The sequence below is a fragment of the Macaca mulatta genome, chromosome 1, assembly GCF_049350105.2.
Source record: "Macaca mulatta isolate MMU2019108-1 chromosome 1, T2T-MMU8v2.0, whole genome shotgun sequence".
NCBI lineage: Eukaryota > Metazoa > Chordata > Mammalia > Primates > Cercopithecidae > Macaca > Macaca mulatta.
In genome coordinates, this window is record NC_133406.1 from 114128780 (window position 1) to 114200868 (window position 72089).

General features: G+C 41.9%; 3 protein-coding genes and 1 long non-coding RNA gene across 4 annotated transcripts in view; 1 reads left to right on the top strand and 3 right to left on the bottom strand.

Moving 5' to 3' along the window:
• Positions 1–14483, top strand: part of LOC144338382 (uncharacterized) — a 15151-nt gene extending 668 nt beyond the window's left edge. Inside the window, exon 2 of the long non-coding RNA XR_013412416.1 lies at positions 13436–14483. This is a non-coding gene — a long non-coding RNA (uncharacterized LOC144338382). The remainder of the gene's footprint in view (positions 1–13435) is intronic.
• IVL (involucrin) lies at positions 611–3805 on the bottom strand. The gene is made up of 2 exons (XM_015152902.3): positions 3724–3805; positions 611–2537 (listed from the first exon to the last, which is right to left on the bottom strand). The coding sequence occupies exon 2, from the start codon at positions 2516–2518 to the stop codon at positions 938–940; it is 1581 nt and encodes a 526-aa protein (XP_015008388.3). The 5' UTR covers positions 2519–2537; positions 3724–3805; the 3' UTR covers positions 611–937.
• A 12815-nt stretch (positions 14484–27298) lies between the features above and the next one.
• On the bottom strand, positions 27299–34229 carry SMCP (sperm mitochondria associated cysteine rich protein). Its single transcript, NM_001139460.1, is given in 2 exon segments — positions 27299–27941; positions 34102–34229. A coding segment is annotated over 1 exon segment (372 nt). The 5' UTR covers positions 27922–27941; positions 34102–34229; the 3' UTR covers positions 27299–27549.
• A 17430-nt stretch (positions 34230–51659) lies between these two features.
• On the bottom strand, positions 51660–52935 carry LCE7A (late cornified envelope 7A). Its single transcript, XM_077984659.1, has 2 exons — positions 52902–52935; positions 51660–52235 (listed from the first exon to the last, which is right to left on the bottom strand). The coding sequence occupies exon 2, from the start codon at positions 52212–52214 to the stop codon at positions 51927–51929; it is 288 nt and encodes a 95-aa protein (XP_077840785.1). The 5' UTR covers positions 52215–52235; positions 52902–52935; the 3' UTR covers positions 51660–51926.
• Between the last annotated feature and the right edge of the window lie 19154 nt (positions 52936–72089).

Consider the following 72089-nt stretch of genomic DNA (forward strand, 5'->3'; position numbering starts at 1 on the left):
TTCCTTTAATAACGCTGTCACTTTCCCTCAGAGATGATCTGGAACACCTCTTCTCTCCACCTTGCCCAATTCTACTGCTATTGCTTTTCTAAAGTCTTCCTCAGTCAAGCAGGCAGACCATAAGACTTTTGGAAATCATGAGATTTTCTAAGAGAGAAAACCCAAGCAGAAGAGCCTGGAAATGTTTCCAGGGAAGAGACTAGAACCCAGAAGGAGCCCCCAAGCTTTCCTAGCATCTTCCCAGTCCCTCTCCTGAGAGGAGCTGAGTCGGGAGCAGAAGTGTACAGTGGGCTCTGCCAGGGGTTGGGTGTGGTGTTGTGGTGGAAGGTAGTGTTGGACTGAGATGCAACCAGAACAACGTATCCCCTTTTCATGGCTGGTAAGTGTTGTTTTCAAGTGCATTAAGTGAAGCTGATTTTGTTTTTGTTTGATTTGGATTTTGTTTCTTTTTTAGGAACTGTTGGATCTATTGAGTGGTTTGGGGACCAAAATTTTAAAAGGGTCAAGATATCTGTCCTCCTTTAAGAATGGGCCATGGGAGTCTCTTGCAGCTATTGACCCATACACAGGTTTTTATGTGGTGAGAGAGAAGAAAAGGCTAAAGAGAATGTAGGATCCCAAGACTCCCAGGATTTATTATGAATCATTGTACACACTCACCGATTCAGCTTCAACACTGGGGAAATAAGGATTCCTATAGTGACAATAGTCCCTCAAGTAGAGGCTCTGCTCACCTGAGGTTGGGATTGGGCTCATTGGGGGTGGCACTGGACAATAATTACCTCTCTTCCACCCCCACCCCATTAAAGAGACATGTAGACGGACAGAGTCAAGTTCACAGATGAGACGGGCCACCTAGGGGACCCGAAATAAGTGGGGCCAGTGGTTCTCTCTTCCCTTGTATGAGACGATCTAAGGGCCTCTGGATTGCAGGTGGTTATTTATGTTTGAGTGGCCATTGCACCTCCTGCTTCTGCTGCTGTTGCTGCTCTACAGGAAGAAATACTTCTCCCTTTGTGGGCAGGGCTGGTTGGATGTCTTGGATCTGGCCTGGAGCTGGGGCAAACATGGGCTGCTCCAGCTGCCCCTCCTGCTGCTCCAGATGTTTTAGTTGTCCCTCCTGCTGCTCTGGGTGCTCTAGATGCTTTTCCTGTTGCTCCAGGTGCTTTGGCTGTGCTACCTGCTGCTCTGGGAGCTCCAGCTGTGCCTCCTGCTTCTCCAGGTGCTTCAGCTGCCCCTCTTTCTGCTCTGGGAGCTCCAGCTGCTTCTCCTTCTGCTCCAGGTGCTTTGGCTGCCCCACCTGCTGCTCTGGGAGCTCCAGTTGCCCCTCCTGCTGCTCCAGATGCTTCAACTGCCCCTTCTGCTCCTCTAGGTGCTTCAGCTGCCCCTCCTGCTGCTCCAGGTGCTCCACCTGCCCCTCCTGCTGTTCCAGGTGCTCCAGCTGCCCCTCTTGCTGCTCCAGCTGCCCCTTCTGCTGCTCCAGATGCTCCAGCTGCTCCTCCTGCTGCTCCAGGTGCTTCAGCTGCCCCACCTGCTGCTCTGGGAGCTCCAGTTGCCCCTCCTGCTGCTCCAGATGCTTCAACTGCCCCTTCTCCTCCTCTAAGTGCTTCAGCTGCCCCTCCTGCTGCTCCAGGTGCTCCACCTGCCCCTCCTGCTGCTCCAGGTGCTCCAGCTGCCCCTTCTGCTGCTCCAGATGCTCCAGCTGCCCCTTCTGCTGCTCCAGATGCTCCAGCTGCTCCTCCTGCTGCTCCAGGTGCTTCAGCTGCTCCACCTGCTGCTCCATATGCTTCAACTGCCCCACCTGTTGCTCTGGGAGGTCCAGCTGCACCTCCTGGTGTTCCAGATGCTTCAGCTGCCCCTCCTGCTGCTCCAGGTGCTTCAGCTGTCCCTCCTGCTGCTCTGGGAGCTCCAGCTGCCCCTCCTGGTGTTCCAGATGCTTCAGCTGCCCCTCCTGCTGCTCCAGGTGCTTCAGCTGTCCCTCCTGCTGCTCTGGGAGCTCCAGTTGCCCCTCCTGCTGCTCCAGGTGTTTCAGGTGCCCCTGCTGCTGCTCTGGGAGCTCCAACAGTTGCTCTTTCTTCATTCCCAGTTGCTCATCTCTCTTGACTAGCTCTTGATCCAGTTGCTTGTCTAAGAGCTTCTTCTCTTCTTCCAGCTGTTCCTTTAGCTGCTGATCCTTTTGTGCTTTCTCCTGCTTAAGCTGCTGCTCTGGGTTTTCTGCTTTCTGATGTTCCTCATGCTGTTCCCAGTGCTGTTGCTGCAGCTCCTGCTTCTGTGGCTCCTGCTGCTGCTGCTCACATTCTTGCTCAGGCACTCCCTTTACAATAGTCACGTGCTTTTCCTCTTGCTTTAATGGGACCTCCACTGGGAGCTCGACAGACACCTTCTGGCACGGGGGAGGCAGTGGAGTTGGCTGCTTCATTTGCTCCTGCTGGGTATTGACTGGAGGAGGAACAGTCTTGAGGAGCTCCTGACTGAGGGCAGGGGAGAGGGTCACTGGCAGTGTGTGTTGCTGGGACATCTTAGAAGCTGTTGTCAATCTGAAAGACAGAAGAGGTCTGATGCACAGGCTGAAGGCAAAGGAAGTAGATGAAACCTTGGAAATCTGCAGAAGTACATGATTTTTTAGCATCACCTCTTCCCTTGGGCAGGGTACTGTCCTACCACCTCTGGACTATCGTTTCCCAAAAGCAGCAGAGAGTGAAGGGTAGAAATAGGGAGGAGCAGGGAAAGGTCCTCCTAGGATTCTCCTTGTTCCCAGGTGAGAGCCAACAAGATCTCTCTGCAGGGCTGTTCTGCAAGGGTGGGCCAGGTGCCAGCTCACTGTCTGCTCTTGTCTAGTCCTTGTGTCCACCCTCATCGCTCCACTGACCAAGGAACAGAGATGTGTTCTGGGATTATGTCACAGTGAGGAGTAAGACCTTAGGGAACGAAACGTCTCTTAGAAAACACCAAGTCCTAGAAAACCAATAGGCTGTGCCAGAGAGGATCCAGGAGGTCATGGTGTGAGCTCCAGACTGGAGACACATGAAATACTGTGGACCTACATCTCCCATTGGAATGCTGTGTGTTTCTGGGCAAGTCACTTAGTCTCCTGGGACTTGGATTTCCCCTATGTAAAGCCAGCAGGTTGGCCTATTCAACCCCAGGGCTCCTTTCTCTCCTGACCTTCTGAAGTTTAGCTGCAGTCCTGGTGTCTGGGGTGGGGCTTGGGGGAGCTGGGAGGTTGCTGAGAATTGGAGCTTGTTCTTCCAAGACTTATACTTCTAAGTTGAGTTTTCCTGCCCCAGCTCTGCCTAGGTTTCTCCAAATAGAAAGGTTTCCATATCCTGCCAACCCTTCTGTGCAGCATAGCCAAAAGGTAGAAGCTTTTTCCTGAACCTCTCCCTCCATAAAGAAGGCAAAATGATGGTCAGTCAAAAACCCAAGAGATTTAGGAAAGAAATTGACTGCTACTCCCCTCCTTCCTTCCATATTTCTCTCTCACACACAACTCCAAAAATATGGTCACAAGAAAATATGGGACATAGGATGATTACTCTCTGTTCTGCACTTTTGTGCCAAGGCACTTTTCTCTCAGTACGCTGACCTGAGACCCCCTAGAATGAAAGTCCAGCTGAATCCAGCCCTAGATCAATGCCCACCCCCACCCAGGCTGCCCACTCCCACGTTGTATGCTGTTGGAGGTCCCAAGTCCCAACCCTGGTTCTACCATCCGACACTTACCAGACTCACAGTAAGGCTGAGGCAGAGGCTTTGGTGGAGTGCTGAGCTGAGCAGGAGTCAGGGCACTCTTTATATCATTCCCCAGCCTGGCCTCCCTCCAGGTTGAAGGTGATGGACAGGTTTCACCACTCTAGTTGGTCAACTTCCTCTAGCCCCTTCCTGACTCACCACAGGCATCTTAAGCAGCAAACCCTTCAGGGCCCCATTTCCCAGGGACACACAGCTCCTGCCTGGCCAGAGGATTCTGGGAGCTCAACTATTCCTGTGATGCTTTTATGACCTGGGCGCAGGGAGCTGAGTGAGGCATCCTACTGTTTTGTGACCTTAGTCAAACTTCTGCTCCAAATCTCAATTTTTCCACTTTCACAATGAGTTTGTTCTCATTATTAGGCCAAAAGATTCACTTTCAAGGGCATGAAATGGAAAGTTATGTGTCTTTCAGGGATGTCCAGGCTGGGTCATATGCTTTGAAGATAGAAAGAGTCACTTCCCATGAAGGGGTGGTATTTCTGGGGTGTTCGCTTGAGCCACAGCCCATCCTCTCTCAGAATATATTTTTAACTCAATTCTGTGTGGAAATAAACTCTGTCTTTGGTGGGGGAGTCTGACTTTAGGCCAAGTAGAGTCATGTAGAAGACTTCTAGGAGTCCTCTGCTGCTGCCACTTGCTGCCCAACCTCCATGCCCGAGACTGCAATTAGAGAAGTTCTCAGGAATGCCATGCTCACAAGAACTCCAAAGCATGGCCCACTCTAGGCAAGGAACAGGACTGAATATGCACAACATAAAAATAGGTATTGTTTTTATAATGACAAACCAAACAACTTTCTTAAGTACTTTTTTAAATGCATGAAGGTATAAAGATCAGAATCAAATCATTCATTTCCTGTTCTAAACCATACTCTAGAAATAGCTTAAGAAATCTTTCAGAGTGGGGATTTGAGCACATCTCTCCCCAGTCCCAACAGTGCGCCAGCACACTTGAAATAACATCCAAACTCATTGCTGTGGTTTAAAAGGCCCCGGGTACCTGGCTTCTGCCTTCCTCTGGGACCCCAATTCATGCCAATCTCTCCCTGAAGGGTATATTCCTGCCTCACTGAGGGCCTTTGATTCTTGAGATGAACCCAGAGCTCTCCACCTGGGTGCTTGGCACCTGCTCTCCTTCTGCCCACAGGCACCTCACCAGGTCTCTGGCTCTTTTATAACTTTCAGCTTCAGTGTCAATGTTGGGGTTTGTCAGAGATCCTTCTCTGTGTACCATATCTAAAGGATTCGTACTTCATTTCACTTATAACAGTCTAGAGTTATTTTATTTGCATTTGTTCATTTGCTTATTATCTATCTCTCCCACTGGAAAATAAGCTAAGAGCAGGGTATACCTGGTATGTTTTCCACTGTGCCCCTAGAATCTATCAAAACCACTGCATATAATATGTGCTCTACAAGCGTTCGGTGAAGAACAGTGAATCTTACCACCCGAAAATAATGACTATTAAACATTTCAGTGTTGATCAATGTTTATATGTGTGTGTCTGTATGTATGTGTAGAAATGAAACTGATTTATTTCTTCCCCTTCTTTTTAATGGTTGGTTAATAGTTTATTATATGGACATCATTCATTTAAACTCTCTTTTTTACAATCTAATCCAAAAAGAAGGAATTATAAAGACAATACTCAGCGGGGCTAATTTTGAGAAGTGTCTTGATTCCCCATAGTTTTCCTGACAGGCACCTTTCTCTTAACGCCAAGTAAATCTGTTTAAAGCGCTAATTTTGTCATATTCCTGGACCATGTCTAAAAAGACGGATGGAGGGCTCACAAGGGACCCTTGGTTTCTGCAATGCTATCATCTCCTCATGACCTCTCTGTTCCCTGAGCCCACCCTGGGATCTCATATTCTTTTTCCCATAGAACAGGGACTGTGCCATTTTCTGGGGCAGAGGAAGCACAACCCACTCTGCCTTAAAGAACTAATCAAGCATCCTTACTTCGGCACTGATGCCCTTGTGCTCTGCTGCTGACCTCATCTGGGGGGAATCTGCCTCTTCCCAGCCCATGACAGTCAGTCCAGGGCAGCAGACTCGGATCAAGGAAGTCACACCAGTCTTATGGGTTAGCAGGGCTCAGTATCTGCCAGATCTGCCTCCCGCCCTCTGACTCACGGCATAATAAGAGTCTTAAGGAGAAGATGGTATGTGTGAGCCTTTAACCGCTGGGCAAAGCTAGGGTGTGGGAAAGAGGTCAGTGGATAAAACTGCGGGAATGTTTGTGTGTGTATGTATGCAAAGGAGGGGTAGGGGAGACCTCAGCATTCTAGGGCTGAGAAGTCCCATATTCCGCCCACAGGTTGCCCATTTGGGAGACAGGCATTCATGTATATGGGGGAGGTTCTTTCACTGCCCGTCTGAATGACCTCATAAGCTCCAGGTCCACATGACAAGTCTGGGTAACTGTTCAATCCCCACCCAACATAATGAGGATGAGCTCATATCCCATGACACATGGAGAAGCTTTGGCCCCAGCTCTGCCCCAGCCAAAGGATGCCCTGGCTATTTCAGATTTGGAGGCAGAAACTGGCTGGTTTGTCTCTCTCCTGACTGAGGCAACCTATTTGAACTGTTGCTCAGTTGTAGGGGACAGAAGAAATTGGTCATGGTGATTCACTGTCCTGTGGGGAGGGATGCTGAGGACAGCTCCTAGCAGGTTGCCGTAGAAGTCGTGGCAGATGGTCCTGGAAAGTGACTTGGGCCAGAAAATCGTATATTCTTGTCTTGGATAGCCATGCCTCATCTGCTTCCTGGTATGGCACTGCCCCATGCTCTGAGGCTGCTAGCCTCCTCTCCCTCTCACAGGCCTCCTCCTCTCCCCAGGGCACTGTCTCCTACATCTGTGGCTCTCGGTCTGCAACATGCACTAGTTGCCTCCCCACACATAATTTTTTTTTTTTTTTTTGAGACAGAGTCTCGCTTTATCTCTCAGGCTTGAGTGCAGTTGTGCAATCTTGGCTCACTGCAACCTCTGCCTCCCCAATTCAAGCGATTCTCCTGCTTCAGTCTCCTGAGTAGCTGGGACTATAGGCATGCACCAATATGCCAGGCAAATTTTTGTATTTTTAGTAGAGATGGAGTTTCACTGTGTTGGCCAGGCTGGTCTCGAAATCCTGACCTCATGGTCCTCCTGCTTAGGCCTCCCAAAGTGTTGAGATTACAGGTGTGAGCCACCGTGCCTGGCCTTCCCCACAAACTTTGAATCCTCCTCGTCTTTGTCCATTGCTTCCTGGGACTGACCTTGGCTATTCTCTCACCTTTTGTGTCTGTCTGCTGTTCAAGGAAGGGAGAAGAGACCAAGAAGGGGCCAAGAGGGCTGACTCATCCTTCCTGGGCTTCTGGGTGGATCTGTCTGTCCTGACCTGCTTTCCTCTCTTACATCTTCTTATAGCTTTCTCTCTCTGGGCCTGTTGGATCACTGGATCTCAGTCACCAGTGCTGGCCTTTGCTCTTGGATCTGAGATCTGTGGAAGGACAGTCAGCTCTGCTCTTGGTGGCAGAAAGAGGAGCAGAGGCGTAAAGGCTGTCAGTAGTAGAGAAAAGAGACACTCAGTGTCCCCTTCTCCAACTAAAGGAAATTTCCTCCCCTTTGGGCTCATTGTTGGGGAAATCACATTTTGTATAGTTGATTCTCTGTGCCAGAAGACAGCAGAATGTCTGAGATGGAGGAATCCTCAGAGAATGCATGGGAAATGCCTTACACTGTGCCTGGTGCATAACAGCTTCTTTATTTATCTAATAATAACTAATAATAATAACTTAAATTCACAATATGCAAATTCATAGAAACAGAAAGCAAACTGATGGTTGTCAGGAAGTGAGGGGAGGAGAGAATGGGATGTAGCTGCTAAAGGGGATGATGAAAATGTTATAGAACCACATAGGGTTGGTGGTTGCATAATATATGAATGTACTAAACACCATCGAATTGTTTACTTTAAAATGGTAACTTTATGTTATATGAATTGTACCTCAATAAAAAAAGAAGTAATGCCTTTGCCTAATACCAGGTCACAAGGTAAAGTTGTTAATATAATTGATGCGTCCATTCAACTAACACTTACTGAGCCTCTACTATGTGCAAGGCACTGGAGATAGGGTTATGAATAGAAAACACACACAGTCCCTGCCTTCAAGTAGCTTAAAATGTAGGTGTTCCTTAATACATAGGAGCTTCTTAACACACATATGCCTACTTCCCACCATTGGGGCTCATCTGTATTCTGACAGGAATTGAAGTCTGGAGAGAACATGAGTTGCCCAAGAGCCTACAGCGAGGCTGTGATAGAGCTGGTCTGGAACCCATGTGTCCTGACCTCTGGTCAGGGTCTCTCCTCCCCATCAGGCTGCCTTGCTAGGTGCTTGAGTATCTGATGGCTGTGACAGGTTGCACCAGGTGACTTCAAAGACACATTCTAGCTCTGTGAGTCAGTCACTTACCCCAACATGGCCAGTTCTGGGTTTTCTGGAGGGAGTGCCAGTTTTCTCTGGCTCTCATTCAGCCAAAATGCCCTTGGGATGACCCTCTTTGGTCCTGGGAATAGGGAGCTCCACTTCCTGGCTGGGTCTGGTGTTTAAGCTTATTTCAGCCTAATCTAATCTGAAAGAATGTTACTGTTCAATGGTGGGCACTGACTTTGCCATCAGACAGGCCTAGGTTTGAATTGCACCTGCATGGCTTTTTATCTGGAGAAGACATTTCTTACCTCTGTGAATTTCAGTTTCCTTGTCTGTAAAATGGGGATACTAACAACTCCTTAGAATTCTGTGAGAATCTGGAGAGGCAATATATGTACATAGCACATAGGTTGTACTCAGAAAGTTGGCTATTTTATCGTTGGGGGCCATTGCAAAGGTTTGCTGATGGATTACAGTGTGTTACCTACATAAAGATAGTTTTAAGGGTATAAGTTAGTTAAAGTTCATCAACTTTAACTAACTCATTTTGCCCATGAAAAACACGAAGCCGCACAGTCACACAGTGCATGGGAGTAGCGTGGGGAGGGGAGCCAGGTCACCTGCCTTCCCATTTGCTGCTCCTTCCAGTCTGCTGCTGCTAGGCCTCAGGTGACGATTCAGCCCAGGATGTGAGACTCTGTCTTGTGCTTTGATGACAGCCTATGTGCACCGAGTGTGCTCACATGAGTGGGAATCATGGGGACATTAAGGTGGCTTTGCATTTCTAGAGGACGATAGTACATGGAGGGGCCTGGGATCTGCATGGGCAGAGGATAGACAGTGGTTTGGAACACAATTTTTATCTGGAAAAAGGAATATAGTAATAGAGTGAGGAGTGTACATACAGTCACAGCCTATCAAGTCAGAGATAGAAGGTAGGTTTCAGCCAAGCACATGGAATGGAGACGATAGGCAAATTACCATGCGGGGTAAGGCTTCACAGGGCTGTGTGAAAAAGAAGAAGGCAGGGCTGTGAGGAGCACAGCTTGGTTGGGGGCAGCCAGGAGTGGCAGGGCCCTTGGGTGCAGGGAATGGGGGAGGGACATTTCAGACGGGAGAAAGAGACAGTCACAGAACAAAAGGGGAGCACAGGGACCAAGTCCAGCCATGAAGCCTCCCTCCAAAGTGACCTCAAATGTCAGACAAGTAAATGTAAGGGATCAGGGATTTTCCAGGACTTTGCCCAGCTTCCTGATTTATCACTCCCCACTCCTTCTTTCTCCCTTGCTAATTAGAGAGTGGTGGGGGACACCTGATCCTGCATTAGCTGCCTCTTGAGAGGCATAATTGCTCTTACAATTACTCCTAAAAGCAGTTGCAGAGGCCACTCGGATGCATGTGTTTTAGCATGTGCATGCGTGTGTGTGTGTGTGTGGCTCGTGACTTTACCAACATGAGTGAGCTGCCCACATTTTCCTGCCTGGCATGGGCCCTGGTGAGTCGCCCATGAACTAGTCTGTATTTATGGACAGTTTGTCACAAAGCTGACTGCTCCAGGCCACTAGATGAGTTGGTCTGGTCCAAAGTAGAAAATAGTGCCTATCTCTCCCTCCCTAAGACACGTGTCCTCTGTTTACTGTCTCACATTAAATTAGGTACCAATGCTCAGCATCAGGGCATGTGCAGGTCTCTGGGACCTCAGCTGAGCCAGTGTTCTGGGGAGGGCCCTGGCCTATCCTCCCTGTCTGATGGGGAGATACAACCCCTGATCTCAGGATGCTCTAGATCCTGATTCTGCCCTCAGGGAACTCCTAACCTTACAGACAGGTGCAGAAACTGAGAGGTAGGTGCAATTCAGTGCCATGCCAAGTGAGCACTCAACTAACTTTTCATGGATGCAGGTATAAACAGAAACAGGGCTTGGGAAGTCTCCCTGGAGAGAATGCAGAGGAAAGTGCAAAGGGAACAGGTCTTCCAAACCTGCTGTTTTCTAGACACCGTGCATCAACCCCCCATTCACTCTCATGTAATAATCCTTTATGCTTTACAGAGGAGGAGCTGAAGCTCAGAGTAGTGTAGCAGCTGGCCAGTGCTCCCAAAGCCAGCACGTTGATCAAGCTCAAGTCCCTGTGCTTCCAAGCCACCCTCTCCACTGGGGGCAGAGATGTCCACTGAGTGTGATAGACACTGAATCCTGGTATGCCCCAGTAAGAGAGAGCCCAGGGCTTCCATAGGGCATGACAGGACAGCTGCAAGTCAGAAGACAGGTAAGCTGGAAATTGCTGGAGCAGCTGCAAAGTTATTTTCCTGCCACTCAGGTTTTACTAGAAAGCCTGCTTGGGGTGGAGTGGGCAGGAAGGGGAGAGAGCCCATTACCTCTCATAGGCTAGAACTTGCATGCTCAGCTCCAGCTACCTTTCCTTCGCCCCGTACCTCTCCTACCTCTGCCAGGAGCCCTAGGCCCAGTAACCCCAGGGCCACCTCTCTACCCTGCTTACAGTCCAAGTCCGGGGATACTAGTGCTGGAGGGGCCTTCAGGGCATGGAGAGTGTAACCCTCGCTTTACAGAGGATGACATAATCTCAAGAGGAGAACACAGAAAGGCAGGGCAGATCTCCAAGTCCCAGGTCTGTGGACCTTGTGCTTTCCATCGTTCCTGTCTGCTAGAAATGCCTTTCCTGCCTTCTTTCCTATTGGTTGATTTTTTATTCAACTGCTGTTTCCTGAGAGCTTCTTTGTGTGCCTGTGTTCTAGGACCTAGGGTATAGCATCCAACAAAACAGCAAAAATTCCTGCCCTGCTAGAGCTTTCATTCCAGCGGGGGTTGGAGGAGTTATGCAAAATAAACACACACCTGAAATATAAATCAAGGTATGCAAAATAAACACATACCTGAAATTTAAATTAAGTTAAATGTTCAGAAATTCTGTGTAGAAAAATGTAGCAAGGAAGAGATTTACCAAGTGCTGGAGGAGGGCGATGTCATTTATTTTAAATGGGGTAGCCAGGGAAGGCCTCACACAGGAACCTGGAGAAAACCAGGAGGCCAGCATGAGGATGAGTGCAGGCACAGGGCACAACATGGGCAGCATCCCGGAGGCAGGAGTGCTCTGGAACCAGTAAGGAGGCTGGTGTGGCTGGGGCTGAGTGAACAAGGGAAAGAGTTTTGAGAGACAAGGTTGGAGGCTTGGGTAGAGGTGAGTGGTGGGGAGAAATCATGTAGCAACTTTAGCTTTATAGTCAATGAGATGAGAAGCAGCAGATCAGTGACATTATCTGACTTAGTTTTAAAAGGCTCTCTCTGACAGGGGTGGAAGCAAGTTGAACTCTTAGAGGAACTGTAGGAAATTAGTGATGGCTTGGAAGTAGGGTGGTAGCAGTAGAGGCAGAGAGAGGTGAGCAGAATATAGATACGTTTGGATCCTAGAACCAATAAGACTTATATCTTACAAATAAAATAAGATAAAATATCAGTGGGAAACAACCTGAATGACCATAAGGATTCATTAACAGAGATGGGGAAGACCACAGGTGGGGCTGGTTTTGTTTTGTGGGTTTTTTTTTTTTTTTTTGAGGTGGAGTTTCACTTTTGTTGCCCAGGCTGGGGTGTAATGGCATCATCTCGGTTCACTGCAACCTCCGCCTCCCGGGTTCAAGCGATTCTCCCGCCTCAGCCTCCTGAGTAGCTGAGATTACTGGCGCACGCCACCACGCCTGGCTAAGTTTTGTATTTTTAGTAGAGACAGGGTTTCACCATGTTGGCCAGACTGGTCTCAAACTCCTGACCTCAGGTGATCCACCTGCCTTGGCCTCCCAAAGTGCTGGGATTACAGGCATGAGCCACTGTGTCTGGCTGAGGTGATGGTTTATGGAAAATGTCAGCAGTTTGACCTTTGAAACATGTTAAGCTTGAGACACCTATTAGACATCCAAGCAGAGTTGTCAAGTCAGCAGTTAGAGATACTAGTTGTGAATTCAGGAAGAGGTTTATGCTGTGGAAATACATTTGGAAATCATCAGTATATAAATGGCATTTGAAGACGTGAGCCAGGATGAAATCACCAAGGGAATGAATATGGAGAGGAAACACACGAGGCTCAAGCATGATCCCCTGAATCACTCCAGTGTTGAAAGATCACCGAGATATGAAGAAAAAGTTCAGGAAAATTGAGAAGGGAAAGAGCAGACAGAGAGTTAAGAAACACGGTAGGATAATATGGTGTTCTAGAAGACAAGTGGACACATTGCCAAGGAGGAGGGATGAACAGTGAGGCAAATGCTGTACAGATATGTGGAATCTAATAAAGTCAAATTTGTAGAAGCAGAGAGTAGAGCAGGGGTTTTCAGGAACTGGTGGGGGGAGCTGGGGAAATGGGGAGATGTTGGTCAAAGGGTACAAACTTTTAGTTATAAGATCAACAGTTCTGGGGATCTAAGGTACAGCCTGAGTCCTGATGGATGTGTTAATTCATTTAATTGTGGCAATTATTTCACAACGTGCACATATGGCAAAGCATCACATTGTACACCTTGAGTATATACAATCTTTGTCAATTAAACATGTTTTAAAAGATAAGGACTAAGAATGCCCATTGGATCGGGCAACACAGAGGCCATTAATGGTCTTGACACTGGCAGTCTAAGGCAGTGGTGAGGATGAAAGCCAGATTGGGGTGGATTCAAGAAAGAATGAGAAGAGAGGGCTTGGGAACAGCGAGGATAAGAGCATTGTTAAAAATATTGTTAAGAGAAGCAGATAAATGGGGCAATAGCCAGTGCTGACTCTATTTCTTCAGCTCCTTGTAAACTCTGCTCATTACCCCACCCTTCCTCCCCAATAAAGCTGTTACTGACACACCAAATCCCATGATGCCCCGACTGTTCCACAACCCCTGTTCATTTCCACCTCACCTCCCCACTCCTCAGCTCCTACTTGTGGAGGGTTTGGATCCAGCCTTGCAGTTTTCCACTTGTTCTCTGTTTCTGGAGAGCTCGGCTGCAAATATCCCAGTGAATTACTTCTTTATGTCATTCAGGTCTCTACCCAAATATCAATTTTCTGAGATGGCTCCTTTAGCCTCTCTAAAATATTAGGTTGGTATGAAAGTAAGTGGGGCTTTTGCGTTGTTGAAATTTGCCATTTTTTATCGGAATATATTCTTGAGTAAATGTGGTTCTGTTATACATCATTTTAATGCACACTTCTTACTTGATGTTTTTGCTAATGACTTATTACTTTCTGTTTATTTTATATTTATTTTAGACTATGGAAGTGATGTTAGGCAAAGGCAAATTCAAGCAATTTTCTTATTCAAGTTCAAAATGGGTCATAAAGCAGTGCAGACAACTTGCAACATCAACAGCACGTTTGGCCCAGAAACTGCTAACAGACGTACAGTGCAGTAGTGGTTCAAGAAGTTTTGCAAAGGAGACAAGAGCCTTGAAGATGAGGAGTGTAGTGGCTGGCCATAAGAAGTTGACTATGACCAGTTGAGAGGAATTATCCAAGCTGATTCTTTTTCAACTACACAAGAAGTTGCTGAATAATTCAACGTTGACCATTCTATGTTGTTCAGCATTTGAAGCAAATTAGAAAGGTGAAAAAGCTCGATAAGTGCGTCCCTCATGAGCTGAGCAGAAAAAAAAAACCTGTTGTTTTTCAAGCATCGTTTTATCTTATCTTATGCAACAACAACGAACCATTTCTTCATCGGATTGTGGCGTGTGAAGAAAAGTGGATTTTATATGACAACTGGTGACAGCCAGCTCAGTGATTGGACCTAGAAGAAGTTCCAAAGCACTTCCCAAAGCCAAACTTGCAAGAAAAAAAGGTCATGCTCACTGTTCGGTGGTCTGCTGCCGGTCTGGTACACTACAGCTGTCTGAATCTCAGCAAAACCATTACATCTGAGAAGTATGCTTAGCTAATTCATGAGATGCACCAAAAACTGCAACACCTGCAGCCAGCATTCATCAACAAAAAGGGCCCAATTCTTCTCTACAACAATGCCCAGCTGCTTGTCACACAACCAACGGTTCAAAAGTTGAACGAATTGGGCTACAAAGTTTTGCCTCATCTGCCATATTCACCTGACCTCTTGCCAACCGACTACCACTTCTTCAAGCATCTTGACATTTTGCAGGGAAAATGCTTCCACAACCAGCAGCATGCAGAAGATGCTTTCCAAGAGTTTGTCGAACCCTGAGTCATGATTTTAATGCTACAGGAAAGAGCAAACTTATTTCTTATTGGCAAAAATGTGTCGATTGTCATGGTTCCTATTTTGATTAATAAAGATGTATTTGAGCCTAGTTATAATAACTTGAAATTCACAATCCAAAACTGCAATTACATTTGATTCTCTACCCCATGCCCTTCTTCATCCCATTATAGCACTCACCACTATTGGAGCTTGTGTTATTTGTTGTGTTCTTGACTCCCTAGAATGTTAAGTTCATGAGAGCTGGGCCCTTAACTGTATTTGGCTTCTTGACTTCCCCAACACCTAGAACTGTGCTTGATGCATAGACTCTCCAATACATCTAATATGACACCTTTCTAAATGTTTGTTGAAGAAATGAATACTCTTGTCAAAAAGATATAAATGCATTTTCCCATAAATGAACTTAACTTCTAATATCCAGCCACTATCCTTGATTGCAGAAAACAACGTACTCAACTCCTAGTAAACTCAGTCAACTCTGGCTTTACCTCATGCAATGCAGAATCTCCTCTCCCGCTCCTTTTCCCCTTACCAGAGATTCATTTAAGACTGCTTTGTGGAGAGCATATACTTTTAGATCTCTGCAATATACCCCCAAAGCCTACTTAGAAACTTAAGAGTCTTTGTCCAGAGGATCCAGCTCTAGATCCTCCCCTGAGTAGTATGTGCTGCTGACTAGGTGGGATGGCTTCTGAGGAAGCTTCCTGTGAGAGAAAACATGGGCTTGCAGTATTCCAGAATTTCATCACCCTAAATAGTCTCTCCATTTTTTGGCAATAGTAATTATATGACTTTGTAAACATCCCTTTCTTCCCACTAATAACCCCAAGCTCCCAAGAACAAAGACAAGACCCAATTTTTTCCTGCTTCATCTGCCCTGGCACTTGGTTGGTGGGTTTCCTGTGCTTAGAGTTTCATCCCTTTATTCCTTTCCTCTGGTTCCGTGACATAAGAAATTACAGCCATTCCTTACTCCTGTTTCTAAGCAGCTCCGAGCAACTGACTAACTAGCCATGAGGCCAAACAGAAATGGGAAGTCTGCACGTAGGGATGAGGCAAGGAAAGGCAGGCCTGGCATTTCCACAGGCCCTGGATGGCTGATACAGCTAAGCCAGTCCAGCTCTCCTGAGAAGTCTGCCCTGTGCCCACCTCCAGGAGGTAGACAAAGGTGGAGGGGGAGGGGAGCTGCACCCAGGGGATTTGCAGTGTGATTTTACATGAGGAAGGAGGAACATTTTGTCAGGCCAAGGCTCAAGGACCCGATCTTCTGTGTTTGACCTGGTATTGCAGCTCTCTTGGCCTTGCACAACACAAATATCTCTGCTATGTGAATCATTATACTGGTATTTTAAAATAGAATTTATATTTTTGGTTTGAAATGAAACACAACCACTTCATCCAGTGCTTAACCAAGAAAAAATCAATTGATCCAGTGTTGAGTGCAGGAGGAACTAGTTGTGCTGGACTTCCCGAGACACTTTTGTAACTTGAGTTTTCTGTCATTGAAATTATTCCCCTTTATACAAAGTGCTTCTTTGGCTTTCCTTCCCTCACTGCCCACTGCATATAGCCTCTTAGAGTAGAGTGCATCACTGTCCTAATATTAGGGCTGCCGTCTTCTGTTTCAGAAGCAGTTTGGCAGCTTTGAAGCTCTGTATCTCAAGGATCATCCATCCCAAATTTCAGTATTTATTTCCACCACAGCATGGCTTCTCACTAGTATTTAGTGAAGGGTCAGAGAGCTTTCTTACCATGTATTTTAAAAGCCTCTAGCCCTATTCACAGCCTCCTGAGCCATTGCAGTTGCACCCAACCCACAACCCGATTTTGGTTGCTCCCAACCCACAACCAGATTCATATCCACTGCAGCCTCAGCAAAGTGTACCTGTCTTTAGTTTTCACTCCATGAGGATGCAGTCAGGGAGGAGTCCAAGGAGACTCCTGGAGAAAGGATATATGGGCAGGAAAGATTAGGTTGTTGGAGTTAGAAAAAAACGTGCTCCCCACCATCACAACACTTACACCTTTGTATCTGCTTTCCTGTCTTGCTGTGCGCTGTAAGCATCACAAAACAGACTTGATTTATTTATTTCCATGTCTGAAGTATATCACATAGAACCTTGCAGTTATGTGATGCTCAAACAAATAATTGGTAAAACAAAGTGAACTACCACTCCTGGTAAAGATAAAGTAAAAGGGGCCAGATTTACCCTTCCACCAAAAAAGAAAAAAATACCCGAGACAGTGGTTGTCAAGATACTAGACACACAAGGCAACGAAGGACAGTGAACCTTGACAGACAGATAAGGTGAGCCCTGATTGTTCCAGCTTACTCTCAGAGAGTTTGCAAGCTGCCGTGCAGAAGGGGAATCCAGACAGGGCCTGGCTATCTCCCTGAGTGGAGACAGAACTGGGAGGCTGGGATGCCAAGGCAGCTACTTTGCAGAACACCAGAGAGAAGAGAACTGTGCACAGAGAGAACTCTGTAGATCTGCAGAAGATTCTTCCTGAGTCTTCAATTGAGTACTATAGGCACATTCATGTGAAGAAATCACATGAGACAGGAGAAAGAATTACTTCAAAGAATTAAGAAGGAAAATCCCTGGAGCCCACAGGGCCAGAAATACTTTCTGTTTCTACTAGCCAGACTGGAAAAATGTGTAACTCACATGGTTTCAGATAGGGTACTCAGAAGGGTTATGCTTCAGTAGTGGGTACAATTTAGTTTCAGATTAAATGCTTTTCTGGTCTTAAAAAAGATCTGAAATAATCAAACTGCTGCCAAGTAACTTAACTGTATCTCAAAACAGAGCTTAAGTATATTTATTGGGACATAAAGATATTTAGCACCCAGAAAGACAAAATTCACAATGTCTGACTTCCAATTACAAATTGCCAGGCATGCAAAGAAATAGTAAAATGTCATCAATAATGATAGAAAAATAAAAGCAACCCAGAAAAGACATAGGATTTATAGACAAGAGCATTGAAACAATTATTATAAATTCATTCTGTATGTTTAATAAGCTAGATAAAGTATTGAACACATTCAGTAAGTATATGAAATATATATATTTTAAAATTAAATTTGTGGAGATGAAAACTACCATGTCTGAAATAAAAAATACCTTGGATGAGATTAATAGTATATTAGATACTACAGAAGAAAATATAGTGAACTTGAAGATGTCGCAATAGAAATTACCTAACACAAAACACAGAGAAGAGGAAAAAAGACAAAAAACAATCAAACAAAAAAACTCAAATAGGAAACATCAGTGAGGTGTGGAAAAATTTTGAGCAGCCTAATGTAAGAACAGTTGAAATCCTTGAATGTTGGGGTAGATGGGGAATTACCAAAATTTTTCAAAATTGGCAGGGTGCTGTAAATCCACAAATTCAAGAAACATGAAACATGAAGAAAATTATACCAAGGCACAAGGACAACACAATTGCTTCAAACATATGATAAAATAATCATAAAAATAGCCAGAGATAAATAGATATGTCACTGAGGAAAGTCACATCATGATGGGAAAAAGGAACAAATGACAACAAATTTCTTTCTAGAAACAATACAAGCCAGAAAACAGTGAAGTGGCATCCTTAATGTAATGAAAGAAAAAATACACAACAGAACAAACAATAACAAAAAACTGGAAAACTACATTTCTATATCCAGCAAAATATATTTTTAAAATGATATAAAGATTTTTTTCAGACATTTAAAAGCTGAAATAATTTCACACCAGCAGAGTATGAATTATACAAAATTTTAAAGGAAGTCTTCAGGATGAAGGAAAATAATATCAAATGGGACTATGGATCTATACAACAGAAGAACACCATAAATGGTAAATACCTGGATAAAACAAAAAAAAAAATTCTTACAATTGAAACCTACAGGAGGAATAAATAACTATTTAAAGTAAAATTGAGAGCAATGTATTATGAATATTTTTAATATATGTAAAATAAAAATGTGTTATAATAATATCACAAAGATCAGAAGGAGAAAAATGGAAGTATGTAGTTTATAGGTTCTGATACTGTAAGGAAAGCAGTATAACATAAAGGTGGACTATACAAAGTTAAAAATCTAAACAATAAAATCCTGATGCAACTACCAAAATAACACAAAAATGTTGCAGAGATTAAGTCAAAGAAGGAGATGAGATCAGATTGTATAAAAGGCTCAATTCAAAAAAATGAATAAGACAAAAGAAAACAAAAAATAAGTGAGACAGAGAAAACAAACAGCAAGATGGTAGATTTAAACACAACCATATTTACTAATCACATTAACACTATTGATCTTAGTACTCCAATTAAAAGCCATAAATTATCAGATCAAATAAAAAAGATTCACCTATATATTGCTTGGAAGGGACCCACTTTAAACATAAAGACATAAATAGGTTAAAAGCAAAATAATGGGGGAAATATCTTGTTAATACTAATCAAAAGAAAGCAAATGTGGATATATTGACTTCAAAGGAGATTTCAGAGCTAAGATATTACCAGGGATAAAGAAGGTAATTTTTTAATAATAGAGGCAATTCATGAAAAGGATACAATAAATCTTAAATCTTCATGCTTCTAATAAGAGAGCCTCAAAATACACAAAGCGAAAACTGCTAGAATTGAAAGAAACTATAGAATAATTCAAAATTATGGTCAGACATTTCAATGCTACACATTTAATACTTGATAAACAAGTAACCAGAAAATAAGTAGAGATGTAGAAGACTCAAATCACATAGTCAAACAAATTAGTCTAATTGACATTTACAGAACACTCCATCCTACAACAGTAGGATACACTTTCTCTTCAAGTGCACATGAAGCATTTACCAAGATAGAGCATATTCTGAGTCATCAAATAAATCTCAGTGAATTAAAAAAAATTCAAGTCATGTAAAGTATGTTATTTGACTGCAGAGGAATACAATTAGAAATCAAAAACAGAAATATCTCTTGGAAAATTTCACAGCATTTTGAAAATAAATAAAAACACTTCTAATTAACCCATGGATCACAGTAAATCAAAAGGGAAAACAAGAACTCCTTTGAACTAGAAATAGAAACAACGTTCCAAAATTTTCTGGTTGTAGCTAAAACAATACCTAAAGAAAATTTTCTAACATTAAATACCCATATTAAAAAAGAAAAGATTTCAATTAATAACCTCGACTTTCACCTTAATAAATTAGAAAAAAGAACAAATTACACTCCAAATAAGAAGAATGGAAATAATAAAGATCAGAGTAAAAATAAATGAAATAGAAAACCAGAAACCACATAAAAAACTATGAAACAAAAAGCCAGGGCTTTGAGAAGATTGATTAAATTGATGAAAATACTCTCTAAACTAAGTAGGAAATACAGAGAGAAGATGTAAATTATCAATACAGGAATGAAAGAGGTAAGCTTACTACAAATTCCACACACGTTAAAAATAATAAGGACATCTTATGAATAAATCTGTACCAATAAATTTTAAAACTTAGCTGAAATAGATGATTTTCTTGAAAGACAAAAAGTGGTAAAATTCACTTAAAAGTAAGTAGATAATTTGAAAAACTAAAATCAATTAAAGAAATTGTATTTTCTGTTAAAAACCTTCCCACACAGAAACCTCCAGACACAGATAATGACATCAGGGTTCCATCAAATGTCTAAGGAAGAAATCACACCAATTCTCCACAAACTGCTCCAGAAAATTGAAGAGAACACTTTTTATTTCCTAAGGACAGCATTATTTTGATACCAATATCAGACAAAAATATTACAAAAAAGAAAACTACCAACAAGTGCAATATCCCTTATTAACATACAGCCAAAGCTTCTTAGCAAAATTTTAGCAAACCAAATCCAAGAATATAAAAAAGATAATACAATGTGATCAAAGAGGGCTTATCTCCGGTATGCAAGGTTCTTTTAACATTCAAAAATCAATCAATGTAATTCACCACATTAGCAGACTAAAAATAAAAAAAAAACACAACCATATGATCATCTCAATAGATATAGAACTAGCAGTTTTCAAAATCCAACATTCACTTCTGTTATAAACTCTCAACAAAGTAGAAAAAGAAGGGACATCTTCAAGTGGCAAAACAGAATGATAAAATACGTCGGAAAGAAAGAAGTCAAATCTGTGCTTAGAAGGCATGATCATTTGTACAGAAAATCTTATGGCATTTACGTGAAAGCTGTAAAAACCAAAAAGCAGTACACAGGCCGGGCACAGTGGCTTATGCCTATAATTCCAGCACTTTGGGAGGCCAAGGCGGGCGGATCACCTGAGGTCAAGAGTCCAAGACCAGGTTGGCCAACATGGTGACATGATGTCTCTACTAAAAATACAAAAATGAGCTGGCATGGTGGCACGCGCCTGTAATCCCAGCTATTCGGGAGGCTGAGGTGGGAGAATAGCTTGAGTTTGGGAGGTGGAGGTTGTGGTGAGCCCAGATTGTGCCACTGCACTCCATCCTGGGTGACAGAGTGAGACGCCATTTCAGAAAAAAAGAAAGAAAAAAAGAAAGAAAAGCTATACACAAGTTTAATATATAAAAAGAATTGCATTTCTGTCTATTAACTGAATAATCAGAAACCAAAATAAAAATATCATTTATAATACAATCAAAGTATATCAAACACATATTACAAAATGCTTGCAAATTTTAGGGGAAATATGACAAAATGCATGCAAATTGTTCACCAAAAACTATAAAACTTTTAAAAATTAAAGAAGACATAAATAAATGGAGAGATAATCCATGTTCATGAATCAAAATACTCAATATGGTTAAGATGTTCATTTCCTCCCTCAAAATTTAATCTACAGATTTAAAAAATCCCAGTCAAAATCCCAGTATTGATTTTTAGAAATTGACAAGTTTAGTCTAAAATTAATATGAAAGTGCAAAGAACCTAGAATAGCTAAAACAACTTTGATAAACAACTAAATTAGAGGACTATATTACCTGACTTCAACACTTAGCATAAGGCTACAGTAAATAAGACATTAGTGTCAAGACAGAAAAATAGATCAATGTAAAAGAGTTAAACAAATATGACATGGTGATTTTTGACAAAGATGCAAAGGCTACAGAAAGGACAGTCTCTAATAAATAGTGATAGTACAGTGGGACATCCCTATGCTTCCCTCTGCCTCTCCCCCCGCAAAAAAAAAAAAAAAAACAAAAGCAAAAAAAAAAAAAAGAATTCATACCTTCCACCATAAAGAAGCATACCCCATTTTATTGCACTTTTCAGATATTGTGATTTTTTACAGTTTGAAGTTATATGGCAACCCTGTGTCCAGTAATTCTATTGGCAGCATTTTTCCAACAGCGAGTGTTCATTTCATGTCTCTCTGTCAAATATTGGTGATTCTTGCAATATTTCAAAATTTAAAATTATTATTATATTTGTTATGGTGATCTGTGACCATTGATCTTTGATGTTACTATTGCAGTTGTTTTGGGGCACCATGAACTGTGCCCATAGATGATAACAAATTTAATTGATAAATATTTTGTGTGTTCTTACTACTAGAACAACCAGCCATTCCCCCATTTCTCTTCCTCTCATTGGGCCTTCGTAGTCTCTGAGAAGCAACACTATTAAAATAAGGCCAATGAATAACTCCACAGTGGCCTCTAAGTATTCAAGTAAAAGGAAGAGTCACATATCTCTTACTTTAAATTCAAAGCTAAAAATGATTAAGCTTAGTAAGGAAGACATGTCAAAAGTTGAGATAGGCCAAATGATAGGACTCATGCTGAACAATCAAGTTGTGAATGCAAAATAAAAGTTCTTGAGGGAAATTGAAACTGCTACTCCGGTGAACACATGAATGATAAGAAAGCAAAGCAGCCTTATTGCTGATACGAAGAAAGTTTTAGTGGTCTGGATAAATCTAAGCAGCCACATAATTCCCTTAAGCTGAAGCCTAATCCACAGCAATCCATAGAATTAACTCTCCCTTTAATTCTGTGAAGGCTGAAAAAGGTGAGGAAGCTGCAGAAGAAAAGGTTGAAACTGGCAGATGTTAGTTCATGATGTTTAGGAAAGAAGTCTGCTCCATAACATAAAAATGCAAGGGGAAGCAGCAAGTGCTGATGTAGAAGCTGCAGTTATCTGCAAGTTATCTGGAAGATCTAGCTAAGATAGTCCATGAAGGTGGCTACTCTAAACAACTGATTTTCAGTGTAGATGAAACAACCTTCTATTGGAAGAAGATACTATCTAGGACTTCACAGCTAGGGAGGAGAAGTCAATGCCTGGCTTCAAAGTTTCAAAGAACAGACTGACCCTCTGGTTACGGGTTAATACTCCTGATGACTTTGAGGTCAATCCTCATTTATCATTCCCAAAATCCTAAAGCCCTTAATAATTATACTAAATCTATTATTCCTGTGCTTTATAAATAAAGCAACAAAGTCTGGTTGACAGAAAATCTGTTTATAGCATGGTTTACTGAATATTTTAAGCCCACTGTTGAGACCTACTGCTCAGAACAAAAGATTCCTTCCAAAATATTACTGCTTATTGACAAATGTACCTAGTCATCCAAGAGCTCTGATAGAGATATAAAGGAGATTGATGTTTTCATGCCTGCTAACACAATGTCGATTCTACAGCCCACAGATCAAGAAGTAATTTCAACCTTCAAGTCTTATTATTTAAGAAATACATTTTGTAAGGATATAGCTGCCATAGATGCTTTAGGTAGTGATTCCTCTGATGGACTTGGACAAAGTAAACTGAAACTCTCTGGGAAGAATTCACCATTCTAGATGCCATTAAGAATATTTGTGATTCATGGGAGGAGGTAAAAATATCCACACTAACGGAAGTCTGGAAGAAGTTGACTCTAACCTTCATGGATGACTTTGGATGGATTCAAGACTTCAGTGGTGGAAATAACCACAGGTGTGTTAGAAATAGCAAGAACATTAGAATTATAAGTGGAGTTCGAAGATGTGACTGAATTGCTGCAATCACATGATAAAACTTGAGCAGATGAATTGTTGTTTCTTATGGATGAGCAAAAAAATTGATTCTCAAGATGGAATCTACTCCTGGTGAAGATGCTGTGAACATTGTTGCAATGACAACACAGAATTTAGAATATTCCATAAGCTTAGTTGATAGAGGAGGGACAGGTTTTTAGATGATTGACTCAAATTCTGAAACAAGTTCTACTGTGGGTAAAATGCTATCAAACAGCATCACATGCTAAAGATAAATTTTCAATGAAAGGAAGAGTCAATTGATGCAGCAAGCTTGATGGTTGTCTTATCTCAAGAAACTGTACCTTGAGAATTGCTTGAACCTAGGAGGCAGAGGTTGCAGTGAGCCAAGATCATAGCACTGCACTCTAGTCTGGGTGACAGAGCAAGATTCTGTCTTAAAAAATAAAAGGAGCTGTACCAGCCACTCTAGTCAGCAGCTGTCAACATCAAGGCAAGATCCTCCACCATCAAAAAGATTACCACTTGCTGAAGGCTCCGATGATTATCATTTTTTAGCAATAAAGTATTTTTAACTCAGGTATGTACTTTTTTTGACATAATATTATGGCACATTTAATAAGCTGTAGTATAGTGTAAACATAACTTTTATGTGCACGGGGAAATTTAAAAAATGTGTAACTCGCTTTATTGTGGCAGTCTGGAACTGAACCAGCAATATTTTCAAGGTATGCCTGAACAAAAATTAACTTCTAGGAGAAAATATAGGAGAAAATCCTTGTGTCCTAGAGTCAGACAAAGATGTCTTAGGTGTGACACAATAAACACAACCCATAAAAAAGCAACTAACTGGACTTTATCAAAATTAAGAACTTCTGCTATTTGAAAAAAAAATTTTAAGAGAATAAAATGATAGGCCACAGTCCAGAGAAAATATGTTAAATAATTTATTTGACAAGACACTTGTATCAAGAATATACATGTATACGTATATGCACACATACACACATATATATACACATACATACATGTGTACCTACACACATACATACGTGTATATAGATATACACATACATACACACACATACATATGTATACACACATCCCCTTAAAATCCAGTGATAAGAATCCAAATAGCTCCAAATAGTAAAAAAAAAATGGAGGAAATATTTGGACAGATAATTCACCGAAGAAGATATACAAAGGCAGAAGAGCTCAAGGAGAGATGCTCCATGTCATTAGCCATTAAGAAAATGCAAATTAAAGCCACAATGAAGCAACACTGCGTATTTATTAAAATGTCTGGAACTCTAGAAATAGAAAAAGTGAGCATACAAATAATTGGCAGGGCTGTGCAACAACTGGAACTGCCATACACTTCTCATGGGAATGTAAAATGGCAGAACCATTTTGGGAAACAGTAGGGCAGGTTCTTAAGAAGTAAAACATATACCTATTATATAAAACAGTCATTTTCCTCTGAGGTCTTTACTAAAGTGAAATGAAAGCATATGTTCATACAAAGATTTGTGCATGAATGTTCATAGCAGTTTTATTTGTAATAGCCTCAAATTGGAAACAACCCAAATGCCCATCAAAGGATTGATAAACAAAAGTGACATATTCACAATAATGAGGGTATTTGCTACTCAGCAATGAAAAAGAATGAACTGTGGATACATGCAAAAACATGTTTGAATCTCAATCTAATTTAGCTGGGAGAAAGGGGCCAGGTATAAAAGAACGCACAGTGGTTTGGCCTGGGAAGTGGCAGAAGAGGGACTTGACTTGCTGCCAGAGCACCCCGCAGGGGTTGGTCAACCCAGAGAGCTGCCTGGAGACTCAGGAAGAGGACAGAGAGTGGGACTGGGGTGGGGCAAAGAGCGGGGGTGAAGGTTGGAGTCTCCAGGCTGGGCAGGGTCTTCCCACCATTCCCGCAGACCCACAGTCTCGCCTTTCACAGAGGGTTGGGTAATTACCGCTGGCTTCCCCAGACCCCAGAAAGGGAAAGGCAGGTGAGCCAGCTCATCTCTGCTGTCCTTGCACAGGGTGCAGATCCCAAGGCCCAGCTCTGCCAAGATCTTGCCCAGCTGCATTGGGCCTGGGTATGTGGTGAGGCCCAGTGTAGCAGGACTCTCACTGACTTCCACCGATGAGTTGGGGGGCGATGCCAAATTGGAGGCTGGCACCATGGGAGGGTGGAGGTCTCACCTTGGAATCCCAGTAGTCCCTGGAGCATGACAGCCAGAGGAGGCTCCCAGGATGGAGAGCAGGGCACCCATCACCTGGGCTGCGAAGAGTAGCAACCCTCCAACTACTGCAGCAACCACAAATCCCCCAGGACCAGCTAGATGTGACACATGGAAGTCTTCAGGAGCCCAGTGCTGAGAATCTCAAGATTTCTCCCATCTGGCCAGATTCTTGGAATGATCTGACCTTGCAGGTCTCTAGCTACTTCAAGAAACTCCTAAATTGTGCTGCCCCACTTCTGAAAGTTTACATGCAAGGAATGGGGTTTTGTCCTTTGCAGTGTGGGAATACAAAATAATTCAGAGTTGCCACGACCCAGAATAGAAATAGAGTGGCCCATTTTAGATGTTTCATGAAAACCTGTTTTTATTTTGAAATCTGAACCTTAGCATTTACAAAAACTTTGGAGAGATGGCTGCCCGCCCTCCTATAAGGAAAAATAAACTAGTTCCAACATAACCTTTGTAGGACTACGAAATTGTTCCAATTTAAAAAATTTTCTCCCACAAACTAAACAAAGTGCAGGAGTATTTTGTGTGCTACCGGTGCATTGTTACTAGGGAATCTGTATTTTGAAATTCCAAGTAATTGAAGATGACTTTTATAGACCTTAGATGGTGTCAAAATAGAAACTGCTGTTTTGAGCTACTTCATATATGCAGTGTTTAGCAGATAGGGAAGACCTGCTTTGAAAGAATGAATTGTCAGCATAAAAAAAAATACCTACTGTGTGATTCCACTTACATAAAATTCTTGAAAACACTAATTTGAAGGGACAAAAGTAGACCAGTAGTTTTCTGGGGATTGGTGGACAGGGAGAAGCGTGAGAGAGAGAGTACAGAAGTGCACTCAAAAAATTTTAAAAGTGATATGTTAATTACACATCAAAAAGCAGTAAAAATGGAAGTTTACAAGTATGCTTAATGAGCCTGATTTATCTATTTCTACTTGTCTACCTGGACTAGTGGGGGTGTGCTTGGGGACAAATTATTGGAGGATGATAGCTTCTTTAGAGGGAAATAGGGCCTTGTGGCTGAGAGGAGTTTGAGAACTACGCACACTGAATAGCCACTCGGTGTCAGACCCTATGTCAGGCACTTTAAATAAATTATCCCTTTTAATTCTCATAAAAAAAATCTTTGAGGGAAGTACCATTATCTTCATGTTACACATGAGGAAATAGAGCCTCAGAGACACTGAACCACTTGCTTTGGGATTGCTACTCTCTGACCGAAGAGCCAGTGCTGATGCTGGAAGATTTCGCTCTTTGCCGCCAGTCACTGTGCATTGCTGAGTCCTGGGTACTCTACCTCCATCTAAAATCTCTGGATGGGGGGTAGAATCACTCCAAGGGATTTACGTATTTTTGCTTGGTCTGGAGTACAATGTGGTACCCAGGACCCAGGGGAATTAGGGTTCTTGAACTTTGGGGGACCAATAATTTTTTTTTTTTAATAAGGACTGAAGGGGTTCCTGGAATGCAGGACTTTCATTTTAAAAGCAAGATGAGTCAATCAACTAAGCTCCAGCTCAGCAGAGGCTTTGTTCTTCAGGATGCTAGTTCTTGCTCCTTGGACCTCCAGGACATGCCCATAATATTTTCTTGGGCTCTAGGCCAGGCTGGTGAGATGGTTTCACAGGTAAGTAAAGGAACAAAGGGAGGCAATGTTCTTTTTATTGCTCTTTTATTTCTGTGCTGTCTAAATGTCAGGATCACTAGGAAAGATGATTCCAGCTTCTTCATCCTCCCATTTCCAGATGGAGGCCTCCCTAGGGTAGGGAGCTATGATGGGAAATAGAAGCCTCTCGTTGGGTGGAAATGGTAGTCACTGTGAAAACTGCTTCTCTAAACATAGGTCTAGCCTGACTCTCAGTAATACCCCACCCTACAAAGTGAAAGGCAAGGCCCCAGGGACAATCTATTTGTTTGACTTCTGCTCCCATTTGCTTGGACTGGACTTATTTTGTGGGCTATAGGGCTGCTGCTGGGTTTGAGAGCCCTTGTCCTGCGTTTGTGGTGAGTTGGGCTCAGACTCCACATTAAGCGGTGAGCATTCGGGCTTGGTCTCCAAACTACAGCACCTGGCCTTAATGCAGCAAGGGGGTTTTGGCTGGCAGCAGTGATTGTGTTTTGGCGGGCAGCATTGATTGCCTTTTGGCTGGCAGCACTGGTTCTGTTTTGGTGGGCAGCATTGATTGCCTTTTGGCTGGCTGCACTGGTTCTGTTTTGACGGGCAGCATTGATTGTCTTTTGCTGGGCAGCATTGACTGTGTTTTGGCTGGTCACACATCTTCTGGACACTTGGAGGTACTAGAAAAAGAAAAGAATATTCTCATCAGAAGGAAATCTGGGTGCCTGCTTTCATTTCCTCCTTTCTTAATACCCAAATACATCCATCTTCAGGATAATGACTCAGACCGGGGTTGAGAAAGCAGAGCTGGATACCTCAGAGGGGCCAGCCAGCCCTGTAATTCTACCTTTGCATATGCCAGCATGTTTGTTCCTTACTAGGTAGTCATTTGCCAGATAAAGAATCAAAAGACCAGAATATGTAAGCAATGTGCCTAAGGTCTCTTAGCTAATGAGCAAACAGTGTGACCCTCCGTTGCCAGATCCTGGGTCAAGTGTCGGGCCCTTCACAAACATCAGCTAATGTAATGACCGCTACCTGCCTCAAGTAGACATTTTTAGTCCACTTCACATCATACGAGGACCACTGAAGTTCAAAGATCCACCTCAGTTGCTTGTAAGTGGATTCAAGCCAAGCTCTATCCCACTCCAGAGCATGTGCTTGTTCTTGTCTCTAATGTGGCATCCAGGGACCCAGGTGCAATGGAACTCTTGTACTTAGAGTGACCAACTGTTACACCCTTCCCGAACGCATCATCTTGTCCCATGCACAGAGCGCTGTGGTGGTTACAGCAAGATGAAATGAAAAGTACAGTGCTTTTGGCATGGCAGGACCTGAGTTCTAGGGCTGGTTCTGCAACTCCCAAGCCTCAGGGCTTGGGCAGTTCTCTTCATCTCTCTGGGCTTGTATCTCTTCCTCTATAAAGGGGCAGTGGTGGGGATGAGGAAGGGGGAACTGGACCTTATAGGGATCCTCAAACTCAACCATTCAGCAGTTTTGTAATTTCCTCATTCTTCTAGGTATAGAGAAAATCCAAACAACTCTTGCTTTACTTCTATCTATCTACCTTCCTCCACCCAGGAAATCCAAGTTCTCCCAAGAAGGTCCCTGGGCCTTGGCCCCAGTATGCAGCCCCTGGGGAAGCCCCTATGTGGTTTCTGCCTTGTCCCTCCAATGGCACATGATGAGAGGATGAACACCACTGTTGTGGCCCCAGAGCAGAATAGAGGGTCTAGAAGTGGCCAGGAAACAGTAGGCAGTGAGCAGGTTGTTATCTAGCCTCCTCAGGGAAATGTGGAAGCATGGGAAATGAGCCTATACCCCCTCTGGGGACTCAGCTCACAAAGCCACAAACCCATGTGGGTGAGGCACCAGGCCTGTCAGAGCCCTGTCACCGGTGTGGGGGATGGGTGTGGGATTTGGATTGACAATTGCTGAAGTGAAGTTGCAACCACCTTCTGGCCTCTGGCATCCTCGGGATTGTGAGAAAAGCCTCTTGTCCAAACTAATTTTTTTTTCTTTCTTTCTTTTTTCTTTGGAGGGAAGTACCATTACTGGACATGGAGCTTCACTCTTGTCGCCCAGGCTGGAGTGCAAGGGCGAGATCTTGGCTCACTGCAACCTCTGCCTCCCGGGTTCAAGTGATTCTCCTGCCTCAGCCTCTGGAGTACCGGGGATTACAGGCACCGGCCATCATGCCCAGCAAATTTTTGTATTTTTAGTAGAGATGGGATTTGTCCGTGTTAGCCAGGCTGGTCTCAAACTCCTGACTTCAGGTGATCCGACCACCTCAGACTCCCAAAGTGCTGGGATTACAGGCGTGAGCCACTGCACCGGGCCCCAAACTAGTTTTTTAAACTGAACCAGTTACTGCTGTGGGCTTCCACTAAGCACACACTTGCCCATATCTCTGTGAGAATGTGTGTGTGTGTGTGTGTGTGTTTGTGTGTTTGTGTGCACACACGTGAATGCATGTAGGCATGTGTCCATGCATAATCATAAGTACATGGTGAGGAGAACTTGAGGTTTGTGATGATGGCTGTTTAGTTGGATCAAATTGATATTACTTGAACTTTCTCATGAGTCTTAACAGTTAGAGCCAGTGTGAATAGCTCCTAGCAGGGGCCAGCCTCCGTCCTAGCCGTCTCTCTCCTGCTGGACACTCCCTACTTGCCCTCCATCTGATCCGTACCTGCTGTCAAGATACTTCCCCCAAGTCCTGCTCAAACCCTCTCCCTGATGTTTAGAAAGCCACATCTCTTGTCTTGTCCTCTTCTTTTGTGTTCTGTAGATAGAGGGACTCCTGGGAACAGTAGCTACAAATCTCTCCTGACACTAAAGTCTTTCCGGGGGAGGACTGGGCATGGTGGCTCATGCCTGTAATCCTAGCACTTTGGGAGGCCAAGGCGGGTGGATCACCTGAGGTCAGGAGTTCGAGACCAGCCTGGCCAACTTGGTGAAACCCCATCTCTACGAAAAATACAAAAACTAGCTGGGCGTCGTGGCAGGTGCGTGTAATCCCAGCTACGCGGGAGGCTGAGGCAGGAGAATCACTTCAACCCAGGAGGCGGAGGTTACAGTGAGCCGAGATCGTGCCATTGCACTCCAACCTTGGCAACAAAAGTGAAGCTCCATCTCAAAAAATGAAATGAAATGAAATAAAATAAAATAAAATAAATTAAAATAGAAAAATGAATTATTTCTGGGGGTTACCCCATGATAATGATATGGTTTGGGTCTGTGTCCCTGCCCAAATCTCATCTTGAATTGTAATCCCGACATGTGGAGCGAGGGACCTATAATCCCCACATGTTGAGGGAGGGAGGTGATTGAACCACTGTGGCAGTTTCCCCCATGCTGTTCTCATGATAGTGAGTTCTCACAAGATCTGATGGTTTTATAAGTTCTGACATTTCCCCTGCTCTTACTTCTGTCTCCCACCACCAAGTGAAGAAGGTCCTTCCCCTTTGCCTTCTGCCATGATTGTAAGTTTCCTGAGGCCTCCTCAGACATGTGGAACTGTGAGTCGATTAAACTTCTTTCCTTTATAAATGATCCAGTCTTGGGTAGTATCTTTAGAGCAGTGTGGAGAAGGACTAATCCACCCCAGTAGGACAAAAATCTATATCATCCTTTCCTGAAGGTGTGCATGATTCTCCAGTCAGGTGGTTGCTAACGGATGCCTGTCAGATGACCTACTTTGCTATCTGAATCACCCCTGTGACTTATAGAAGACCCAGGGCTGTGGCTGTCCTGAATGATGGGTGACATGCTCTTAGACTCAACCCTTTTTTATCTGGGGATTCACCTAAATCCAGTTCGTAGTGTAAAAACTGGGTCCCATTGAGCCAGGTGTGGTCGACACCTCCACCCACTAGTAACAGTAACTTTCAGACTCACATGTTGGACGCAGCCCCAGCCGGCCTCTCTTCACTTTCACTTTCTGAACCACTGGAGCCTCATCTCAGGGTTTCTCTGTGGGAAGGAGGTCCCTGGCATGTGCGTGAGAAGGCTTGGACATATGCCAGGGCCCTCCTTCTTACAGAGAAAGCCCAAGACTTTCTCTGGCAAGAAGGGGAGCACAGTGCTACCTCCTATAAGGACCCCTATGTTTGAATATTCTGAACTATAGCATTAGGGTGAGAGACAATTGAGAAGGAAGAGTTATCTCTTAAGGCCCTGCCACCTGGTCTAAACCCTTCATGATCCTAAGTCTCTGGCTATACGGTTGCAGCCTGAACTGGGTCAAGGGCAGTTCCCACCTAAAAAAGGAAGAGTGACTTGGATTAGGATGTTGACTTTAATTTAGTCACAATTCTATCCCTGCCACTTATTCTAGGATTCATCCTATCTTTCATGGAAAAGGCTCCTGCTTCCATTTAAGAGAAAGACACTGGAGCAAGACTCCTAAAGGATGGGCGTGGGGACAAGTCACCCCGTTGCTCCTTCTAGGTCAGAGGAAGCTGCAAAGAGGCTGAGGTGGCAGATGCAGGCCCTGCAATGCCTTGACTTGCCTGAGAGGGAACGGGAAGGAGAGAGGTGAGCAATGGAGAGGTACACCAAAAATGGAAATAAGACACAGACAGACCAGCATAAAAACAGGGAAGAGGTGAAAGAGTACAGGGCCATGTTCTCTACCACCTTTGTAGTGTTCATAGCTGTTTGACAGGAAGTGTGTGTGTCCACATGCGCACACAAGCATACACCTGGTTGCCCCTGCAGCTGTACAGGGGTGAGTTTGAGTGTGTGGGTGTATGCAGGGAGCCCAGTATTTGTCCCTGTCTCCTTGTTGTTTGAATCTGCTCCCTTAGGGGTCAGACCTAAGACTAGGTTTTGAGAGGGATGAGGAAGGAGTGAGCCTCTTCTGTTTTTATTTTCTGTTGTTTCTCTCTGTGTTTATTTTTGCCTTTTACTATTTTTTCTCTCTGCCTTTCTATCATTCTCTGGTCTTCATCCTGTCTCTATATTTCTGTCTTTTGTCTCCGGTTTACCTTTCTCTATTCTGAAGGTCAGTGCCCTGAACTGACCAAAGTGCAGAGTCTCATCACCACGTGGAAGTCCAGTTTGTTAGGGTCCATCCTTACAAGTCCAGGCTGAGCTGTTTCTACAGAAGCAATTCTCATTCCGGTGACCAGAGATGCAGAGGCATCAGAGGGCACCTGGAGCCCGGGTCCAGGGGCTTGCCTCACTAGTCCCACCAACATCTCCACTCCAAGCATGTCCCCCATAGTCAGGTCCTGGGAACAGGTCCTGAATATGGAGGTTGTGCCATATCAGAGAAGGAGAGCAGGTTAGAAACCAGTCTTGTTGACTATAGCATAAGGAGGGCAACATCAAGTCCTTCTGCAGCTTCACCCCCATGGATGCAGGTCCTGCCCCTCTGAGCCAATGCTGTCTCCACTGTCTTCCTTCTGCCTAGTGAATATTATCTATTTCCTCCACTTTCAGAACGCTAGCTCCTGTACAATAAATGTGCCTCCTGACCACTCTGCCTCCTGCAAGAGTTTCTTCTTAAGATTCTCTCCTTGGCCAGGCTCAGTGGCTCACACCTGTAGTCCCAGCACTTTGGGAGGCCAAAGCAGGTGAATCTCTTGAGGTCAGGAGTTTGAGATCAGCCTGGCCAACATGGTGAAACTCCATCTCTACTAAAACTACAAAAATTAGCTCGGCATGGTGGCATGCACCTGTAATACTAGCTACTTGGGAGGCTGAGGCAAGAGAATCGCTTGAATCTGGCAGGCGGAGGTTGCAGTGAGTCGAGACTGCACCACTGCACTCCAGCCTGGGAGACAGAATGAGATTCCATCTCAATAAGTAAATAAATAAAAATTAAAATAAATAAATATATAAATATTCTCTCCATGCTCCGTTTCCCCTCCTTCCCAACCAAGCTCTGCATAGCCTGCCTCAGGAAATCTGCCTGATCACATCAAACACCTGTGGCCCAGGGCCAGGGCCATCTTCCTAGCTTTTCTTATTGCTCTATTCAGTGAGGATTAATACAGAGCCCAAACCACCAGGAGGGCCCTGGCAAGGTGCCTTCTGTCTGACGTCTGCCCACCGGCCCAGTCTCATGTCCACCCACTGTTCTCTCAGGCACCAGACTGGCTCAGAGCAGACACCTGCTGAATTTTCTCACCTCTTTCCGGGTTTTTGAATGTGTTCTTCCCCAGCTTGAACCACCCTTCCTGGGTCTCTGTCCCCACATGCTCACTGAATCGTTCAAACCTGAAGTCTCTGCTTACACATCACTCCTCAAGGAAAACTTCCTTAACCCATAGCCTCTGTCTCCCTGATAGGCTTTCTTGGATCCCCTGTACTTCTCATTACATTTTTATAGTGGTTATTATTTCCCTAATTGTCTGACTTCTGTGGTCCGTTAGCTCCATGAGCACAGATATCCTCACTATCCCCACCCCCAGAGGCTCCAGTGACTTCCTATTTTTTTTTTTTTTTTGAGATGGAGTTTCGCTCTGTTGCCCAGGCTGGAGTGTAGTGGCTCGATCTCCACTCACTGTGATGAGCTCTGCCTCCAGGGTTCACACTATTCTCCTGCCTCAGCCTCCTGAGTATCTGGGACTACAGGTGCCTGCCACCATGCCCAACTACTTTTTTTTTGTATTTTTAGGAGAGATGGGGTTTCACCGTGTTGGCCAGGATGCAGTGGCTTCCTCTTAAATGGAAGCAGGAGCCTTTTCCTGAAATATAGGATGAATCCTGGAATCCTCTCATCCAGCACACTGAATGGCATTGCATGGGCCTCAGTAAGTAAATATATAATGAATGAACACATTAAAAAGCCATGCAGAGAGGGCCCAAAAGATAAGGTTTCTGTGTTACCTGGTCTGGCCACACACTTCTCAATTCACAATTTCCATGCTTGACTTCTGATGACTGATTCCAGTAGATATTATTGATCTTCCTCAGCAGCCTAGTGAGTCCATGACTATCAGAAGCCAAAGTCTTCTGAACCAGATTGGTTCCCTCCCCTGCTAATACCAAGATTCTAAGCCTCTATGACATCATAATCCTCTCCCCAGGACTCTATGCCTAGCTCACTCACTAGCGCCCTCTGCCTGCTGGAGAGTCTGACTCTTCTCGGTTTCTTTCCTGAAAGATACAAAGTTCCCTAGCTAACCCATAAGCATGCAATGACCTAAAACACAAATCTGTATTGAGTGTCTCCTATCTACCAGGCTGTGTCCTAAAAAGTGAAGTGTAGCTCAATGGAATGTAGTTTCCATTCTCAAAGAACCAATTCAATATGGAGGCAAGTCAATAGCCAATAATACCATGTAATAATAATGATGGTAGGATAAGCACAGGGGTCAGGTTTGGGGGTCAGATATGCTTCCTGGAGGGAGTGATATTTAAGCTGAGACTTGGAAATTGGAAATAGGAAGGGGGTGTCTGGGAGACATTTTCAGATCCAGAAATGTGAAAGTATAAGCTATTTGGTGGAAAAGCTCAGTGCGGCTGGAGCAGAGTGGGGAGTAAGGAGAAGGGGGAGACTCACCTACCTAGGTAGGTAAGGCTGTGTTGGTGAGGACTCTTTATGCCATAAAGAAAATAGTTTGGACTTTATCCTGAGGACAATGGGAAGCACCGAAAGGTTTTAAACAGGGGAGAAACTGGGATGCCTTAGGGGCAAGGACCCTATTTTATTCACTTTGATATTCCCAGTGTCTGGCTGAGCAATTGGCACATAAAAGATTCCGAAACTGAATCAATTCAATAGTGAATTGACTAACATGGTGAGAAGAGAGAAGCATTTCATTATGTTTGTTCTTTTCCTTTATTCCTCTAGCATGGACATTTAAGGACATTTAAGGACAGTGACTAGGAAATTCTCTTCTCCTGGGAAGCATGCCTGCCATAAACACTTGTAGGACACCAGGCAAGAGCCTAAACAGAGGCTTCTGACCCCTGTGGTTCACCCCTTGTTCTCTTCCTACTCCCTGGCTTCATCCTGTGCCATGAGGGACCTTGGGTGTGCATGAGTGTAAGTATCCTAGCCCATACCATCCATGTTCTTTTCACACACGGATCTCTCAAACTGCCCCCTCTTGGTTATTGAGACCTAGAAGTGAGCACAGTGTTGGTTGTTTGAGTCTTCAGGAGGATGGACACATAAAGATGATCTCAGGGCCATTTGACAGAGATTTATGGGATCCTGGATAGTGGGTATGAGGGAGACAGCAGCTCTGGGCCTATACACTGAAATATCAAATTATCCTATGGCCAGGGTCATGGCTGGAAGAGAACCAGAGAAGGACTCTTTTAAAGTGTGAAGTCCAGGACAGAACTACCTCGGCCAAAGGGTAGCACTCCTGGGAAGTATATGAATTGAATTGTGCTTTTCATTCTATAATATACTATTCAAGTACTTCTCTTTCACTTGCCTTCTTCAGGTCTTCATGCTTATAGTTATTTCCAAAATTTATTCTCAGTAAAATGTCTGCTCTCATTCACATCTCCCCAAGTGTCTAACATTGTAGTTGGGACCAAAGCCTTAATCTATAAGAATTAAGTTATTTCTAGGAAGAGTACAGAGAGGGAGAGAGGGGTAGAGTGAGAGAGACAGAGAGGTGGAAATGGCCAACAAACCTATTAAGAAATGCTTATTCATAACTAAAGGAATGCAAACCAGAAGATCAATGAGACACTGGCTTTTCCATGACAGTCCAGTAACAAACATGAAATTTTGATCACATTAATCATTAATGAATATGTTGAGAAACCAGTATTTTCATATTCCGTTAATGAGATTTCATTTTACAATCATGTAATAGGATAGTATATAGCTAATAAAAGCATAGAGTCCGCTTGTAGATGATGCTATGAAAAATTCTCCCAACCATGTAATCAAAGAAAACAATCCAGTAAACAATGTTAGTGTATCCCTTGTCTTATAAAAAATAATGTATATATAAAGATATATATATCTTATATATATAAGATAAATATATATGTTAGTATATGTTAGTATACATAATATTTTCCTAGAAGAATCACATATACATTTTCCTAGAAGAATCACATACACATTTTCCTAGAAGAATCACATACACATTTTCCTAGAAGGATCACATACACATAAACTATTTGAATTTTAACCATGACGCGTGTTAGTTAATTAAAATTAAGCTAATGAAGGCTATCTAGGAGGTGAGGATAGGTATACTTTCTGCTCACCATTTAAGTTCTAGTTCCAACACACTGTATGGAACATCGTAGGTACTAAATCCACATTTAGTCAATAAACGCATGGAAGAATAATTTAACTAGTACATTAACTTGGAACTCTGTGTGTTCCTGTTCTTCTGCCTGACTACTTCCTGCTGGAGTCCTCGGCTCTCTTTCCTTCTCCACCAACACTTATTTTCTTGGTTGGAGCATTCAGTCTCCTGACCATAAAGGCCATCTATATGTCAGTGATGATGATGTCTACTTTGTTAATAACAGCTCAGACATCTCTCCAGAACTTCAGACTTTCGTATCCAACTGCTTATTTAATATTCTCACATGGATATCTTTACACAGTCCTGTTTTGTTTTCCTCTGGTGGTACTTTTCAAATATAATATAATAGACATATAATATAAAGACCAGTATCTCATAGCACTAAAATAAGCTAATTTTTATTTATTGTAGTTTTATGTATTGTCTTCTCTCATTAGAATGTCATTGCCAAAAAGGCAAATGCTGCTTACTGATATATCTCAGGCTCTCAGACAGAACAGTTCTTAACACATAGTAAATACTCAAAAAATATTAGTTGAATGCATGAATGGTGATTGTTGGTCTTTTTTTTCTAATCAGTTTGTCTGCCAATAACTTCTAACTGTTTGTCCAAATTGGGGAACCCATTTCCTAAGGCTGTTTTCAATGCATCATTCAAACTAGCAGAATGTGTCCTGTGGCAGCCCCACTCCTACCTCCTTAGGTTTTTCTGCCTCTGTTATCAAAAGTGGGGAAGACTATGACCATCTTTCTTTGCTGCATGGGCTATGTTAATTGATGGTGAGAAAAGTCGAGGCCGGTTTGCAGGAATTTGCTGATGTAATGATGTAATTAGCTCCAGTAATGGAGTGAGTCTTTATGGTGCTGTCTTCCTGGGTTCTAGCATTTGAGGCTCTGCTTCCTGTAGGTCTCCTTTAATGTGATTTTTTTTTAACTTTTTTTTTTTTTGAGACAGGGTCTTATCCTGTTGCCTAGGCTGTAGTGTAGTGGTGTGATCTTGCCTCACTGCAGCCTCGACCTCCTGGGCTCAAGTGATCCTTCCACCTCAGTCTCCCAAGTAGCTGGGACTATAGGCGCATGCCACTACACCTGGCTAATTTTTGTATCTTTTGTAGAGACGGGGTTTTGTCACGTTACCCAGGCTGGTCTTGAACTTCTGAGCTCAGGAGATCCTCCTGCCTAGGCCTTCCAAAGTGCTGGGATTACAGGCATGCACCACGGTGCCTGGCCCTTCTCCTTTAATATTATTAATACTGATCATTATTACACATTTACTTGGGCCTAAAATCAGAAGTTACAAAGGATACACAGTGAAATCCCCCACATGCGACTCAGATATTTCAGTTAACAGAGATCAATTTCTGAAATATCCTTTCAGGGATATTTTATGCACAAAAACCCCAAACAAACATGTATATTTTTTCTTCTTTTAACGAAATAAGAGTAACTCCACATCGTTTTGCTCATTGCTTTTTTTACAATAGCATCTGTTGGAGATCATTCCATTTCAGTACATTAAGAGTTTCTCCCTTTGTTTCCCAGTCTGGATAATAACCTATGTATATACAGAAGTTCCCAATTTTGGCCCTTGCAAACAATGCTGCAGTGAACACATTATTTATACATCATTCCTCAGGAGGAGATAGAATATATTTATTTAAGTGCAATTGCTGACTCAGAGGCTACTTTTGTAATTTGATCAGTATTTCCAGTTTCTTCCATATGAGTTTCACTGATTTATTTCACTCCCTACAATGTATAAGACTGCAATTTTCCCCCATAAATTCATCAAAATGATGTATTTTTAAATTAATTGTTCTTGGCCCATCTGGTAGGTTAAAAACGGGATCGCAAAGTAGTTTTGAATTTCTCTTAGTAACTAAGCAGAACTATATTTTATTACATTAATAAACTACAACATCCATTTTCTGGGAACTGCCTGATGTTATAACTTACCTAATACTTAACCGTATTCTTGATGATTTTATTACTGATTTGTAGCACTTATACGATATTGGAGAAATTAAGTTATTTTTGTGCTATGAGAAACTAAATTTCTTCCGCTGTGTTTTTTGACCTTTGACTTTATTATATTTCAACCATATAGAAAATGTTAATTATGTAAACACATTTAAAAATTTTTTATTTTATAGTTCTTGTTTGTTGTATTATAAAACTGATCCCCATTTTGAAAGTGTAGAGGAATACTCCCAGATTTTCTTAAGAGTTAACTTTTAATGTTTTAACCCTTTAAGAACTCTTTCTTTAAATTAATGGCTTCCCAGTTGTAGCAACATTATTTATTGATTAATTGATGATTTTTCACAGATTTGAGGGTGTGCTTATCATATATTAGCTTCTTCTGCATATTTTTTCCCAGCTCTGAACTTGTTATCATGCTCTATTGATCTGTCTGTATATTCATGGTCCAGAACAAACTGTTTAACTATAATAGCTTTAGAATATATTGTAAATCTAGTAGAACTAGCTCCTACACATTAATTTTATTTTTAAGAATTGTCCTGGATATTTTTATATTTATTCATTCATGTGTATTATTTTAATGTGGTTTTGTTGAACTGTAATATACATGCATTGAGAATACAGCCCAATGCATTTCAACCAATGCATTTAAACAAAGTAAAACATCTGTGTGACACCCACCTAAACCAGGAAATAGAATGACAACCCTCTGCACAACTTCTCCACCACAGACCTCTAGGAACTGAATTAGCAAGGGCAAGACTGGCAGAGTTAGAGCTATCTCTGGCAATGAAAGCAGAAAGGCTCTGAAGTTGAGCTTTCTCTTGGTCAGGTTTTAGTGAACAAAGGGGTGCACGCTGTCTCTTTGTCAGACTCAGACCCTCCTTCCATTTATGGTCTGGTTGTCCCTGCATCTGCTTGGCTTTTGCCCACTGAAGTGAATAGGATTCATCTCCGATGCTTCCAGAAGTGCTGCCTTGCTTCCCACATCTGTCGCGGTCCCTTTCCATGGGCCTTAGGCCTGAGGAACACTTGTTTTCCCAGGAGCCGACCCTTCAGGGTAAGGATTTAAAATCAGAGATTGTGTCTCTGCCGAGGCACCTTTGTGTTCAATGTGGGCAATTGCCACATTCTCAATATTGTATGAAGACTGACCTGACTAGCAAACTTTGCTATTTTACAGAACTGTCACTGAATAATCTAAGGAAAAACAAAGATGCTTGCTTTCAGGCAAGTCTCCTGGCTGCTCTCCTTGCCTGCTCTGATTGCTGTCCCTAAGTCATGCATCTATTCTTGAGCCACCCTGGGCCCATCTAGTAAGTTCTTTACCTCTGGGGCCAGTCGCCACCAAGATGAGAACAAGTACAGAGCCATCTCGGGTCCTCAATATTCTGAACAATCTGTAAATAATTTCTGAATTTGCATTAGCTTCTTGTGGTCTGTAAAAAACCTGAAACAGGGTAGCTAGGTGACCAGCAGTATCTCCTGTGTCCCACCAGGTGAACTGGAACGAAAATTAAAGCTGCAGGCTTCAACTAAGCCCTCAACTGTCCTCCTTTGGGATCTGGGAGTAGGTCCTCTCTGTCATGCTTCTGCCTTCAGGAGGTTGAAATATCACTGCCTTTTCCTAACTGCACTCTACATCTTGGATCCCAACTTCAATTAGAAAGAACTGTTATTGGAGGTAACTGTGGTCCTCTCTTTTTTCTCCTCAGGCCTGATCAAGGTGATCAGTATAAGAATACCCAGCAAGGCGATGAGTATAAGAATTTTCAGGTAATTCCTGACTGCACATCGCTGCTGCAAAGTCTGGGTGAAGGCTTGGCTTTGCTGCCTCCTGGTGGAAAATAGAGCCATCCGCAAAAGTCCTGAGCAATGGCTCCTCTTTAGTTGATTTATCTTACATATGAATTCCAAAAGTCTCCATGGTACTGTGTATGTGAGAGTGAGTGTGTGTGTGTGTGTGTGTGTGTGTATGAGAGAGAGACAGAGAGAGAGAGATAATCAGCGTGCCAGTTACCAATTTATTATCTCTCAGCTCCAAACACACCCTTGGATTTGTGCTCTGGGATAAACAATGTAATCTCTTGAATCCTTTCTCCATTAAAGTGAGAACAATGCTAAACTTTCTCCATAGGGGGCGCTGGAGGGACACTGCAGTTGGAAGGGGCAGGTGGGGGCAGTGTGTGGCCGTCCGGTGGTGCCTGCCACAAAGGCGGAGAATGAGATCCCTCTGCCTCCTTGCAACCTTGGCTTGAGAATGACCTTTTCACAGCCTTCTCAGCCTGAAACCAAAGCCCCTCCACGGCCTGAGCTACCCATGGTCAGCTGTATGGAGGTGGGGCAGGGGCAGTCCACACAGAGCTGTGGCCCCCTTTGCAAGTTTCCTTGCTGCCCATGTGCTCTGAAGGTAAGCCTGAACTCCCACTGCATATCCAAGCCACATGGTTCCCGATGTCAGCCTTGCCCTGCATTGGGAAGGTGACCTATTGCTTGCCCCTTTTTGGAGGGTTTAACTCCAGACCCACCCCATCTAGCTAAAGCAGAGCACTTCTCTGCTGACTGGTGGCTGAAGCACACCTTTCCCAATAGGTATGAACCCCTTCTACTTTTGTCCTTCTTTGGGTACCCTCCTTGAGCCTTTTTCTTATATCTTATAGTTTAGTCTTTCTTTTATTACTGTTACTAATTCTTATCTTAAATTCCGTCTGTCTAACTTACTCCATCGTTTTTGTCTCCTGATTGGACTTGCTGCTACAGTGGAATAGCTTAGACTAAAAGTTTAGTTCTTTAATTTACCAGCTCTGCAACTTTGAACACATTTCTTAACTTCAGATTTTTGGTCTATAAAAAGAGGAGGGACACAGTACTTTCCTATGCAGTCGTTGTGAGGATTAAATGAGATAGAACATATTAAGCTCCTTGAAGACCTGGTACAGAGTTGGCGAGCAGTTACATAGGGCCAACTCAGGACAGAGAGAAAGGGAGGAAAGAAAAAGGGTCAAGAAAATGCCAGAGAGAACAAAAAGTAGCAAGAAATGGGAGCATAGACACACGAAACAAAATCCAAGAAATCGGTAGGCAGTAAGATTAGTAGGCAAGAGATCCATCGGTCTTCTAATTTATTGAAAATAAACATTTTATACAGTACAATTTAGGAAAAAATTCAAATATATTACCTTATTTAACCTTCAAAATAGATCAACTTAGTGTCTCTTGACTTTGTTGATGATGTTTCCATTTTCAAATGTCTAAGATGAGGCTTGGAGAGGTGTTCCAAGCCACACTGCTGGTTTGTAGATTGGAGGGCCTCATCTCCCCGTGGATCCTGTGGTCTTCCCGTTATTGCCCTCTTGTGGTCTGGCGTATAACAGCACCTGATACTATACAAACCAGATTGCTGGCCCCCAAGCCCTGCAGAGGGTTTAGCTCTGGTAATTCTGCTCTGTTTTCATTTAAGCCAACTTTGGCCCCCAAAGAAGACTATACATGACACGGGAAGGTGTCCACCATGACTCAAAGTAGTATTTATAATTATTGTCCCAAGTTTTAAAATTTTTATTTTTTGTTTTCTGTTACATTGTACTTAAAATTTATATAGTAATATGTGTAGATAATTCATTAATAAATGAAAGTACACACATTGCTTACTAATAGAGGCTTGAATAACATTGCTCTAGAACCACATTTCCCAAAATTAATTGAACACAATATATGTCATATTTTAAATTTAATAATGAAATAATACTTTTAACTTTGTTCGAGAAATACAGATAAGGGCCCCTTTGTATTATGGTTGAGAAAAAAATGCCAAGGTCTCACAAATTCATTTTCTTAGTAACACACCAAAGCAGAATACATTTGTGTAGTAAAGTTAATCACATTTACTAATGTTGAATAGCATCTCAAGTATATGCTGATATTGAAAAATAAGATAAATTGCATTGATGGGTTTTTCCCATCCATTAGACAATATACATCAAGGCAAGGATGATGTATGCGAATTCATGCCCAAGTTAAAGGTGATGGGCTCCCAGGTGAGATAATTTGTCAGTGACTTTCTGGCCTTCTCTGATTAAGCATATTATTTTCTTAAATGCAGATTATATGCTAAGAATAAAATTAGTATGTGTTATCTTTATCACTATGATACTTATATAGTTTACAACATTTGTGAAGATAATTATCACTTGCAATTATTATTTTCACTGAACACCTATTAACAAAGCATGGAATCTCTAATAGTCTCTGCGAGCCTTCATATACTTTAACAACTGCAACCATTTGTCTAATAGAAACTTACATTGAGACCACTATACATAAAACAGACAAGAGCTCATTTATTTATTTAAATTTATCTTTTACATTAAAATTTATATCAGTTAGTTAATTAAGAAAAATTGGGTTATTTTGATGAACATACAAAACTCAATTCATGAAATATAGATGATAGTTGCTACTATTAATTAGTCTCTGCATCTACTGTTTTTCTGTATTTTTTCTTTCTGGTTAGGCAGTACTGGTAAAATAATAGTTACTTTGCAAATGGTCCTTGGGGCCTCTGCTTGGAGCTGTCCGGATTGTGCACTCCACAACCCGGGGAGCACCAGTCATAGCAACCGCTATTAGACAGTTGTCAGGATTTGTTTCTTGCTTTATTTTGGTTTTCAACAGCTTACTTTACAATTTCAGCATATTTTTCTATTAGATTAAACTCAATATTTGAAAAAAATAGTTATAAAGGATTTGGAGGCAATCAGCAGAAATGTCTAAGAACTGTTCACATTCCTTGACTGAAAAGTGTTTAATGACAAAAGAATTTTAAAAAAACAACTATGACAGATAATATAAGTGTTGAATAGAGAAATATTTGATATGCTATGACTTGATGAGACATATGATATTATATAAGGCTATGTAATGTATTACTTGCACATCTATAATGTGAGACAATCCTTGATGCTATTCTTAACATTTTAGGATTCCTCAGCCCTTGACTGCAACCTTTTAAAAGCAATCCAGCCACAGCCAGTAGGAATGGAGGTGGTAAGGAATGGGAGTGGGGGTGGGAGTGGACAGGACTCTGCTCACCCTCCTGGATCCTCCTCAGCACTCACAGCCTGCTCCCTCATTCTGCCTTGATGACACTCAGCACTATCTGGTCATACCTTCTGCCTGTTTGTCTCAGTCACAGCAGAAGCTCAGGACTCCCAAATTGCCTGCCATCACCAGCATTCCTCCCTTCCCCAGAGGTCTGCACAGTCCCCGGTGGGACTCCATCTTCCATCCTTCGCCAGTACCTCAAACCCTCCACAGGCTCTCAAGACTCAAGGCTGTACATCGAAAAAATGCACTGTATCAACCAACTCTTCTCACAAAGCCACCTCCACCTTCTTGCTGTAAGTGAAAACTGGGTTCTGCATAGTCCTCTCACGGTCTGACTATTTTCTTCTTACCCAGGCCTTTGTACTCACTGGGCCAAGGAATGGGCTAGGCATTCGTTACACCAACCACTGCTCCTTTTCATTGCAAATCCCCAGGTAAGTATCTGATGCTCTGCTCACTATTGCTCTATCCAAGACTTTCTGTCATGGTCTTTGGTGATTTTAATATCCACAAAAATGATTCCTGTAATAATTTACTTCATAATTCTTTGAACTGTGCACCTCTAACAGGTTTGTCTTTCATCCTAACATTCATCTACTCCCATGTCATACCAGCCTAGACCAGTCATTATTAACAACTACAACCCTTCTGTAAAATGAGTTTCAAATAATCCTTTTCCCAAACCTAACCTCCTGTATTTCCAACTTACTTTCCCTGGTATCCCACTCTGAGAAGTTTTTCAATATGCTGGGAACTACAATTCACTGATATCGTAATGTTTTCTCTGGCCAATATCTTCTTCATGTCTTCATTTCTCTTCTTATCCATATAAGCTCCACGAACTATCATTAAGATCATGCACTTGCATAATCCATGTCTCTCTTGCCCTTCTGTCTCTCTCCTCGAATTTCCAACATTTCTGTCTCTTTTGTCCCTTTCAATGATGAGCATACTCATTATGTTACTGAGAAAATAGAAGTAATTATAAGAGAACATCCATATAGTCTTGTCTACTCATCTACTTTTCTACTGTGGTTTCTCTTACTAACATGTGTGACCCGCACGTGCTCCTATCTGGGGACAACCCTCCATTGGTGACCTGGATTCCATCCCTCTCATCTATGCAAGCGTATCATATCAGCAATTCTCCCTTCTTCATCCCTCATAATTGTCTTTTCTCTCTATACTGGATTGTTTCATCAGCACATAAAACATTATATTTTCCATCTAAAAAATACGTATAATGCTCATCTTAAAAAAAAAAATCAGTCTCTGTCTCTCTCTCTTCTCTCTCCCTAGATCTCACAACCACTTCAAGTCAACACTCAATTATCTATATTTTTAAAGAATGACATTCCTCAAAAGTTATTTTTTTTAAAAAATTATTGGTACTCCTTGTCTCCAATCCTGCTTTAAACCTCGTCAGCCAAGCTTTTGTCACACCAGTTTGCCCAAAATGCTCTTGTCAAGGTCACTGATGATCTGCTTGTTGCCAGATATAATGGATGTGATTGACACCACCAGCAGCACATGACTGGCATAATCATGTAGTGATCAGTGAGGAAGGAGGCCATCTATCCACGCCAGAATAGGGGCAGAGCAGTCAAGTGAAGAGAGTACTGCAAGACAGATGGCCTCCTTCCTCACTAATCACTACCCCCCAACTTTCTTTGATGGTTACTTCTCATATCTTTGATTTCCAGATATTGGAGTGACCCAGGGCTCAGTCATTGTATGTCCTCTCTTCTCTATCTGTATTTCCTCTCTAGGTGATATCATCCTGTCTCAAACATATGCTGATAATTCTCAAACTTCTCTCTCCAGACTTAAGTATCCAAGTTTGTCTCTCAAAGTTCCTACTTGGGTAGGAAATAGGTATTTCACATGTAAAACAAAACTTCCTTCTTGCCTCAAAAAACGCTCATTACTCCTAAAATCTTCATCTCTTAAAATGCAACTGTATCCTTCCCATTGCCCAGATGAAAGCAATCCTTGAGCCCTTTTTTTTCTTATAGACACATATATCCTGTCTTCGAAATGTATCTAGAATCTGAAAATTTCTTCCACCACTAATTCCCTGGTCCCAGCCACCATTAGCTCTTGCCTTGACTATTGTGGTGGCCTCCTATGTGGTTACCCTGGTCTGCACTTAAATTCTAGTCTTTCCTCAACAAAGCAGAAGGGGAGGTAGCCAAAGGTACGTTAACAGATGCAAAGCAGGCCTCGATAAGAGGAATAAATTCCCGTGTCCTAGCACTATAGGGTGACAATAATTCATAATTTCCTGTATATTTTCAATAGTTAGATGAGGATTTTGAATGTTCCCAACACAAGGAAATGATACATGTTTGAGGTGATGGATATGCTAATTACCCTGATTTGATCATTACACATTGTGTACATGTATTAAATTATTACACTGCACCTCATACATAGGTACAATTATTATGTGTCAATTAAAAGTAATAAAAGTGAAAAACCCATAGCTTAAGTAGTGGCATACCTCTGCTCCAAACCCTCCAATGCATACCCATGTCATCCATAGTAAAAATTCAAATCCCATAAGATCCTCATAGATTGAATCCAAGTTATCCTTGTAATCCAGGCAGTCACTCCCTCCTTCCAGGCACACTGACCATTTTGCTGTGCCTCCCAAGCAGCTTGCAAAATCCTGACTGAGTTTTGTGCTCCTGGTGCTCTCTGCCTAACAGTGCTCTTTCTCCAAATATCCATGTGATTTGCCTTTTTTTTTTTTTTTTTTTTTTTTTTTTTGAGACGGAGTCTCGCTCTGTCGCCCAGGCTGGAGTGCAGTGGCACGATCTCGGCTCACCGCAAATTCCTTCTCCCGGGTTCACGCCATTCTCCTGCCTCAGCCTCCCGAGTAGCTGGGACTACAGGCACCCGCCACCGCGCCCGCCACCACGCCCGGCTAATTTTTTGTATTTTTAGTAGAGACGGGGTTTCACTGTGTTAGCCAGGATGGTCTCCATCTCCTGAGTTCGTGATCCGCCCGCCTCGGCCTCCCAAAGTGCTGAGATTACAGGAGTGAGCCACCGCGCCCGGGCGGTGATTTGCTTCTTTACTTCCTACAAAAGATTGCTTTATCACACAAGCCTTCCCTAACCACCCTGTATAAAATGGCAGGCCTGCACCCACACTGTCTGTTCCCCCAGACTTCATTTATTTCTTTTCCATACTGTTTAGTACCAGGTAATACATTACATATTTAGCCATTGTGTAGTTATTATCTCCTGCCTCCATGAAACTGTAAACTGCATGAGAGTAGGAACTGTTTTTGTTTATAGCCATATCCTCTGCTCTCGGATCAATGCCTAGCACATAAAAAGCGCTTGATAAACAATTGTTTAAAGAATTAATAGTGATTAAGTGTTTCAAAAAGCTGAATTTATTTTCTGTGTTGAGTCAGTTTTCATTTGATTGTTTACACTTTATCTGCTGCTTTAAATATATTGACCTTGCAATACTGCACATGACAAGCTTTTTCAGTTTATTAAACAAATCAGCAAACATTTCCAGCTGTTGTAACTACAATAGGTTTAGGTGGTATTTATCAACATAATGATGTTTATCAACAAAAAAATGGTTATTTCTTATCTCATTTGAAATATCTTTGCCAGGAGGTTGTCCCTTATTTCTAGTGACCAGGACTTATCCCATGTCTTCTCATTTCATACAAATAACACTGAAAATCTGGAAATTTAAAGCCAATTTTTATGAATTGTTTTGTTAGACATCATTTTGCACTATATTTGCAGCTTCTTAAATTCATTTATTTTTCATGCAACACACAATTACTTAAGCACATATTAGCAATAATGTCTATATAAAACGTAATTTCTACAATTTTTCTTGTCTTTGCTTTTTGCAATGTCAGTATAAACATTCCATTGTGCTGATTCATTCAATAATATGCTAAAAAGCTGATCTCAATATTTAAAGTTTTCTTCCATTGCTCAGGTGTCAGTCAGCTTTCCATTGACTTGCTTGCACATATTATACCAAAATAAGCAAAATGGAATTATTCTCAACAGGCATACTCCTGTTCAGTTTTATTATAAATATCTCATGATCTCAACCTTAGAATAATTCATGAAGTGAGGTTGTTATCATGCTGCAGTCTTTCTGAAGTTCTTTATCAGCAAATGCTCCTAACTGTACTTCTAAATCAGCTGCTCATCTAACATCCTTTTTACAGTATCAATACCATGTCATTTTTAACAGGCTTTTTTTCTAGTAGTAGAGTCATGTGTTACTTAAGGACAGGGATACATTTTGAGAAATGTATCTTTAGGTGATTTCTTGCGTGAACATCATAGAGCATAGTTCCACAAACCTAGATGGTCTAGTCTACTACACACCTAGGCTGTATGGTCTGGCTTATTGTTCATAGGCTATAAGCCTGTACAGCATGTTACTATACTGAATAGTGAATGTAGGCAGTAGTAACACAATGGTAAATATTTTTGTATCTAAGCATACAAAAGGTACAGTAAAAATATATCTACAGTATATATAGTATATATGTGGTATATATAATTATATATATACAGTGAATACATATAGTGTATTTAAAATTACATATACACAGTACATATATAGTTTATATATACACCAATGTATTTACAGGAAAATACAGTATGAAAGGTACAAATGGTACACTTGTATAGGGCACTTACCATGAATGGAGCTTGCAGGACTAGAGGTTGCTCTATTTGAGTTAGTGAGTGAGTAGTGGGTGAATGTGACAGCCAAGGATATTACAATACTGTAGACTTTAAAAACACTATACAGTTAGGGGATGCTAAATTTATAAAAATTCTATTTCTTCAATGATAAATTAATCTTCATTTACCGTAACTTTTTAACTTTATAAACTTTTTATTTTTTAAACTTTTTGACTCTTTTGTAATAGGAGTTAAAACACATATTGTACAACTGTACAAAAATATTGTCTTTCTTATATCCTTATTCTATAAGGTTTTCTTCCTAGTTAAAAATTTAAACTTCTTTGTTAACTACTAAGACCCAAGCACACACATCAGCCTAGTCCTACACAGGTCAGGATCATCAGTATCACTGTATTTCACTTCCACATCTTGTCTTCAGGGACAATAGAAGGTCTTCACGGACAATAACATGCATGGAGCTGTCATCTGTGACAACAATGCTTTCCTTCAGATACCTCCTGAAAAACCTGCCTAAGGCTGTCTTACAGTTAGCTTTTTTATGTAAGTAGGGGAGTATACTCTAAAATAATGATAAAAATCCAGTGAATACATAAAACACAGCAACAGAGTCATTTATTATCATTATCAAGAATTATGTGCTATGCATAATTATATGTGCTATACCTTTATGCAACTGACAGCCAGATAGCTTTTTTTTCACCAGCATCACCACAAACACATGAGTAATGCCTTGCACTACGATATTACCATGTCACTAGGGGGTAGGACTTTTTCAGCTACATTATCATCTTATGGGACCACTCTCATATGTGTGGCCTATAATTGACCAAAATGTCATTAGGTAGCACATGACTATATATGTTTTTCTCTAATGCACAATGTGAAACCCACTTTAGATATAATATAAATGTGTTTTCATTACCAGATTTTTGACTATAATTTCAAAATTAACATTTAACTGTTTATCAACTCAATGTATGTTATGCTTTATAGCAAAATGATATTTTTAATTGTCAAGAAATAATTGGTATAAAACTTCCTCGTGAAATTTTACTGCATAAAACATATCAGCAATATAACCTAGTCTTAAATATTATAAAGGCACACTCTGGTGATAAAATACATAATTATACTGTGTTATTTCAGGACAGAGTCAAATAAAGGGCACATGGCATTGATTTTCTATACTATAATCAATACAGTTATTGCTAGTTGAAGACACTTACTACTAGTAATGCATAATGTATTTCAGTTTAAGCCTGCACATTCTATTGGGTACAATAGTAATTATTCTTTTAAAATGTTATCTGTTTTATCAGTGAAAAATTTCTAGTATAAGAAGTCATTATTTTACCTTTATCTAAAATAAGCATTTATAAACATAAAATATATGAAGACAGGTAAGAAAATTTATGCTAGATGCTAAGATTACTTTAGCATGATATTTTTTATATATGGCATAAGACTTATTCACCAGCTGTTAGAATAATTTATCATGAAACATTGACATACCTGGACTTATCTGGTATTGTATTTAATGCAATGAGCTGTAATACAATTTCGTGTGAATAAAATTTTACATAACTAGATGTATAAACAGTGGGGTGGATTCTGTATACAGTGACACTCTTTATAATACTGGGATTTTTTGAGAGGGTTAATTAATCATATGTCTTTCCTTTCCAAACTCTTAAACAATTGAGAAAGAGAATGGTTTAAGACAGAGAGTTTATAAATCATAGCTTTGGCAAATGTAACTTGTACCACTGCCAAAAAGAACTTCATAATATTTATTTCAAAGTCTAAACCTTGGGGCCTGCATTGGGATAGAACTTGGCCCACAGAGAGACATCCTTCCAGCAACCAAAGTGAGCACAGTAGAAAAGTAGAGACAAAGGAAGGCAGAACTCTCGCCATTTCACCTCTCAGACAACTCACTTGTTCTCCCTTGGAAGGAACGAGTGTGTGATGGAAGATATTATTTTAAAGATGAGGCTATAATATGGATAAAAATAACATTTCCCCTTAAATCAGTAACTATGATTAAAAAGTTAAAAATATACACAAAGATGTTACACAATTTTTACTCTGCAATCTACTATTTAGATTAACTAATAGTTAACTAGTTAGACTAACAGCCCAGATAAACATGGAGAGCTGGGTGATCTCCCAGGTGCTATCATTGTCACCTGTTATTTAACATTTTTGAGCAGGCATTCTGAATGTTCTCCAAGTTGTCAACACACATAAACACAGACATATACACACAAATAGAAATCTCAAGAACCCCTGAAGAACCTCTCTGGAACCCTCCTGTTCCTTTTGTCACTGACTGGAAAACACTGATCTGGAAGTCCTCCTCCTTGGACTGAGCATTGGGATGTCAAGGACGGTGGTGAAGTCTGCCTTCATTCTTGTCTTCAGAGTCCCCAGTGCCCTGGGTGCCCTGGGCCAGCCATGACCTTTAGTAATTGATTTTGGGACAAGAGACAGCCAGGAACAGTCTCTCTTCTGCCAGGACATACTTAGTGAGTGGCTTTCAAGTGTGTGACACTCCTCTGCCTGAAATCAGATGTTTTGACAGCATAGCCATGGTTTAGTTGTCGTAAGCTGTGGATATGTGCAGTTTTTGGGTTACTGACCATAACCCTATTTCTTTGTCTCCCCCTGACCTGATAGGCATCATGTGTCTCAAGATTGTGGCTAAGAGCCATAGCCCTGGAGGATGTACAGAAGCATTGCTGTGGCTTGTGACCCAAGCCCGCTGTTGGGTCAGAAAGGACATTGCTTTAAGGGTAGGCCCTACACCTATGCCATTTGGCTTGTTGCATAGACGAGGGAAAAACCTGAAAAGGGTAGATAGCAACACCAAGGCCAGAAGTCTCCTGGGCATTGTGCTGATTGGGCCACGTACAAATTCCCTCCTCATCCTGGCTTCTGTGTGAAGACATGGAGCGAGGGACTCAGTCGAGTGAATATGCTCAAGCAGAGTATTTCTCATGGCTTTTGAAACTGAGATCCGAGAGGTACAAGCACTGTTGTACCATCTCCTTCCTGAGCATCAGATTCTCCCAAATAAGAAGGCTCTGGACAGCAAAATGTCCTCAATAATCAGAAAGAAAACTTTGTGTTGGCGGCACCTGCCTCAGCAGCCGTGGAACAGGGCTGCTTACATTTTGGAAACTCCCTCTACTCTACCTTTCTGAATCTCTGCTTTTCACAGCCTTCTCAAATAGCTCAAACTCTAAGTCTACCTTGGTGGGAATTTCCACATGGCTTGCACCTTGTGGGAGTCTGCTTAAATAATCCAGATTAATGTGAGTTTTTCAGAGCTGAGGATGGAGTATTGACAAACATATAGGGCACCAGGAAAGATAAGCTTTATTTTAGCACACTGATCAGGCTTCAAAAAGCAGATTTTTCTTTTGCCTGCAGGTCTCCTTGATCTAGTAACAGAGCCAAGGCCAAAAGGCCTGATGTTCTTAGCAAAAGAGGGAACCCATCACTTATGGAGCTAGGCAGCTGAGTTCAGGCGGAGAAGGAAGGAGGAGGGTAAGAGTGAGGGAAGATATCAACTCAGGCCTTGTCCTTGGCTGTGGTTTTTTGATTCCTCAAAGGTCACAGGTCAGCTGCAGTCTCCAGAGCCATGGCAAGTGGAACATCTAGAAGACTCGTGCTCACAGCAGTCAGAATGCTGGGGCTGACGCAAGTAGAATCGTGGAAACCGTAGTGAAACTAAAGAGCAGTGGCCTCCAAAACCAGAAATACAGCAACTGGGAACACAGTAGGAGGGAGCTGGAGGGGGGCATGGAGGTGGACATGAAGCAGGAGCCTGAGGGGCCCACTTGGATGGATATTTGGGGAGGCACTTGGCAGGGAGCTGCCACTTCTGCTGGTGTTTCTGATAGGACATCTTGGAGAAAGTCCAGTTACTCTAAAAAAACAATGCAAACATTTCGAAAGTCTAATTAATGTAAAACTTGTTTGTATCAACATTTTTCTACAGAGCCTGAAATTCTACAGTTGAATATGTGGCTCCAGAAGCCACATCATAATAGCAGAGCAGCCCTGCTTTCCTGACATAGGAGAGATTCAGCAGTGAGTAAGTTAGAGTCTTGTAACACCTTCTCTTGTGCCTGGCTTGATTCTCTAGACTCCTGACTTCAAAGGCAGTAGCTGAGGGTACTAGGTAGTCCTCAAAATCTTCACTTACTTATCATCCTGTCCTCTAATTTATGCATTCTAAAAACCGTATTTTTAACCTGAGTCTGTGGTTATGTTACCTCTCATCATAATCTCCCTTTTTTTCTTTCTTGCATCACGAGCTGTGCCTTTAGCCCTACTCTTCAGCCCTGTATGGCTGTCTCTTGTCCTACAAACTAGCTCCTTTTACCACTCCCAAGTCTGCACTGCCCCAGTCTTTGGTTAACTTCACTCCTTCCAGGTTTTCTGCTTCTGAACCACCTTGATGATTGCCATGAGCCTCGACTTCCTGGAATTATCAATTTCCATTCTCTCCAACCTCGAATGGCTTTTCCCAAAGGAGGTGTAGCAGTCCTAGTCACCCCCAAACTGCCATCATATCAGTAAAAACACTCACCTTGTCCTCTTAACCTTGGGCAAACGATGGGACTGAGGATAGATACACTGTGAGTGGAAGCCTTTTATACACACACTGCATTCAACTCAAGGGAATGAGCCACAGATGATGTGAAAACTGTTTCCCAACCAGGGGGTTGTGATGTCAACTTCCCACATTCCAGTGGCTCTGTCATTCTGTCACTTTGTCACCCTGTGTCACTACCAGATCCCCCAGAGCGTCCTTCCCCTTCATAAACCCTCACAGTGTTTCCATAAAGATTAGAAGATCATGACTTAGAAGGGTATGTATAATGACATAGCTTGGGAATTGAAATTAGGGTTTCTGGAGGAATCCAAAGCATGACTGGGCATCTAAAGTCACAGATGTTAGCTCAACGCAGGCACTGATCGGGGTTTCTGCAGGTTTTGTCAATAAGATTGGAACCAATAATCTAAGCACACATGGGCCACTACTGAGGGCTCAGTGTATTTGATTCAGATACCAAGGTGCCTAAAATATTGATCAACAATGTGGCATCATAGGAAGTCCCAGACGCAAGGGGATTTAGGATACTTCCACTCTACATAGGCCAGGAACATATGGCCAGAGGGGGCAAAGGAGACCTCAAAGTTGTGCAGAGTCTGAACTAGAAACCATATCTTCTAACTCTCTAGGATCATGAATTCAGGCCCCCATTTCACAGCAGCCCCTTCTTTTGGATTTGCTGGGGTACATCCACTAGGATCTAGTCTCCTCCCTGCTCATAAGCTCTCTCCTTTTTTCATGCCACTCCCCACCCAGTTCACTTTTCTTAGTTCCTTGTTTCAACAACTCTTTTGCCAATATAATAAACTTTCTTTTGTTACCCATTTGGCTTGTCACTGCATTTGACTGGCAAAGCCTTATCCCTGGCTGAATTCTCCCTGCTGTGCCTAGTTGCTATAAAAGTAAAAACAAAAATAGGCATTTTGGCAGGATGACACCATCATAAAATCATCATCATCCACCTTAGCTGGTCCAAAACATGGCTTGATGATCCCCATATACCTCCCTGTATTCACCATGCACATATATCATGCCTTTTCTCCTCCCTTGAACCTTCCAAACCTTCACTACTGCCTCTAGATAGATGGTACTGCCTCTACCACATGGATCAAAGAGCTGCTGTCAAACATAAAGTACTTCTGCTTCCTCCTCCTAAGTCTTCAAGCCCACTTACATCTGCAGCCATCCTTCATGACTTCCTGTGTTACAGGGGAGGAGTGGCCCGTTGTCTTTTCCAACACCTCTCCCTACCCCTTTGCTCTGGATCCTTGCATCTTCAACTTCAATTGTATTGGTTTTCCTATGAAATGCTCCGACAGCACCTTGTGTTCCTGGTAACACTTGCTTGTATTTGTTTTTCAGTATCTGTCATCCTGGATAGAATGTGTTCAATCTCAATGTTCATGGGTTCACTCTTTATCCTCAGTGCCTACACAGAATCCGACATAATATAAGTGCTCAAAAATATTTGTTTAATGAATTAATGGGTGATCTGTGGTTGAGGCAAAGGTCTCCCCTCCTTTCACTCCTTGAGAGAGAGCAGCATGGGAGGCCAGGTCAGTGGCAGGCCTGTGGGGCAGGTGTGGGAGGCTCCTCCGGGGATGGAGTCAGCAGCCAGAGCTTTGCACTGTGAGTCAGTGCTCTGGTCCTTGCTCTGCTGCTCTTTCTGGGTTTCAGGAGAGGCTGAACCAGATGAGCTTAGGTATATCTTCAAGTAGGTATTTTTATTTATGAGCCTCAGACCTCCACAGAGCTTACACTCAGCACAGGTCAGATCTTGTCCCTGAATATATTTTATCGGGGATTGGAAGTGGCACTGAACCTAATGAAGAGGGTGGAGATGATGGCTGGAATGTTGACTATGCCAACATGTGAGATAGTTGAAAGTAAGTCACATTATGAGGGAGGAACTCCATACAGTCTATTGAGTTTCTCCCACTTCTCAGAGGAAATGACTTACTTGTCATCTTGTCTTGATGTGCCAAAGCAGAGTATAGTGTATATGTGTGATTATCTCCTGGTTGTGCCTCTTCTGGCTCTTCATCTGAGCCACTGAAGCCCAGATCTGTAGAGATAGGCAAAATGATGCTCTTTCCCTGCGATATTCCTGACAAAAAGTATTACAAGTATATTTAAAAAGGTTGGAAAACACCATTTTATTGTGTTGGTCTAATACCCATCAATGACCTTCTGGTTCAATAATGAAGAATTATTTATGTCCACAGAAACTCCTTTTTTGTAGCAACCTTTCAAATGCTACTTTAAAGATATTAATTCATTTGTTGAGTGCCTGATATGTGCAGAGTTTTGTGAATTCAAAGAAAATTAAGATATTTTCTTAGAGAATGATACAAGTGAGATGATATGAGAGAAAGAAAGGGAATTAACATTGATTCTCAACCTATCATTCATTAAATATGTTATTTGAATTATCATGGTATAATAGTTCTATGGGTGTTTTATTGTTAATCCCATTTTACAGAAAAAGTGAGGCTCTTGGCTCACGCCTGTAGTCCCAGCACTTTGGGAGGCTGAGGCAGGCAGATCACCTGAGGTCAGGAGTTCGAGACAACCTGGCCAACATGGCGAAACTCTGTCTCTATTAAACATACAAAAATTAGCTGGACATAGTGACAGGCACCTGTAATCCCAGCTACTTGGGAGGCTGAGGCAGGAAAATTACCTGAACCTGGGAGGCAGAGGATGCAGTGAGCCAAGGTCGCTCCACTGCGCTCTAGCTTAGGCAACAGAGTGAGACTCTGTCTCAAAACAAATAAAAAACAGAAACAAAAACAAAAACAAAGGCTCAGAAAACATTGTATAACTTACCCATGTCTCAAGTGCTAATGCCCTGATTCTGGGTCACATATTATTCCAGCTTCTATGCTGTGTAAAGACAGGAAGCCAATGCAGTAGGCAATGGTGGAGGCATGGAGGGAGGGTTGGAGAGTGCACAAAGGCAGAAACTTGTACTGTCTGGGAGTGCATCTCTTGGAAGAGATTACATTTGGAAGATGAGTGGGAGTTAATCAGGGTGTGAAGGGGAAACTGGCATTCTAAGTAAACGGAAGAAGAATTGACAAAGGCACAGAGATGTGGATGAGCTTGGTTTGTTCTGGAAACAGATAGTGGCCATAATATTGGGTATATAAGAACCAGAGGTGGGATGCTTGCTGGACACAAAGGAAGGACAGGCCCAAAACATTAAAAGCTTTACTTGATGCATTGTGTGATTTTAGCATACATTTATGGCTTCCAAATTATATTTCCTAAAATGCTGTTGCCAAGGATGCTCGACCATCATCTCTTTTGAGAGCCTCCAGACAACATGAGCTTCTCTGCCTATGTGCACTCCCTAGCCCTCCCTCCATGCCTCCACCATAGACTATTGCATCAGCTTCATGTCTTTACATGGCATACAATCTGGGAGAATATGGGTCTCAGAATCAGGGCATTGGCATTTGAGCTGTGGATATGTTATTTAACATTTTTTGAGCTTCATTAAAAAAATCTATAAAATGGGATTAACAATAAGAAACTCATAGAGCTATTGTAATGTGATAATGCAATTAACATGTTTGATGGATAAGAGGTTGAGAATAAATTTTAATTCCTGTCTCATCAATATGAGGGTTCCAGAAATTTGAGCTCCACTTAAAAATACCATTAATCCTTGACTATTTGGGCTGCCTGGGAAGGAGACCCTGAGCAGACAACAGTGGGGGACTTGTACCTACCCCCTGCTACAATCAGAGTAGTTATATCTTTACCTTCTTTATATATTGGAGGTATACATATGATTTAATGTGAAAACAGGGTGATTCTGCTTTCAAAAGTTTGACCAGAGACAAATGGACATCTCTGACCATGTAAACAAGGGAGAAGTATGGTCAGATTTACATTTTAAAAAGATGACCAGAATAAGGTGGTCTTAGTTGTTTTGATTTGGTTATCTACAAAGCTGAAGCCTGTGGTGAATGACCAGCTTGACGGTTTAATGAGGATCAGAGATGGATTTGGGTGAGAAGCTTTGTTAACAGCTTCTAGAAAAGGGGAATTGTTGGAAGATGACTGGAAGGTCTTTGCTTGGCCTAGGTCACCTGGACACAGCTGGAGCATTCCTGGACTCCACTCTCATCTGCCCATGCACTTCCTCACCATCCTGCCTGCCTGAGGATTCAAGAATGTTAAGGATTCCCATCTGGCTTGGGTGTGCCCCTTAATAAAAGGGTGAGGTGCTAGCCAAGCTAGCACTGGCATGCATGAGATTCTTATCAAGCTAATTCCCAAGTGATGAGAGAAGGGAAAACAAGGATTATCCTTCTGCCTGAGCAATCAACCCTTTGAACAATCCTCCTATGGGCCAGAATCTCCGTGGGCAGGGAGCATATGTGGATCTGACTGGCAAACAGCACTGGGAGAGGATTTATGGTCCTCCCAAGGATAATGGAATTCATACCAGGGCCACTGAGGGACCAAAGCTGCTTGTGTTTCTTTTGGAGCACAGGGAATAGTCATGACCCATATCAATGACCCGCCTCACGGTTCTGTGCCCATCTGAATTAGTGGGTAGAAGAAAGGGACAATAACTATTCAGCATAACATATTCTCATCACTTCTATTAGGTGGCCTCAAAAGAGTCACTCCATCCTATCAGTATAGTGTGAACTAGAGAGGTAGGCCCATCATGGGTAATATGGTGGTTAAAAGAATTACTGTGAGAAAAGAAACCAATACAGTGCCCAGCAATTAGTCGATATTCCATAAGCTGCAGTTACAACTATAAGCATTATTATTACAGTCCCAGTTATTCTCCAGATGCTGAGCTCTATTCCTTTAGGATTGGGGGATGCACACCAATATCTGGTACCAGTGCTCTGACCCCTCGTTTCCCTAATATCTCCAGTTGTAGACAACTTCCTTGGAAAGAAGCAGCAGGTCATCCCTGGAGCACAGGCCTAGTCCTGACTCTGACCAGCCGTAGGCCACTTGCCTCTTCTGGGCCTCAGGCTCTTCATTTGTAAAATGAGTGTTACTGTTTTCCTCTTGATCACTAAGGTGATTATGAGATCTCTGTGCTTGTGGTTGCTCTAGACCATATTAGAGCCTGGGTGACTCCTTGATTTATCATCTCTGATAGCTTCGCCAATCTTTCTCCTAGGTAACACATGGAACGATGCCCTCTTTGGGTCCTGGGCCCCACCCTGGCTTCTTGGTTGACTTCGATGAATGGAGCAATAGCTAAAACATCTTATCAGGAGCCTGTATTTACACATGTCACCATCAAGTGATGCCTGTCTATCCTAAAATAGGAAGGGATAAGGAGTGATCATCTTGCCTATCATTTTCCTCCAAACCCAATAATATATTTATAAATAAGAATATATTTCTAAGATCCCAAGAATATATTTCTGAATCTTCCAAGAAAGGAGACTCCACTGCCTACAATGACAGAGCTTTCTGACTCCTGTCAGAAAGATGAAACTTCATGTCTTTTCGCTGATGTTAAAGATGGATTCTACCAACTAAGGTGAGCAGAACAGATCTCTGGCTCTACTGTCCTATTCTTGGAAACAGCCGTCCTGGTAATATCTCTGGCTCATCACAACCCCATGCCATTGATCTCTCCACCATTTTCTCCACTGTGCCTAAAGAAGATAAACCTGCTGGACTGTATCTTTCATCCTGCAATTAACACATCTTAAGAGAAAGGTAGGGAAGGTGAATCCTTATCACCACCCTTCACCTCAAAGCCTGTTTTCAGTAGTGGTTTTACCTAGGAAAGCTACTACAAAACTCCTAAGGACATGGGGGGACCCATTAAGAAGCATTAGGCAGTTGCTCAGTCTTTCTGGAGACCGCACCTTCACCTGTGACACCAAGACCCCCTGTTCCATCACTCTGTGAGCCTGTAGTTCTAAACCATTCATTCTTTTAGTGATGGTGGTCACGCAAGGGAAGCCCCCCACATTCCTTCATGTGTTGCATTTCACTGCTTTATTTTCTCCTCTTAACAATCTTGAGAGTTTGTTATTATTGTACCTAGAAAAACTGAATACTGGACAGTTAAGAGCAAGTGCATATCATACAGTCTCTAAGGTTTCAGAGCAATAAGGCAAGTCCAGCAAAGAACTGCACAAAGCAAGGAAGCTGTCCTGGACTCTCAGTGCTGTTATAGATCAAGAATTTCAAACCTGGCTGTGAACATGAGCCATCTTGGAAGTACTTTTAAAATGCGGATCCCAGCCAGGCGTGGTGTCTCACACCTTTAATCCCAACACTTTGGTTGGCCGAGGCAGGCAAATCACAGGACCGGGAGATTGAAACCATCCTGGCCAACATGGTAAAACCCTGTCTCTACTAAAAATACAAAAATTAGCTGGGTGTGATGGTGCATGCCTGTAATCCTAGCTACTCAGGAGGCTGAGGCAGGAGAATGGCTTGAACTCGGGAGGTGGAGATTGAAGTGAGCTGAGATAGTGCCACTGCACTCCAGCTGCCTGGTGACAGAGCGGGACTGTGTCAAAAAAAAAAAAGAAGAAGAAGAAGAAGAAGAAGAAGAAGAAGAAGAAGAAGCAGCAGCAGCAGACACCTGGTCTCTAACTAAGACCTACTGAATCATAATCTCCAAGGAGGGGGTCTTAAGGACTTACATTGGTTAAATATTTCCCAGGTGATTCTACCTAGTTTGGTAGCCACTGTTCTGGCATGTTCTGGTAGAACCATAGAACTATCGCCAGCCCATGAAACATTCTGGCGACAACATTTCCACAGTCTCCTACCACCTTCCTCTGAGCTCCTCTAGGAATCTTCCTAGGAAATTGAAAGATGCAGGAAGTATAGGAAACTCACAAATTTATTTAGCCTTGCAGAGGCCTTAACAAGAATGTAGTGTGGTTTTCCACCAGGAGCTTGTATCTCCTCTCCCACATGCCTAAAGGTGAGCTTCCTGGCCTAAATGAAAATGCTTTTAGTTGGAAAACTCATTACCTCACAAGGCAGTCCATTTCTTTCCACATTGTTATCTTTGTTAGAAATTTTTCTCCAATAATTGCATAAGATCATATTGTAAAGAGGTAATGACTACCATACCTAAATAAAGCAGTTCTTCACATATAGTTGGTACTTACTAGGGCTTCATTGAATGATTTAGTTAATTACAAATAAAATATTTCATTGGGTTTGGTTATAGGCCTTCACTTTACAAACAAGAGTTGGAGGTTCACAGAAGTCACCTTACTTAATCCACAAAGTTAAAATAGTGTCAGAATCAAGACTAAATGTAGGGTTGATTAAGTTCCAACCCAGTGTTTATGACTGGGGGTGAACGGAGGAGAGGGGATGCAAGGTAGTAAGAGGAGAGCATGCCCATCCAGCGCTACACTTCTAGGAGCACAGCATAACAATTCTGGGAGCACGGCATAGCAGCTCAGTGTTTAGTGTCAGTAGCCAGATCGCCTAACTTCAAATCTAGGTTTCGTCACTTACTGGTTGTAAACTTTAGGCTTGTCAGTTGATATCTCTGCCTTAGTTGCTAATCTGTAAAATGGTGATAACATCTCCTTCATAGAGCTGTTGTGAGAATTAAATAAGTAATATGAGTACAGTGCTTAGAAGAGTAGTTGGTACATAGTAAGCGCTATATAAATACAGATTGGGTGTTCTTCTTCTTCTTCTTATTATTATTATTATCTTTTGTTTAGTTCAGTGTCCCTCAATGATGGGGGCCTATCTCTTTATTTCTCCCGTGATTTATGAATACCCATGGATGCCAAGAGAGCATGTTGGTGACTAAAGTTGGTTTCACAACATTCTCCTTACTCCACTCTCAGGACCACCTCCATTCCTTGTAAAAAATCACCACAAGTCACATATAGATTGGGGCTGCAGCCATGACAATGGATACTGACATGAATTGGGCAAGGATTCAAGGTCGATTGGAGTCTTATACTTGGGGAACCATTTTTCACATATTAGGCTTATTGTATAAAGCCATAATAGGGAAAGTTTCCTAAAATATTCACCTGTAGGCTGTGAGAACAAACTGGACATTAGATAAGCCATTAGAGTTAGTCCTTGGTCTAGGCAGGATCTGAGTTCTTATTAGGTTCAGGGTGTGTCAATCATTTCTACTCCTCCAGCAATCAAAGCAGGGTGGAGAGATTCTGACAGAGATAAGGATGTAACTCCAGGACTGACTATCAGAAAGAGAAAGAGGCACCTCTAGGTCCATGTAGGGAGGGCATATTGGAGCTCAGGGGAGGAGGATTGGGGTCAGTGAGAAATAAGGGACTTGAGAGAACTGGCAGACCTGATAGAGAGAGAAGAGTTATAGACTCTGTGTGTGTGTGCATGTGTGTGTGTGTCTGTGTATGTGAAAGGTGTAGGTGGTCTTGAAATCTTCCCTGGCTAGATGTTAGATGATATCTGGGAAGAGTGGTGACTGAAGTAATAAGAAGCACATTTAGCTAGGGCTCTTTTATCTTATTTGGACATCATTTTATGCTGGAATAATGCATTAAGTTTTTTATTGTCCACATTTCACAGATGGGTAAATTATATATCTTGTGAGCCAAGCTATGGTTGGCCTGAGAGACCTTCTGCTTTCAGGCATCTGCGTTTTTGCTTCCTTGTATTCTTGGTGTATCCCTTCTGCCATACCATGAGTAGCATTCTGTTTCAATGTACTGTGTGTTTTTCAATGTGAGTCAAAGCAGTAGGGGTTTGTCAACCATCTGTGCATTTGTTGTAAGAGTGTTAAGTGTCTTGCTGACTATTGCAAACAATTTCTTTTAGAATCCACTGTCATGAAGGTCTATCCTTCCTTTGAAGGAAAAAAAGAGTGCGTAATAGACTGTTTGTCTCTTTATATTCTGTGTGTCAGGAAGTTCAGAACTACTCAGTAGGCTGAGGTATAGCAACTATGTAGGTTGCAGATTGAGTGTCATGTGCTTTTTTATCTACTCACAGCCTGTTCCCTACAGTTTCTTGATTTCCTATTCATAGTTGTATAACAGAGATGATATGCTCACTCCTGTCCTGCTTCATAGGGAAAATTCAAACTGGTTCAACCTGTGCCTTATATGGAATGAGGCCCTCTCATGCCCATAACCCCATACAAGATACCCATAACCTTACTCTTTGTGTCCAAGCTATATAAAGGAAGCTTGTTCTCAGAATTGGGTCTGTTAAGATGGAATGGCAGGAGGAGGAAGCTGAGTAGGAGATTTTGATAGAAGGAGGTCCCCATGGAGTGAAAGTCCACTTCTACTGAGCCTCCAACCCCCACTAGCTGTTGCTCGTTTTTAGAGCTGGTCTTACTCTGTTGCCCAGGCTGGAGTACAGTGGTACAATCATAGCTCACTGAAGCCTTGAATTCCTGGGCTCAAGGGATCCTCCTGCCTCAGTCTTCTGAGTAGGTGGGACCACAGCTGCATGTCACCTTGCCAAGCTACTTTTTTTTTTTTTTTTAACATTTTAGTCGAGATGGTTTCTCATTATATTGCCCAGACTGGTCTCAAACTCCTGGGCTCAAGCAATCTTCAGCCTTGGCCTTCTAAAGTACTGAGATTACAGCCTTAAGCCATCATGCTGAGCCTCTGTTCAGCTCCTTGACCTTCAGGATGTTCTGTCTTTACCTTGATCCCATCCTTACCCAGTTTCAAGACCCCTGGCTCACTCATTCTTTCTTTTCAATAAACAATCATATAACCTGCAAAGGTTATATGTCATTGCTTACATAGGATACACTGACTACTGAGCATTTCATAATTTTGTTTTTAAAATAGAGTACACCATATAGGCAAACTGGGACTGAATATATAATTGAATATGGTGAGAGGCTAATTTCTCAGTATTGGAGTAAGAAATGATAGATAAGCAAGGAAGACTAGAATAAACCATGTGATACTGAATTAGAGTGAAAGACATTAGAGTGAAAGACATCAGTGTAAACTAATGGTTAGCTTAATATAGAAAAAGACAGATTCATATTGAAATAATTATGGATATACACTGATTAATATATGCACATATATTTCTAATCTTTGTCCACTGAGAAAGCTTAGAAGCAATAACCTTCCACTAGCAATGAGCACAACCAACACGTTTGGTTTATAATACAGTTTTTCAATAACAGAAACCAAGGCTCACTAGAGCAATGAGTGAACCTAGGTTCAAGGCAGAGACTATATGAGATGAGTCTGAAGCATCTTATAGAGCCAGAAAGCCAGGGAATGCTCAGAAAAGGAACTGGTGGTATTATTGGGAAAGAGACACAAGGGCCAAACGAAAGAGCTCCCAAGGCTGGAAAAATATGAGCAACAAGTAAATGACACATATTGGATTATAACCTAAAGTATGACATAAACAGTATCCAATATCCATCAGTCCATGCTGATAAGAAGAAATGATTGTATAGCTCTTTAAAAGGGAGGGAAAACAGGAAAATCTCTCATAGAGAAGAATTACAAATAATTTATACAGCGTATATAACATGTACTCCCAGCCCCATAAGGAGGTGGCTTGCCCTTGGAATGGGTGATGTGAAGTGACAACCTTCCTAAGACACAAGTAGAGAAAAGGAAAGAAATGGAGTACTTTACAATAGAGAAACTTAATGAACATTGTCTCAGGCAGGTGACCAGGGTCAGGGTTTGCAGTGAGGTCATGTTGCTGTATAACCTTGAAACGATGTGATGAAAATGGCACTTTGCCTCTGTGGTCGTCCTCCCGAAGGTCAATGATCCTATTATAATTATAGGAAAAACACTACTACACAAATATCAATTGAGAGACACTCTACGAAATACCCGACAAGTACTGCTCAAACTGTCAAAGTCATCCAAAATACTAGGTTGGTGCAAAATTAATTGAGCTATCACTTTTGCACCAACTTCATAAAAGTCTGAGAAACTGTCACAGTCAAGGGGAACCTGAGGAGATGTGACCACTGACTATAACCTGATTTCCTGAATGGGATCCAAGAACACAGAAAATTGATTGTAACAAATTTACTATGAATGTAAGATATTAACAAGGGAATCTGGGTGCAGATATATAAGAATTCTTAACTATGTTTGCAATTTTTCCATAAATCTAAAATTATCCTAAAATAAACAGTATATTTAAAAAAATAGAGTGCACTCCAAATGTAAACTACAACGAACTTATAACTTTGAGTTAAATTGAGTTAGATATGCAGTACATGTTACCTATGTTTGATCCCTCCACAGTCTCACAAGGCAGATACTATAATTTTATCCAATTTTTAGATGAGGAAGCTTTCAGAGGTACAGAAATTTTCCTAAAGCCACAGAGTTGTCAAAGATTTGAAGTGAGTTTCATCTGACAGGATTTCAACTTGCACTTGCTCTGTTAGGGAAGGTTTGGCCTAGGACCCTTACAGATGCATGTGAAAAAAAGGGGATGTGATTTTAGTTATTTATTTATAGAAAAGCAATACATTTAAATGAAAATTTAAAGTCAGGTAATCCAAATAGTTGTAATATGAAAAAATTAAGTGTCAGTCTAAATAATCTGCTTATATGTTTATTTCTTAGGCCATGTCTATTTACCTTCTCAATAAAAAAACAGGGAATTAAGCTCACATTTATCATCCCTTCCCTCCCTCCTTCTTATTTAGACATATTTTTTATTTTCATGTCATTATTGGCTACCTCTATAACTTTAAATGCTATAATTAAAACTCTATTTCTTCATTCCTGAAGTTTTGGCAGTATTTCTTGACTTCCTAATAAATCAGCACCATATTTCCTTCACTTTAGATTAATTTTATTTTAATATATTATTTGTGACATCTGTACAGGAATAAATAAAAGGAACGACTTATTATTTATATCATATCATGAAGTGTATAGCATCCAATAACAAAACACCACCTGTCAAACACTGTAAACTCGTAGCTGCTAAAAAGGTGTATACTTAGGGAGTGCGCTATGCCAGCCGCAGTACAGGTTGACTATGTTGACCATGGGCCAGGTTGAAGAGGGCCCTTTTGTCCTGACTGGAGACCCCAGAAAAGCTGGGCACGTTGAGGCAGTGGATGGCCTGAACTGAGATCATTGGGCTCAAGTCCAGCTTCCATGCAAGAGCTTGCTTGCTGGAAGACTGGAGTCCAGACTTCTTAAGGAAGACAGAGTAGTATTAGGAACTGACACGTGGGGATGTTTCAAAGTCCCTGGGGAGCACTTCTAAACACCTTATATGTTCTTTATGTAGTCCAAACAGTACAGCATTTAACATTTTCTAAAAATTAGATAAAAGAATATATTGAATATCAAATACATAAAGTTTTTCTGTCAAAATAAAGTTTTCTGAATTAAAAGATGTAAAATATATGTAAGATTTTTAACATCTGTTAAAAGCGTAAAGTTAGATATATTCTAAATAAAAGGAATTGTACCACTTACCCAGTTTTGTTGTCGCTATGAACTTACAAAATTTTGTGTATAGGACATTTAAAAAATACTTTTATTTATTTATTTTAACTGGCAAATAAAACTTGTGCTGTATATATTTAGCATGTATAACATACTGTTTTGAAATAATGTGTACATTGTGGAATGAGTAAATCAAGCTAATTAACATGCATTATCGGGGGACGGAGCAAGATGGCCGAATAGGAACAGCTCCAGTCTCCAACTCCCAGCGCGAGCGACACAGAAGACCCGTGATTTCTGCATTTTCAACTGAGGTACTGGGTTCATCTCACTGGGGAGTGCCGGACGATCGGTGCTGGTCAGCTGCTGCAGCCTGACCAGTGAGAGCTGAAGCAGGGCGAGGCATTGCCTCACCTGGGAAGCGCAAGTGGGAAGGGAATCCCTTTTCCTAGCCAGGGGAACTGAGACACACAATACCTGGAAAATCGGGTAACTCCCACCCCAATACTGCGCTTTAAGCAAACAGGCACACCAGGAGATCATATCCCACACCTGGCCGGGAGGGTCCCACACCCACGGAGCCTCCCTCATTGCTAGCACAGCAGTCTGTGATCTACCGGCAAGGCAGCAGCGAGGCTGGGGGAGGGGCGCCCGCCATTGCTAAGGCTTAAGTAGGTAAACAAAGCTGCTGGGAAGCTCGAAGTGGGTGGGGCTCACAGCAGCTCAAGGAAACCTGCCTGTCTCTGTAGACTCCACCTCTGGGGACAGGGCAATAACAAACGCAGCCGAAACCTCTGCAGACGCAAACGACTCTGTCTGACAGCTTTGAAGAGAGCAGTGGATCTCCCAACACGGAGGTTGAGATCTGAGAAGGGACAGACTGCCTGCTCAAGTGGGTCCCTGACCCCTGAGTAGCCTAACTGGGAGACATCCCCCACTAGGGGCAGTCTGACACCCCACACCTCACAGGGTGGAGTACACCCCTGAGAGGAAGCTTCCAAAGCAAGAATCAGACAGGTACACTTGCTGTTCAGAAATACTCTATCTTCTGCAGCCTCTGCTGCTGATACCCAGGCAAACAGGGTCTGGAGTGGACCTCAAGCAATCTCCAACAGACCTACAGCTGAGGGTCCTGACTGTTAGAAGGAAAACTATCAAACGGGAAGGACACCTACACCAAAACCCCATCAGTACATCACCATCAGCAAAGACCACAGGCAGATAAAACCACAAAGATGGGGAAAAAGCAGGGCAGAAAAGCTGGAAATTCAAAAAATAAGAGCGCATCTCCCCCGGCAAAGGAGCGCAGCTCATCGCCAGCAACGGATCAAAGCTGGACGGAGAATGACTTTGACGAGATGAGAGAAGAAGGCTTCAGTCCATCAAATTTCTCAGAGCTAAAGGAGGAATTACGTACCCAGCACAAAGAAACTAAAAATCTTGAAAAAAAAGTGGAAGAATTGATGGCTAGAGTAATTAATGCAGAGAAGGTCATAAACGAAATGAAAGAGATGAAAACCATGACACGAGAAATACGTGACAAATGCACAAGCTTCAGTAACCGACTCGATCAACTGGAAGAAAGAGTATCTGCAATTGAGGATCAAATGAATGAAATGAAGCGAGAAGAGAAACCAAAAGAAAAAAGAAGAAAAAGAAATGAACAAAGCCTGCAAGAAGTATGGGATTATGTAAAAAGACCAAATCTACGTCTGATTGGGGTGCCTGAAAGTGAGGGGGAAAATGGAACCAAGTTGGAAAACACTCTGCAGGATATCATCCAGGAGAACTTCCCCAACCTAGTAGGGCAGGCCAACATTCAAATCCAGGAAATACAGAGAACGCCACAAAGATACTCCTCGAGAAGAGCAACTCCAAGACACATAATTGCCAGATTCACCAAAGTTGAAATGAAGGAAAAAATCTTAAGGGCAGCCAGAGAGAAAGGTCGGGTTACCCACAAAGGGAAGCCCATCAGACTAACAGCAGATCTCTCGGCAGAAACTCTCCAAGCCAGAAGAGAGTGGGGGCCAACATTCAACATTCTTAAAGAAAAGAATTTTCAACCCAGAATTTCATATCCAGCCAAACTAAGTTTCATAAGTGAAGGAGAAATAAAATCCTTTACAGATAAGCAAATGCTTAGAGATTTTGTCACCACTAGGCCTGCCTTACAAGAGACCCTGAAGGAAGCACTAAACATGGAAAGGAACAACCGGTACCAGCCATTGCAAAAACATGCCAAAATGTAAAGACCATCGAGGCTAGGAAGAAACTGCATCAACTAATGAGCAAAATAACCAGTTAATATCATAATGGCAGGATCAAGTTCACACATAACAATCTTAACCTTAAATGTAAATGGACTAAATGCTCCAATTAAAAGACACAGACTGGCAAACTGGATAAAGAGTCAAGACCCATCAGTCTGCTGTATTCAGGAGACCCATCTCACACGCAGAGACATACATAGGCTCAAAATAAAGGGATGGAGGAAGATTTACCAAGCCAATGGAGAACAAAAAAAAGTGGGGGTTGCAATACTAGTCTCTGATAAAACAGACTTTAAACCATCAAAGATCAAAAGAGACAAAGAAGGCCATTACATAATGGTAAAGGGATCAATTCAACAGGAAGAGCTAACTATCCTAAATATATATGCACCCAATACAGGAGCACCCAGATTCATAAAGCAAGTCCTTAGAGACTTACAAAGAGACTTAGACTCCCATACAATAATAATGGGAGACTTCAACACTCCACTGTCAACATTAGACAGATCAACGAGACAGAAAGTTAACAAGGATATCCAGGAATTGAACTCATCTCTGCAGCAAGCAGACCTAATAGACATCTATAGAACTCTCCACCCCAAATCAACAGAATATACATTCTTCTCAGCACCACATCGGCTTACTCCAAAATCGACCATGTAATTGGAGGTAAGGCACTCCTCAGCAAATGTACAAGAACAGAAATTATAACAAACTGTCTCTCAGACCACAGTGCAATCAAACTAGAACTCAGGACTAAGAAACTCAATCAAAACCGCTCAACTACATGGAAACTGAACAACCTGCTCCTGAATGACTACTGGGTACATAACGAAATGAAGGCAGAAATAAAGATGTTCTTTGAAACCAATGAGAACAAAGATACAACATACCAGAATCTCTGGGACACATTTAAAGCAGTGTGTAGAGGGAAATTTATAGCACTAAATGCCCACAAGAGAAAGCAGGAAAGATCTAAAATTGACACTCTAACATCGCAATTAAAAGAACTAGAGAAGCAAGAGCAAACACATTCGAAAGCTAGCAGAAGGCAAGAAATAACTAAGATCAGAGCAGAACTGAAGGAGATAGAGACACAAAAAACTCTCCAAAAAATCAATGAATCCAGGAGTTGGTTTTTTGAAAAGATCAACAAAATTGACAGACCACTAGCAAGACTAATAAAGAAGAAAAGAGAGAAGAATCAAATCGACGCAAGAAAAAATGATAAAGGGGATATCACCACCGACCCCACAGAAATACAAACTACCATCAGAGAATACTATAAACACCTCTACGCAAATAAACTGGAAAATCTAGAAGAAATGGATAATTTCCTGGACACTTACACTCTTCCAAGACTAAACCAGGAAGAAGTTGAATCCCTGAATAAACCAATAGCAGGCTCTGAAATTGAGGCAATAATTAATAGCCTACCAACCAAAAAAAGTCCAGGACCAGATGGATTCACAGCTGAATTCTACCAGAGGTATTAGGAGGAGTTGGTACCATTCCTTCTGAAACTATTCCAATCAATAGAAAAAGAGGGAATCCTCCCTAACTCATTTTATGAGGCCAACATCATCCTGATACCAAAGCCTGGCAGAGACACAACCAAAAAAGAGAATTTTAGACCAATATCCCTGATGAACATCGATGCAAAAATCCTCAATAAAATACTGGCAAACCGGATTCAGCAACACATCAAAAAGCTTATCCACCATGATCAAGTGGGCTTCATCCCTGGGATGCAAGGCTGGTTCAACATTCGCAAATCAATAAACATAATCCAGCATATAAACAGAACCAAAGACAAGAACCACATGATTATCTCAATAGATGCAGAAAAGGCTTTTGACAAAATTCAACAGCCCTTCATGCTAAAAATGCTCAATAAATTCGGTATTGATGGAATGTACCTCAAAATAATAAGAGCTATTTATGACAAACCCACAGCCAATATCATACTGAATGGGCAAAAACTGGAAAAATTCCCTTTGAAAACTGGCACAAGACCGGGATGCCCTCTCTCACCACTCCTATTCAACATAGTGTTGGAAGTTCTGGCTAGGGCAATTAGGCAAGAGAAAGAAATCAAGGGTATTCAGTTAGGAAAAGAAGAAGTCAAATTGTCCCTGTTTGCAGATGACATGACTGTATATTTAGAAAACCCCATTGTCTCAGCCCAAAATCTCCTTAAGCTGATAAGCAACTTCAGCAAAGTCTCAGGATACAAAATTAATGTGCAAAAATCACAAGCATTCTTATACACCAGTAACAGACAAACAGAGAGCCAAATCAGGAATGAACTTCCATTCACAATTGCTTCAAAGAGAATAAAATACCTAGGAATCCAACTTACAAGGGATGTAAAGGACCTCTTCAAGGAGAACTACAAACCACTGCTCAGTGAAATAAAAGAGGACACAAACAAATGGAAGAACATACCATGCTCATGGATAGGAAGAATCAATATCGTGAAAATGGCCATACTGCCCAAGGTAATTTATAGATTCAATGCCATCCCCATCAAGCTACCAATGAGTTTCTTCACAGAATTGGAAAAAACTGCTTTAAAGTTCATATGGAACCAAAAAAGAGCCCGCATCTCCAAGACAATCCTAAGTCAAAAGAACAAAGCTGGAGGCATCACGCTACCTGACTTCAAACTATACTACAAGGCTACAGTAACCAAAACAGCATGGTACTGGTACCAAAACAGAGATATAGACCAATGGAACAGAACAGAGTCCTCAGAAATAATACCACACATCTACAGCCATGTGATCTTTGACAAACCTGAGAGAAACAAGAAATGGGGAAAGGATTCCCTATTTAATAAATGGTGCTGGGAAAATTGGCTAGCCATAAGTAGAAAGCTGAAACTGGATCCTTTCCTTACTCCTTATACGAAAATTAATTCAAGATGGATTAGAGACTTAAATGTTAGACGTAATACCATAAAAATCCTAGAGGAAAACCTAGGTAGTACCATTCAGGACATAGGCATGGGCAAAGACTTCATGTCTAAAACACCAAAAGCAACGGCAGCAAAAGCCAAAATTGACAAATGGGATCTCATTAAATTAAAGAGCTTCTGCACAGCAAAAGAAACTACCATCAGAGTGAACAGGCAACCTACAGAATGGGCTAAAATTTTTGCAATCTACTCATCTGACAAAGGGCTAATATCCAGAACCTACAAAGAACTCAACCAAATTTACAAGAAGAAAACAAACAACCCCATCAAAAAGTGGGCAAGGGATATGAACAGACATTTCTCAAAAGAAGACATTCATACAGCCAACAGACACATGAAAAAATGCTCATCATCACTGGCCATCAGAGAAATGCAAATCAAAACCACAATGAGATACCATCTCACACCAGTTAGAATGGCAACCATTAAAAAGTCAGGAAACAACAGGTGCTGGAGAGGATGTGGAGAAATAGGAACACTTTTACACTGTTGGTGGGATTGTAAACTAGTTCAACCATTATGGAAAACAGTATGGCGATTCCTCAAGGATCTAGAACTAGATGTACCATATGACCCAGCCATCCCATTACTGGGTATATACCCAAAGGATTATAAATTATGCTGCTATAAAGACACATGCACACGTATGTTTATTGCAGCACTATTCACAATAGCAAAGACTTGGAATCAACCCAAATGTCCATCAGTGACAGACTGGATTAAGAAAATGTGGCACATATACACCATGGAATACTATGCAGCCATAAAAAAGGATGAGTTTGTGTCCTTTGTAGGGACATGGATGCAGCTGGAAACCATCATTCTTAGCAAACTATCACAAGAACAGAAAACCAAACACCGCATGTTCTCACTCATAGGTGGGAACTGAACAATGAGATCACTTGGACTCAGGAAGGGGAACATCACACACCGGGGCCTATCATAGGGAGGGGGGAGGGGGGAGGGATTGCATTGGGAGTTATACCTGATGTAAATGACAAGTTGATGGGTGCAGCACACCAACATGGCACAAGTATACATATGTAACAAACCTGCACGTTATGCACATGTACCCTACAACTTAAAGTATAATAATAATAAATAAATTTAAAAAAAAACATGCATTATCTCACATACTTACCTTTTTTTGTGATGAGAATGCTTAAAAATACATATATAAATCATAAAATATATATAGATTTACAGGACATTTTGTATAAAATATAAAGTCTATATTTTTCTTTACTTATTACTATAAAACAAAGTACAACACACATATAGTATTAAAATGAAGCCATACTAAAGCCATATAAAAAAGTCATTGACATTTCTGATGTACAGGCATATTTTAGGAATTGTGAAGATGCCAAATACAGCCTTTATAAAGAAAAACAATAATCAAATCCTTAGTTTATTTTCATTGCAGTAATTTTGAAATCAATTTGACACAGACTAACCAGTGTATCTGTAGAAAAACACATGGGTTGAACACTTAGCACAGGGAATT

Coding starts and splice junctions, on each gene's coding strand:
- LCE7A (XM_077984659.1), bottom strand. CDS start 52,214: ATGTCCTATCAGAAACACCAGCAGAAGTGGCAGCTCCCTGCCAAGTGC.
- IVL (XM_015152902.3), bottom strand. CDS start 2,518: ATGTCCCAGCAACACACACTGCCAGTGACCCTCTCCCCTGCCCTCAGT.